The sequence below is a fragment of the Caenorhabditis remanei genome, chromosome II (assembly GCF_010183535.1).
Source record: "Caenorhabditis remanei strain PX506 chromosome II, whole genome shotgun sequence".
NCBI classification, from domain to species: Eukaryota; Metazoa; Nematoda; class Chromadorea; order Rhabditida; family Rhabditidae; genus Caenorhabditis; species Caenorhabditis remanei.
In genome coordinates, this window is record NC_071329.1 from 580,920 (window position 1) to 650,157 (window position 69,238).

General features: G+C 37.5%; 19 protein-coding genes across 19 annotated transcripts; 11 read left to right on the plus strand and 8 right to left on the minus strand.

The window, feature by feature from the left end:
* Positions 1 to 1,235: 1,235 nt before the first annotated feature.
* On the plus strand, positions 1,236 to 8,414 carry GCK72_003728 (uncharacterized protein; the record flags this gene model as incomplete). The annotated part of the gene is made up of 8 exons (XM_053724212.1): positions 1,236 to 1,278; positions 1,398 to 1,470; positions 3,429 to 3,544; positions 4,868 to 5,088; positions 5,724 to 6,283; positions 7,085 to 7,198; positions 7,502 to 7,579; positions 8,267 to 8,414. The coding sequence occupies 8 exons, from the start codon at positions 1,236 to 1,238 to the stop codon at positions 8,412 to 8,414; spliced, it is 1,353 nt and encodes a 450-aa protein (XP_053588406.1).
* On the minus strand, positions 4,855 to 5,175 carry GCK72_003729 (uncharacterized protein; the record flags this gene model as incomplete). Its single annotated transcript, XM_053724213.1, has 1 exon — positions 4,855 to 5,175. The coding sequence occupies one exon, from the start codon at positions 5,173 to 5,175 to the stop codon at positions 4,855 to 4,857; it is 321 nt and encodes a 106-aa protein (XP_053588407.1).
* Positions 8,415 to 15,405: 6,991 nt separating the features above from the next.
* On the minus strand, positions 15,406 to 16,050 carry GCK72_003730 (uncharacterized protein; the record flags this gene model as incomplete). The annotated part of the gene is made up of 2 exons (XM_053724214.1): positions 15,406 to 15,525; positions 15,967 to 16,050. The coding sequence occupies 2 exons, from the start codon at positions 16,048 to 16,050 to the stop codon at positions 15,406 to 15,408; spliced, it is 204 nt and encodes a 67-aa protein (XP_053588408.1).
* A 7,859-nt stretch (positions 16,051 to 23,909) lies between these two features.
* GCK72_003731 (uncharacterized protein) lies at positions 23,910 to 24,457 on the minus strand (the record flags this gene model as incomplete). Its single annotated transcript, XM_003097226.2, has 3 exons — positions 23,910 to 24,102; positions 24,153 to 24,286; positions 24,332 to 24,457. The coding sequence occupies 3 exons, from the start codon at positions 24,455 to 24,457 to the stop codon at positions 23,910 to 23,912; spliced, it is 453 nt and encodes a 150-aa protein (XP_003097274.2).
* A 2,229-nt stretch (positions 24,458 to 26,686) lies between these two features.
* Positions 26,687 to 30,119, minus strand: GCK72_003732 (uncharacterized protein; the record flags this gene model as incomplete). Its single annotated transcript, XM_003097235.2, has 8 exons — positions 26,687 to 26,819; positions 26,866 to 27,480; positions 28,272 to 28,424; positions 28,474 to 28,607; positions 28,654 to 28,782; positions 28,836 to 28,992; positions 29,042 to 29,225; positions 30,014 to 30,119. 8 exons carry the CDS (start codon positions 30,117 to 30,119, stop codon positions 26,687 to 26,689), a joined length of 1,611 nt encoding a protein of 536 aa, XP_003097283.2.
* Positions 30,120 to 34,050: 3,931 nt separating this feature from the next.
* GCK72_003733 (uncharacterized protein) lies at positions 34,051 to 34,436 on the plus strand (the record flags this gene model as incomplete). The annotated part of the gene is made up of 2 exons (XM_003097247.2): positions 34,051 to 34,244; positions 34,289 to 34,436. 2 exons carry the CDS (start codon positions 34,051 to 34,053, stop codon positions 34,434 to 34,436), a joined length of 342 nt encoding a protein of 113 aa, XP_003097295.2.
* Positions 34,437 to 38,962: 4,526 nt separating this feature from the next.
* Positions 38,963 to 42,007, plus strand: GCK72_003734 (uncharacterized protein; the record flags this gene model as incomplete). Its single annotated transcript, XM_053724215.1, has 5 exons — positions 38,963 to 39,251; positions 39,302 to 39,388; positions 41,098 to 41,168; positions 41,223 to 41,482; positions 41,809 to 42,007. 5 exons carry the CDS (start codon positions 38,963 to 38,965, stop codon positions 42,005 to 42,007), a joined length of 906 nt encoding a protein of 301 aa, XP_053588409.1.
* An 8,739-nt stretch (positions 42,008 to 50,746) lies between these two features.
* Positions 50,747 to 54,665, plus strand: GCK72_003735 (uncharacterized protein; the record flags this gene model as incomplete). The annotated part of the gene is made up of 8 exons (XM_003099162.2): positions 50,747 to 50,858; positions 51,483 to 51,666; positions 51,717 to 51,843; positions 52,365 to 52,690; positions 53,385 to 53,574; positions 53,625 to 53,732; positions 54,297 to 54,413; positions 54,459 to 54,665. The coding sequence occupies 8 exons, from the start codon at positions 50,747 to 50,749 to the stop codon at positions 54,663 to 54,665; spliced, it is 1,371 nt and encodes a 456-aa protein (XP_003099210.2).
* A 271-nt stretch (positions 54,666 to 54,936) lies between these two features.
* On the plus strand, positions 54,937 to 56,314 carry GCK72_003736 (uncharacterized protein; the record flags this gene model as incomplete). Its single annotated transcript, XM_003099092.2, has 3 exons — positions 54,937 to 55,092; positions 55,759 to 56,007; positions 56,054 to 56,314. 3 exons carry the CDS (start codon positions 54,937 to 54,939, stop codon positions 56,312 to 56,314), a joined length of 666 nt encoding a protein of 221 aa, XP_003099140.2.
* Positions 56,315 to 56,896: 582 nt separating this feature from the next.
* Positions 56,897 to 57,136, plus strand: GCK72_003737 (uncharacterized protein; the record flags this gene model as incomplete). Its single annotated transcript, XM_003099104.2, has 1 exon — positions 56,897 to 57,136. One exon carries the CDS (start codon positions 56,897 to 56,899, stop codon positions 57,134 to 57,136), a length of 240 nt encoding a protein of 79 aa, XP_003099152.1.
* A 147-nt stretch (positions 57,137 to 57,283) lies between these two features.
* Positions 57,284 to 57,553, minus strand: GCK72_003738 (uncharacterized protein; the record flags this gene model as incomplete). Its single annotated transcript, XM_003099149.2, has 1 exon — positions 57,284 to 57,553. One exon carries the CDS (start codon positions 57,551 to 57,553, stop codon positions 57,284 to 57,286), a length of 270 nt encoding a protein of 89 aa, XP_003099197.2.
* GCK72_003739 (uncharacterized protein) lies at positions 57,320 to 59,185 on the plus strand (the record flags this gene model as incomplete). Its single annotated transcript, XM_003099088.2, has 3 exons — positions 57,320 to 57,354; positions 58,349 to 58,488; positions 58,962 to 59,185. The coding sequence occupies 3 exons, from the start codon at positions 57,320 to 57,322 to the stop codon at positions 59,183 to 59,185; spliced, it is 399 nt and encodes a 132-aa protein (XP_003099136.2).
* On the minus strand, positions 58,940 to 59,179 carry GCK72_003740 (uncharacterized protein; the record flags this gene model as incomplete). Its single annotated transcript, XM_053724216.1, has 1 exon — positions 58,940 to 59,179. The coding sequence occupies one exon, from the start codon at positions 59,177 to 59,179 to the stop codon at positions 58,940 to 58,942; it is 240 nt and encodes a 79-aa protein (XP_053588410.1).
* Positions 59,186 to 59,768: 583 nt separating the features above from the next.
* On the plus strand, positions 59,769 to 60,008 carry GCK72_003741 (uncharacterized protein; the record flags this gene model as incomplete). The annotated part of the gene is made up of 1 exon (XM_003099101.2): positions 59,769 to 60,008. One exon carries the CDS (start codon positions 59,769 to 59,771, stop codon positions 60,006 to 60,008), a length of 240 nt encoding a protein of 79 aa, XP_003099149.2.
* A 149-nt stretch (positions 60,009 to 60,157) lies between these two features.
* Positions 60,158 to 60,412, minus strand: GCK72_003742 (uncharacterized protein; the record flags this gene model as incomplete). Its single annotated transcript, XM_003099100.1, has 1 exon — positions 60,158 to 60,412. One exon carries the CDS (start codon positions 60,410 to 60,412, stop codon positions 60,158 to 60,160), a length of 255 nt encoding a protein of 84 aa, XP_003099148.1.
* A 549-nt stretch (positions 60,413 to 60,961) lies between these two features.
* On the plus strand, positions 60,962 to 61,219 carry GCK72_003743 (uncharacterized protein; the record flags this gene model as incomplete). Its single annotated transcript, XM_003099154.2, has 1 exon — positions 60,962 to 61,219. The coding sequence occupies one exon, from the start codon at positions 60,962 to 60,964 to the stop codon at positions 61,217 to 61,219; it is 258 nt and encodes an 85-aa protein (XP_003099202.2).
* Positions 61,220 to 61,866: 647 nt separating this feature from the next.
* GCK72_003744 (uncharacterized protein) lies at positions 61,867 to 62,106 on the plus strand (the record flags this gene model as incomplete). The annotated part of the gene is made up of 1 exon (XM_003099150.2): positions 61,867 to 62,106. The coding sequence occupies one exon, from the start codon at positions 61,867 to 61,869 to the stop codon at positions 62,104 to 62,106; it is 240 nt and encodes a 79-aa protein (XP_003099198.2).
* Positions 62,107 to 62,982: 876 nt separating this feature from the next.
* GCK72_003745 (uncharacterized protein) lies at positions 62,983 to 65,910 on the minus strand (the record flags this gene model as incomplete). The annotated part of the gene is made up of 5 exons (XM_003099136.2): positions 62,983 to 63,268; positions 63,735 to 64,012; positions 64,701 to 64,983; positions 65,517 to 65,750; positions 65,801 to 65,910. The coding sequence occupies 5 exons, from the start codon at positions 65,908 to 65,910 to the stop codon at positions 62,983 to 62,985; spliced, it is 1,191 nt and encodes a 396-aa protein (XP_003099184.2).
* Positions 65,911 to 67,112: 1,202 nt separating this feature from the next.
* Positions 67,113 to 68,721, plus strand: GCK72_003746 (uncharacterized protein; the record flags this gene model as incomplete). Its single annotated transcript, XM_003099091.2, has 3 exons — positions 67,113 to 67,192; positions 67,248 to 68,024; positions 68,475 to 68,721. 3 exons carry the CDS (start codon positions 67,113 to 67,115, stop codon positions 68,719 to 68,721), a joined length of 1,104 nt encoding a protein of 367 aa, XP_003099139.2.
* Between the last annotated feature and the right edge of the window lie 517 nt (positions 68,722 to 69,238).

A 69,238-nucleotide genomic window follows, 5' to 3' on the forward strand; every position in this document is an offset into this window, starting at 1 on the left:
CTCATTTTGCATGAAAATCCGCAAATCAGAAGTCCGGATGTCCATCTGTTTATCCGAATGTCCAGAATGTCTATCCATTCATCCGGATGTCTCCTCTGTTCCATTGGTCTCATTTCTCTCTTTCTCTCCACTCTCTCTCCCTGTTTACTCTCTCCTCGAAATGTCTGCGTCTCCATCCCTCCACACACTATTTCTCTCTGTCATTTCTCGTTCTCTCCTCCCTCTTCTCTCTCGTCTTTCGGTCTTTTTCCGCGGTGCCAGAGAGAGAAAAAGAGAATTGTTTTGTCTCTGTGTTACTACACACTCGGACGTGAATTGACAACGATTTTTGGCCTATTTTTTCCATTGTTTTGTGTGGAAATTTTGAAATTGGAGTAGTAAAAATGATAAAATGAATTAGAAGAACGCTAGAGCGTTGTAAATTGGTTAGTTTTGTAAGTGCAAAGAATTTCAGGAGAGATTCTGATTCCTCACGTCTTCAGCTTCCCAGACTGATAGGTTTCATGTGGAAGAAGACTAGAAGACCGTTTCTTAGTTCCCAAGCAGTAATTTTGTTCAATTTTTTTCAGTTTTCCTATTAGCAAAAGTTTTTATCTCATATCATGTCAAGTTTCATGAGAAAAAAGACAAGATATGAGATAAAAACTTTTGATAATAGAGAAAATGAGGAAAAATTGAATTAAATTACTGCTTGGGAACTAAGAAACGGTATTATTGTCTTTTTCCACATGAAACATATCAGTCTGGAAAGCTGAAGACGTGAGGAATCTGAATCTGTTGTCAAATTGATTCATTTTTTTCACTGTGTTGAAATCTGAAGTCATTTCCTAAATCCCTCGTTTTAGGCTCCTGGATATTCTGGAATTTTTCAATGTTTCCAGTTTTATTCACATTTTTCATCTCTCACGCTCTGGCAATCCATACAAATATACATAAAAGTGTTCATACGATTGTTGATGTTATGTTTTTATGTAGATTCATGCTGGAAATATTTCTCTTTTTCTTCTTCTCTAAAAACCCATACTATTTTTTCCAAGTTTTCTGTTTTCTGGTTGCCACTGGTTGCTCTAGAATAGCTATAGTTAGGAATTGTGTTTACACCTGAACCACCTGAGAAACCGCTTGACAATAACAAGGAGATTTGTGCTTTATGCATTCTGAAGCTCCGACAAGTAAAAAAAATGAGTGAGATATCCATGTGACAGAATCTGGGCCATGAGATAAATCGCGTCAAAATGACAATTAAGAGTCGACCAACCTGTCATATTGTAGATCTCGGTGAGCTCTACACAAGTCTATTTTCATTTTTGTTATAAGTTTAGTGAGAAAAACCGCTTTAAAATCTATTTAGTCACCGGGCATTGAATCAAGGCTCTGCCATTGAATAGATTTTACAGCGGTTCTCACTAAACTCATAGTGAAATTGAAAATAGACTTGTGTAGAGCTCACCGTGATCTACAATTTGACAGGTTGGTCGACTCTTTATTGTCATTTTGAAGCGAGTTATCTCATGGCCCGGATTCGGCCCAGTTGCAACTAGGGACCTTCCCCTAATACCATTTTCTCAATTATTCCAGCCTTACTGTCAGTTTACCCTCTAATAGTTTCTATTAGTAATAAGCTTCCTCTGACTGACCACCGATTCTTCTGACCACAACTTATCCCGTTACTTATACCAGTTAGTCCTCCGACTGGGGATACATCTAACTTTAGTTTTCTTTTTTTCCGTCTCTCTCATAGTTTTTCTCTGTTCAAAACCAACACACACACACACACACTCCCCTTCACTTCACTTCATCTCACGCACACAAATCAACCGACCGGTGTAAAGAGAAAAAGAGAAAGAAGAGAAAAATAGACAAGACTCGTCTCTAATTCTCTCCCCATTTTCTATTGGAAATAGAATTTTGTGAACTGGTTTCCTCTGTGTCGGCTAGCGTGTTATGTCTTCCTATCTTACTGATATATAAATTTCTATTTTTTCTCTTCCTATTTTCTATGTATATAGAAATTGAATTACCTGTTGATTAGTGGTGGTGATAGGGGGTACTAACTGAACTTTGTTGTTTTCTCTTCACTTTTCTTTCGTAATCTAACCGAGATGACTCATCACAACACAACGAATGAACTAAGTGGTTAGATGGGCGGTTCGGTTCGGTTACAACGGAAAGATTTTTTTGGATGAAAGGTTAGAGGGCGTAGGTTGTAAGTGTTCATGATATTTAATGGGTTTTTAAAATGCATTTTTCCGTTTTGATAGATTTCGTGAGTTTCGTTAGTCATGGTAATCCTATTTCCCCAGTGATTTATAAATAACCTAGTAATGCTCTGTAGAAACTTCTATTTTTGGCCATATTCGCGGTTTTTTGCCCTTTTTTCCGGGGCCGCGGCTCATGACTGACCCGCCATCCGGCTTCGTAGCATGTCACAGTCATAGAGCTCGCCTAGATCTACATTTTTATTTATTTTTCAGCCGATAACATTGCGTTTTAAGCGATTCACCACTTTTCGACGAATTTTCTTGCTTCAAGTTTTAACGTCGATTTTTCTAGAAACTTCTGGAAATCGAGCTTTTGTCTGGAAACATGCTGATCTCGAAAACTATAATAATGTTTAACGGAAGATAACATAGCAAGGTAGACAGTTTCGGTAGTGATTATAAGCTGATTTGCTATTTTCAGTTAAATTTGTTCACTTTTGAAAATCTGTCTCGTTTTCAGAAGTTTTTATTCAGATTTTAACAATTTCTGTTGAGAATTTGAGAATAAGTGAGATTTCCATAGACATTTCAATAAATATGCATTCTTGGGTCGCTATCAGTCTCTCAAAGGTTTCGAAGTGTCTCACAAGGGAGGCTTCCGGAGACAAACGATCTATAAATTTGGTTTTAGGTACTTTTGACTACGGGGATTCCATTTCTGCCGTCAAAACTGGCTAAATGTTTTTGCGAGCCGAGTTATGAGCTCTCAAACTTTTCATTGGAATTCTATGTGAAAAAGCTTAACCATATGAAAAGTTTGAGAGCTCATAATTCGCAGAGACATTTAGCAGGCTTTGACTGCAGAAATGGACTCCCAGTGGTCGAAAATACCTATAATCAAATTTATAGGTTGTTTGAAAGCCGCGTCTCCAAAGTCTTCCTTTGTCAGTTTCGTAACGTCCTTTCCATTTCTATTGTAACAATTCCTATCATCCTGACAATCCATAAACACAAACATACATCATAAAGTTTATTGATGTTTCTTTTTTTCCATTTTCACACAGATTCATGCTGGAAACATGACGTGTTCTTCTCTATCTTCTTCTTCTTTTTTTTCCCACCGGTTGCTCTCCCTGAAAATCATGTTATTGTTTATCAATAATAATCTTTAATCCATTCTTTTCGCTATAAATCGCTATCATTTTTTCAAAAATTCGAATTTTCCAGACGCTTGGGTGCTCGACTCAAGTCGATTCGAGTCGTCGTCGTCGTAGGGATGAGTGACAACAACACGATTCGTATGAGCCGTGTGCTCTGCGATTTCTTGGTTCTCACACTTATTGGTGGGTTTTTAGATTTAAGAAAAAAAAAGTTTAATTTGAACTATTCTAAGGCACTTTCAGACACTTTACAGCATCGCTTGCTATTTTAGACAGTTTAGGTATATTGTATGCGCTATTTTGATGGGAATAGAATAAAAACGTTAAGAACTCATCATTAGATCGATTCTCCTGCCCGTATTATATCAGAGGCATAGAACTCTCTGAGATCTACATTTTGGTATACTTTTCAGCTCATAATATTGCGTTTTGAGCGAGTTACGCGCCGGCTCGTTTCAGCTCGGTTTGAAAGTTCAAAATTGAGCGAGTTACAAGATTTTTAGTATTGAAAAGTTCTAAAGAAAACTGTAACTCGATTCATTCTAAAGTTCGGCAAAAGTTAAAAAGCGATTCAGAATACTCACGATTCCAGCTTTCCAGTGGTATCGGGTACAATGAGAAAATTGCTATGGAAGGGCGTGGCTAGACGTATTTTCAGCCTCAGCTCTAACGGTAAAGCTAAAGCTCTAACGGTTAAATGTGAGCCTGACTCAATTTCTCCTTTTTTTCCATTTTTCACTGTTCAAAATCACCCAATTTGACCTATACGCGGTACCAAATTTAAAATAATCCATTACTTACTCTGTATGCTCTCTATTTGTATATATGTTTGTATAATGTGTGTATAGGTCAAATAAAATGTTCTCGCCGGGGAGCGAAACGGTGTGTGTTGTGTTGAACATATAACAACCGGAAGTAGTGGTGACTAGACAAGAGTTGGGACATGCTTATTTTCAGACTTTTGAGAAACTGCGGCGTGGTTAGAAAGAGAACTGTGCCTAGGAGTAGTTTAGGCTCCAAAATTGGTTTTTGGAGAGACATTTTCAAAGACATTTTCAACGATTTTGACCAATCTAGCAAACCGGGCCTACACGGTGCCGGCTCGTAACTCGCTTCAAACGCAATATTATAATCTGAAAAATTCACCAAAATGTAGATCTCAGCGAGTTCTATGTCCGTGATCTACTACGGGCCGAATGGCTATTCGTTAATGTGCCGCGGGTCGGGAAAAGGTACCAAAAAACGAGAAAATGGCAAAAAAAGCCTTTCTAGCCCGGCCTGCGACACATTAACGAATAGCCTTCCGGCCCGTAGTAAGACACAGATATAGAACTCGCTGAGATCTACATTTTGGTATATTTTTGAGCTCATAATATTGAGTTTGAAGCGAGTTACGAGCCGGTCCGCTTAGTCCCGATTTGTAAGTATGATAAAACCAGATTCAGAATCCTAATAACATCAACTCTCTGTTCATATCAATTTCATCTACGAACTTATTTATTCCAGCCATCCCTCTCTACATCTTCCACGAGTTCGTGCCCCCATACCGACGTGGATATTATTGTGACGATGAGTCGATTCGTTATCCGTGGCGCAAGTCCACCGTCTCCCGTCAGATGCTCATTGTCATCGGACTCCTGATTCCGATTCTTCTGATTCTGGCGACCGAATTGTTCCGCACGTTGGCGTGGGAGAAGAAGTGCGAGCAAGAGTTCAAAACTTATCATGTAGGTTTTTGATGACTTGGAAATCGGCTGAAAATCTGGAAATTGGGTGAAAATTTCATCCGAACATCCGAATGCACAGACAGGCATCAGGAGTCATGAAATTGGCAGTTTTGCTTGTTTTATACAGTTTTAAAAGTTTTAAAGAGGGGTTTTTTAATGAATCCGGACAAACAGATACACAGACAGAGCGTGTCATGTCGTATTGTCCGTTTTTTGAGCCATTTTTGGCTAATTTTTGGAGACTTTTACGGTTCCGATAGCCTAAAGACTGGAATCAATGCATAAAACCAGCAACTGTTCACTATTTTGAAAACGGACTGTCCCAAGATGCGTCTAGCTTATTTTGAGTCATTTCAATCGATTTTTCAATCCAAAGGTCGACATTTCGACAAATTTTGGTGAATTACAAGCGATTTCGACACATTTTTGACACAAAGTTTGAACATCCTGAAATCTGGATATTGAAAAGTCCGCAATTTCAGGGAGAAAAGGTTTTTGACATAAACGGCTAATTATTTTTCGATCTAAAAACATAATTTTTCGATCCAAAAACCGAATTTTTTACCTAAAAAAGACTGTAATTCCAGACATAATGCTCTCCCCCTATCACCAAAAACCCATTTCCTAAGCTTCAGGTACGCAACCACTCTGTACACCGTCTCATCGTCCGTCTCTACTGTTTCATCGGCTACTTTTTCGTCGGCGTCTGCTTCAACCAACTAATGGTCGACATCGCCAAGTACACCATCGGTCGTCAACGTCCCCATTTCATGGATGTCTGTCGTCCAGATATCGGCTATTCGGAATGCAAGAATCCAGATGAATATGTTACCAACTGGACGTGCACGACGACAGATGTGAAGCTGATTCACGAGGCTCAACTCTCATTTTATTCCGGTCATTCGGCATTCAGTTTCTACGCCGCTTGGTTCACTTCTCTCTATCTTCAAGCTCGCTTATTCCGTCCTCTATTCTCACGTCTTCTTCTTCCCGTTATCCAATTTCTTTTATTCGGTGGAGCCGCCTATGTTTCATTGACACGTGTCTCCGACTATAAACACCACTGGTCTGATGTATTGGTCGGCGCGATGATGGGCACTGCGATCGGAATTTTCGTGGCGTTATTCGTGGCGGAGGTGTTCAAGAGACGAGAGATTCCGTCGTGTGGACCCACTAATGAGTTTGGATTGATTAGGTAATAGTGGATGGATTCTGAAGTAATGCGAGGATTGGCTGAAAGTTTTCTTAAAATTGGCGGAAAATCCGGAAATTTTGGATGAAAATCCGGAAATTTTGGCTTAATTACTAATGAGTTTGGATTGATTAGGTGATCGCTGATTTTGACGTAACACGAGGATTCTGAATCCGCTAGAACTGAAATTTGTCAAAGCGAAAGCTGAAGACGTGAACTTCTTTAAATAAGAAATCCTGATTTTAAAATTTGAGTTTTTGGCTTATTTTCAACTCAAAATTTTAAAAAAAAAACAGATTCACGGCCAATTTTTGACCCGGAATACCTAGATTTTCAGTGATTTCCGTTGTCTGGCGCGCCTCGGACGCGCGCTTAGCTGAATTTCGAAAATTCTCCCAAAAAATTGTTTTTTTTTACTTAAAAATCGTCATTTCTAGGAATAGTATCCATCTGTCTGGCGCGCCTTTGACGCATTTTTATATATTAAACATTTTGTGAACGGATTCAGAATCCTCGCGACGTCCACTTCCGAATCATATTTGTAAACAATTTTAGGCTTAATTTCTTGAAAAAATTGACTGAAAATCCGGAAGTTTTGGCTAAAAATTGGAGGAAAATTTTGACTGAAAATCGATTCAGAATCCTTACATCTTCATCTTTCTTGTCATTTATTAGGATTGTTACTGACGGTACCAAATTAGTGGGCGTGGCCTAAAATCTAAAAATTTTGAGATTCTTAGTCTGAAAAACTGTGATATTTGCTAATTTTCCAAAATTTTCAATACCAATTTCACCGTATTCTAGAATGGACCGCCCGGACGGTGTAATCACGTCCCAATCAAACGGTAACGGCTCAAATACCGTAGTTTCCACCCAACACGTCATCGTTTCCGAAGTGGATCCGGCTAATCAGCGACTGTAAGTTTTCCACTGAATTTCAGATTTTTCGAAATAAATTCCGCCGGCCAAAACTACCATACTACCATTCTTTCTCACGCTTCGTCCGAATGTCATTACTTATCTGAAAATCTGGAATTTTTTGGGTTTTTCCTGGGTCTCCTTTCTCTATCTATACCTCCAATATGATTCATGTCTCTAACTCCTCTCTCTCCTGGGAGCATGTATGCACTACTACAGTAATCCTACAGTAATCCTCCTTACTCAGTTTCAGCCTGTCACTATATCTAAGTTCTTTTCTTTTCTTTACTCACTCTTTTCCAGAACGGAATGGCGCAAGAAGCTTGAAATGAGAAAATTCAATGGAACAACTCATTGTGATATTACAGATAATGAGAATATGTGAGCATTGTGCTTAGCAATTAGTGATAGTTCTAGAAATAGAGATGGCCTGGGAATTGAGGTATTTGGTGGCCTGGAAATTGGCTGAAAATCCGGGTATTGTGGCGGAAAATCCGGAGATTTCGGCGGAAAATTGGCTAAAAATTGGCTGAAAATTGGCTGAAAATTGGCTGAAAATCCTGAAATTTTGGCGGAAAATCCTGAAATTTTGACGGAAAATTGGCTGAAAATTGGCTTAAAATTGGCTGGAAATTCAGAAGTTTTGACGGAAAATCTGGATGTTTTGGCTAAAAATCCGGAAATTTTGGCTGAAAATTGGAAAATTGAGGTTTTCAGACAGTTTTCATCTACTTTTTCAGCCAATTTTTAGCCAACTTTCAGTTAATTTTCGGCCAATTTTCAGCCAATTTTTAGCCAACTTTCACCCAATTTTTAACCAATTTTTGAAAATTCTAGGCCACCGACCCCCAAATCCTAGGCCATCCACAGTAAAATCTCTTCCTTCCGCTCATATTTTCAGTTTTTTCCTCTCTTTTCCTCCATTTTCACTCAATCATAAATGTCTCTAACTAACTCAACTTGTCCGTGTCTCTCCGCCCACTAATCCTACAGTAATCCTACAGTAGTCTTCCATGACTACAGTAACCCCCTCATAAATCTACAGTAGTACTCCTCTCATATGTTTAGAGTGTCTTCTAGCTCCGTCTCCTCTCTTCCGCCGCCCGTCTTTAAGCTGGGTCCACCGAGAGCGCCGAGAGGTGCGCCAGACTCTTCGCCACCCGAATTCAAGACGGAGCTTCGTGTCGATCCGTGCATCGTTGTGAATATGAAATGAATGAGTGTGTCTTTGTATAGTCTTTGTCGTCGCTTTTATGTGTTTTTTGAGCTGAAAATGAGAGTTTTTTGGGGTTTGGAGGTGAAAATTTTGGAAAAAATCGGTCAAAAATGGCCTAGAATCCCAAAATTTGGGTTTCTAGGCCACCAATTCTCCGCCAGACTCTCAAAAACTCTACTTTTCCAGCAATTTCTATTTATGTACATTTCATCTCATTGCTCCCCACTTTTCCAAAAAAAAATTAGCGGTGAAGCTGGAGGCCTAGGATACGATATGGCCTAACTTTTTCAATGGCCTAATTTTGTGGCCAATGACTTGATGGCCTAGAATCCGACTTTCCTGGTGATCTAGAATCAGGCATTACCCTGTGACGCGTTTTAAGGTAGAAAATGTGATTTTGGAATGAAAAAACGATTAAAAACTTGAAAAATGTTCAAAAATGGCTAAAAATGTGAATTTTTTGTTCAAAAAACATGAAAATGTCATTTATTGTACTTAAAAATGCGTTTCAAGCTAAAAATAGAAAAAAATTTCGGATCCTAGGCCACCAGCTTACCATGGCCTAACTTTCCCATAGTTGTTGGGATCCTAGGCCACCATGCCTTAATTTTTCAATATTGTCGGATCCTAGGCCATCATTACCACCGTATCCTAAGTCATCTGTTTACTATGGCCTAACTTTCCCCCATTGTCGGATCCTAGGCCATCACTCCCTCCCCCCTCCATCTCTTCCATTATTGTGCTTTCATTGTTGTTGTTTTCTTTGTGATTTCAGCCTGTGGACATCGTCGGGCCCCGCCTCCTCTCAAAACTATCGAGACGATCGATACATGGACCACTACTAGAGCACCCATGCACCTACAGTATCTACAGTATGCCTTTGCATGTTTTGATTTTTATATTGATTGATTCTTTTTAATTTACTTAATTTCTTATCCATTTTTGGGACCCTCTTCTCCTCCTTCTACCAAACGTTTTTATCCAAAATTTTTCACAAATTTTTCGAAATTTTTTTAAGCCCACCAAAGGATGCCCAACCTGTGCACCCCGATCAGGTCCGACCGCATTTCATTGAAATAAATCATCTCTAAATCACACAAATTTCTTATTCTCATCCCCAACCCGATTCGTCTCTCAGCTTCTTTGTATACCGCCCATCCCGTTTGTGTTGCCCAAAAAAAAGTGAAAAAACAACGAAAATTTATAAATTTTTGTATTTATTTTAATATATATTCATATACATGCTTACACCCAATTTGTCCATTGTGCAGCTTCTTTTTAACATTGAAAAATTGGATTTTTGGGGGAATAATGGGGGGTACGGTAGAAAATGAGGGGGGACATCCGGATGGACAGACAAACAGATAGATGGATGAAAACTGGAAAAAAAAGACATCCGGACAAGCAGACATACATTCTGGACATGCGGACAAACAGATAGACATTCTGGACATCCGGACATACAGACAGACATGTAACTGAACTTCTAAATTTCGTGATTTCCTGCAAAATGAGATATTTTGGACATCTGGACGCACCGACTGACTCATAGACTATCATATTGTATGAATTTGATGTTTCTCGGACATCCGGACTCACAGACCGACATGTGGACATATACCTAGAGAAAAACGAAATTTTAACTTTTTCGTCAAAAAATATCAAAAAAACATGTATATCACAGAAAACCCAGTCAAAAACAGCCACACCAAGACATCCGGACAAACAGACACATAGATAGGACATCCGGATATCCGGACGTACAAATAGGACATCAGGACTCACAGACAGACATTCTGGACATCCAGATAACATACAACACGAAACCTTGCCCGTAATCGAAAGTACAGACATCTGGACTCACAGACACACAGACAACCTACCGTACCCCGATCCCCCCTCCCTCTCCATACCATCCTGACGCATTTCTCTATCTCTTCTACAGTACCCTTCTTCCGAATTCCTCATCCTCCTCAACTATAATCAACCAATTACCATCATCCCGTTGGCGACCGGAATCCTTTATGGACACTGCCTCATACTACACGGCACGAAGTGAATGGGATGCGACGAGTGGGCGGAGCAGTATTTTCGGAGGAATCGGCGATAGACGGTTCATGGATTTCCAATCGATTCAATCGGGTCAGCCGTCGTGGTTGTTGGAGTCGCTGGAGGAGGAGGGGCATTAAGAGTCTGGAAATGTGTATTTGAATGAAGGCAAAAAATTGAAAGTTGTGGTGTTGGTGGTTAGTAGAGAGCGGTAGGATCAGGGCGGTGCGAACAAGTGATTTTTTGATTTCTCCTGAATTTTTCACAATTTTGTACTTGAAACATGTTTCCGGAGTCTTTCCTTGGACTAATTACAGTTTTCATACAAATTCAAGCCTCCGAAAAACTCGTATTTTCAGACAAATGTTTTGATTTTTTTTCGAATTTTTCGATTTTTCGATTTTCGAAATAAAACGTTTAAAAAAAATTTAAGTTTTCGCTCAGCCCTTGTGAGGATGTCAGGTGTGCTTACCCTTTTGTTAAACATAGATGACAATTTTCAATAGAACATCTTTGTATACCTCACTGCGTCCGGTCTATCGAAAAAGGACATTACTTGCGCTCCATTAGAAATTTGCAAGTTCACAAAAGTTGAATTTCGATTTAAAGATGGAATTCTTAGAGTTAACTCAAGAAAACTTATCAATTTTAGGTTATCGGTAACTAACAAAACATAAAAACTGAAAATACAATTTTTGAAAAGGTTTGAAATTTCTATATAACGCGTTCTCTGTAAGACTCGAGCAACAGAGGTACTAGGGAAAATTAGTTATATAAACATGTACTCTGAGTCTTCGGTAACACATATACACAATATTGGGTCGCAGCTCCGGGTTACTGTAGTACGGTAGGTGCTCATAGGTCAAAAAATGAACTTTTTGAGAATTGATCGGGAAAAGCTGAAATTTTTAGCATTTATTGGATAGGAATAGAGTATTTATTTCACAAAGTTTCAAAGTTTAAAAAATTTTTTTAACCGAGTTATGGCCAAAACACACACTTTTTTGACCGATTTTTTGAAAAAATCTAAAATTAGGATCCTTAATCGGAATTTCCGTATTCCAAAACTATTTTTTTAACGTTTGTTATTATTTTTTCTATTGATCAAAAAAAAATTCATTGAAAAAAACCTCGGCTGAAAGGTTCAAATTTAATCTAGAAAAAACCAAAAAAATTTTATTTTGAAATTTTGGAAATTTTATTTTAGAAATGCGTAGTCCTTATAATTTGCAACATTTTTTGTATTGACACTTATGTTTTAACTCTTCATCATCACATAGAAATCTTGAATTAAGTGGAAATTATCAATTGAGCGGCGTGTGATTTCCAGCTGTCGCGTAAGAGCGGAATACACAAAATAAATGTTTTTGTTTGAGTAATTTTAAGATTGTGCTTTGTTTGACAATACTCTGCTTACTGTAGAAAACAATTCGGTACGTTTTTCATTCACAAAGTTGTGCATCAATTCAATTAATATCTCACATGAGAATCTCTTGCGTTGGGAACCGTAGATCTTGATATTTTTTTGCCAAAAGACATTTCTTGGTCTTACTAAAAAACTCCGAAAGTAGTAGCGGCGTTCTCAAAGTTTTGCTAAAAAAATCGATTTTTTGTTTTTTTGGAGAATTTTTTAGTCGACTCACTTTGGCTCTTCATAACTTCTCGCATTTTTAATATTTTTAGAAGATTTTTTTTGCAGATGATTGGTAAAGACATGTTCTTTATTTTTGCTCATTAAACTATAAAGCTACTACCTTGTCGGAATGAGATAATTTAGGAACTATTTTTATTTTGGAAATACGTTCCCAAGAGACCGAGTCCATTTGATCATTTGACGGATGATGCAAGTTCACACACTCAAATGTAGATCAAACCAAAAAATGAGATTTACTTTAAGTTTTAGACTTCTTTACAGGTTATTTAAGTACTACTACCCTACATATACTCTACTCAACAGAAGAATCGTTCGACCCTCTGTTTTTTTCCAAAATTTAGATTTGGGTCATTTTTCAGAAAAAGATGTGAACATAAAAAGTGTTTTAAATTAAAATGGAAATCAGGCCACAGTGTTCTTTTTCCCATCACGTGACCTAAAAATGAAAAATTCCGAAAAAATTGGTTGTAGGGTAGTAATACTTAAATAACCTGTAAAGAAGTCTAAAATTTAAAGTAAATCTCATTTTCTGGTTTGATCTACATTTGAGTGTGTGAACTTGCATTATCCGTCAAATGATCAAATGGACTCGGTCTCTTGGGAACGTATTTCCAAAATAAAAATAGTTCCTAAATTATCTCATTCCGACAAGGTAGTAGCTTTATAGTTTAATGAGCAAAAATAAAGAACATGTCTTTACCAATCATCTGCAAAAAAAATCTTCTAAAAATATTAAAAATGCGAGAAGTTATGAAGAGCCAAAGTGAGTCGACTAAAAAATTCTCCAAAAAAACAAAAAATCGATTTTTTTAGCAAAACTTTGAGAACGCCGCTACTACTTTCGGAGTTTTTTAGTAAGACCAAGAAATGTCTTTTGGCAAAAAAATATCAAGATCTACGGTTCCCAACGCAAGAGATTCTCATGTGAGATATTAATTGAATTGATGCACAACTTTGTGAATGAAAAACGTACCGAATTGTTTTCTACAGTAAGCAGAGTATTGTCAAACAAAGCACAATCTTAAAATTACTCAAACAAAAACATTTATTTTGTGTATTCCGCTCTTACGCGACAGCTGGAAATCACACGCCGCTTGATAATTTCCACTTAATTCAAGATTTCTATGTGATGATGAAGAGTTAAAACATAAGTGTCAATACAAAAAATGTTGCAAATTATAAGGACTACGCATTTCTAAAATAAAATTTCCAAAATTTCAAAATAAAATTTTTTTGGTTTTTTCTAGATTAAATTTGAACCTTTCAGCCGAGGTTTTTTTCAATGAATTTTTTTTTGATCAATAGAAAAAATAATAACAAACGTTAAAAAAATAGTTTTGGAATACGGAAATTCCGATTAAGGATCCTAATTTTAGATTTTTTCAAAAAATCGGTCAAAAAAGTGTGTGTTTTGGCCATAACTCGGTTAAAAAATTTTTTAAAACTTTGAAACTTTGTGAAATAAATACTCTATTCCTATCCAATAAATGCTGAAAATTTCAGCTTTTCCCGATCAATTCTCAAAAAGTTCATTTTTTGACCTATGAGCACCTACCGTACTACAGTAACCCGGAGCTGCGACCCAATATTGTGTATATGTGTTGCACATTTACTCATATACGTTCTTTGAAAGTTTCAAAGCTGTAGCTAACTTAGCCGCCCTACGCCCCTACCTACAGTGACCATGATCGAGTCTTACAGAGAATGCGTTATATTTTCAAGCTAAAAATAGGGAAAAGTAATTACTTGAAAACTACTTTGATGGTCACCTGAGATACCTGAGATAATAAAATGAAGAAATCCAACGACATCACCAAAAAACCCATTAATTTTTGACCAATTTTGAGAGCGCGCAACGTTTTAGGGATAAGGAGAAGACATATCGATTCCTTGTTTGCAGTTTACAATATTTTGTTTGGTAGGACTAGGAATATAGATTTTTCGCATGCTTGCAAATCGGGCCAAAACTGACCGGCGCGTAACTCGCTTAAAACGCAATGTTATGAGCTGAAAAATATACCAAAATGTAGATCTTGACGAGTTCTATATCCGATATGTAGACTATTTTGAAAAGTCACGCATAATTTGATTATATCAAATTGTTGACAGTTAGGTAGATTAAATCGTGACTTTCAAATTTGCAGCTGATAGGAGTTTGATTCGAAGCTTTTTTGGAATTTGAAGGTCCGTTGAAAGATTCCTTTCTGCTAGATGCTAGATAACCATAATCATTTGGTGGTTATTAACTTCTTAGGGTGTGACTGTACTAAAAAATCGTCAACTATAAAAGTATAGGTCTAGGTGTGAACTACACGATGAACACAAATTCAGAACTATCGGACAATTTCTGGCTTCGTGGCAAGCTTTTGAAGTTTCATAAACTTCATTTGTAGTAACTAATGAAAGTAAGACATCCGGACAAACAGAGTGAATGACGATGAGATGAGTAAATTAGTCAGACAGTTTGTTTCCATGGTACTGTCTTTTCCAAATTGGGTTTTAGGACATTCAGACACACCGACAGATAACCTAAACCAATACCACAACTTTTCGAAATCTTCTTTTTGTTTCTCACCTTACATGTATAATGTTCTACCAAAAAGTCATCCAAATTCTCTCTATTTTTTCAGGGTCTGTCTATATATATACCTTTTCCTCTGTGATTCTTATAAACCGAATTTTCAATTCTTAGTTTGTTAATTGTGTTAATAAACCTATTTCCTCTATTCTTATGACATGAGACAGGACAAAGCGTGAGAAGGAAAACAAATCGTATGGTATTATCTCGGCACAGTTCTTACAACTGCGCTCCACCGAAATCCCCTTGAAAAATGCACTCAATTTTCTTCGGTTTCGGTAGAGCGCGGTTGTAAGAAGCGGGCCGTGCTAATAACAAAATTTTAATTCAACAATTGCACTTTTCAGCGTCCAAACCACCGATGAGGCTCGTCGTGACTTCTTCCAGGCTGTCTAGGCTACAGTTACCTCTGTAAGGAGTACTCTAGGCATACAGTGTGTTCCCAATGATTACTGGAGGACTACTGTAGGCCTACAGTACTCTCTCACCGCAATACTCATTAACCATGCTCTCGCTTCCCCCCTTGGCATTCAAAATTTTCCTCTTTTTTTTGGCTATGATGATGTAACCATATTATGTTTGTTGTTTTTTTTCTTCTTTTCTGAGAACTTCCTTCCCTCTATTTCCTTACTTCAGTGTAGTGTCTGTCACTTGTTTGGAAGGAAGTTCAGTTTTTTCTGTATTCTGAGAATTATTCGATGACCTGACCTCTAGGTGACGTCATCTGTCATCTGGAAGACAATTCTAGAAGACGTGGCTCCAGAATCCGAAGAATCCTTAGAAGTCTGGAAGTCCTCTAGCCATGACACTCCACTATCCCTGAAAATCTGCTTAAACATGATCATTTCCAGATTTGTTTCTAAATTTCCAAATCTGATGACTGAACTCCCCAATGACGTCTCCTTTCGTCTTCTGATTTTTTGATTCTTTTTATAGTTTTGTATTCCTTATCCGTGGTACATACATTTTTTGTGTTTGTGTCGTGTCGGATTGTCTGAGGGATTCTCCCCCCACGCAATCCATCATTGGTTAGTTGACCTCAAGGAAGTGGAAACAACCAAACTTATGAGAAGTTGATGACCTAGAAAAAGTTAGGCCACTGGTTTTAAGATAACGTTTTGGCGAAATTCTTTGAAAGTTGAGATTTTGTGGAAAAGCAATTTAAGAAAAAACTCCGCATCCCAAAAATTTTGCAACAACTTGCTCCATTGACAACTTATACAACTTTTCACATATTTTATCAACCGAGCGCGTTTTCTGAGTCTACTCACATTATCCGTATGGATATTCGCTCTACTGATCACTTCTGTAACTTCCAGCTCTTCACTAACATTATCAATAGAGTGCGTTTTCATCTTTCAGTACCAGGCCTCTGCGAAATAACTTTTCCAAGAAATCGGAAAGAAAATTTCTTTTAAAAAACTGTCTGAAAAAATGAGCTTTTCGGTGGCAAAAATCTTGAATTTGTATGAAAATAGTAAGTATTTTAAGGACAGATCCCCAGAAACCTGTTTTTGAGTACAAATCTAGAAAAAATCAACTTTTTGACAATTTCAGGAAAAAATTTCAAAATTTTCGAGTGGTTTTTTTCGAAAACTATCCAAAACATTTTTCGCACAGCCCTATTCAATATATTGCTTTTTTATGTTCATTTTGACCAATTTTAACCATCCGATCTCTACTCCAATACCACTGTCCAAATATACCCTTTGTTACATCTCTCAACTCATTTCAATAAAGCTTGCCTGCTCTCGCTTCAATTGAGAATTCAAGTTTTAACACTTCACACACAAACTGAAAGTTTTAATCAGGTTATCTCACACACATGGCTGAATACTAGCAAGAAAAACAGGCAAGAGAGTCTTCTGACCACACCGAATTAGGCAAATCAAGCATAAAAGCGATGACACAGATTTCTTTCACGCTTCTTTTGATTTCGAAGAGAGAGAGAGAGAGAGAGCACTGATCCGGCTCACTTCTTATCTGGCTTGACATTTGTTGAGAAATTTGAATCATCAACAACAAAATAAAACAATCACAACTAAATACTTCTCGGTGTTCCTGGAACTATGCGCCTTTAAAGATTACGGAGAGACGCAGAGCAGCAGAGTGTCTTTAAAGGCGCATATCTCGTAGCCGTGATTTTCCAAAGATTTTAAATTTCGGGGTATGATAGATCGAAACAAGGGTTACATTTTTGTAGTTGAACGTTTTTTGATAGCTATTCACGGTTAAGAGATAAATGCCTTGGAGATAGCTTCCTTTATGCATAAAAAGGTTGATAGCTATCAAAAAACGTTCAACTACAAAAATGCAGCTCTTGTTTTGTTTTATCAGATGTTAAAATTCAAAACCCCTTAGTAATTCACGACGCGTTTAAAGACGGAAGAGAGACACTGAGAAGTCAGACACTCTGCTTCTCTGCGTTTCTCCGTAATGCTCAAAACTGTAAATACCACAATGCCACCACAGGATCCCAAAATTTGAAACCCACCTGCAAAATCTTAGTTCGCTCTTTAAGACCCCATTAAGAATTGAGGAGAAAATTTAGGAAAAACGAAAATCACATTAAAATCGTCAGAGTCTGGATGACCCCCTCGGACTGAATTGGATTAAAATGTTTAGATAAAATATGTGTTCCTTGAATTAAGGAATCCAGAAGAAAACAAATCTTGATTTAGATTTGAATTGAATTTTGAGCGCTTAAAGATGACAGCCGTGAAAAAACAAGGTCGTTCTGAGGAAGAGAGCTATGATATGATATGATCTGGAAATTGAAACGGGAGACATAAACAAATAGTGGACAAAAATAAACGAATGGTTCCTGGTATGGTATAGATAGACAGATCGACATTTTTGTAGTATGGATTTATTTGTACATAACTCAACGACTAATTTTAAAACAGAGGATGTAAACATCTGAGGTCTGCAACCTTGATTTTAAGGTCCTAATAAAAAATGATACCTCTTCATGGAAGGATTCCCAAATAAGGCAACATGCATGCACCAGTTTCATTTGGAGAGCATAATTTGGAGTCATGCTACGGTCTTCCCAAATTTTGATTCCTATGTTTCATCAACTAATCCTACCCAAATTGGGCTAATTGGATATCGTGTGTCTTACAAGGGAAGTACACAACAAACCGACTTAAACTTTTCTATTAATTCGGACATCTGCTGACCCTGATAATTCCAAATCTGCAAGAAAAATCTGCAAAATGATCACTCGGACCGTTGTGGTAGACACTTTGTCTCGCGGTAAAAAGTTTAACTCTAGGAAAAGTTTGATGGCTCATAACTCGGCTCGAGTGAGCAGATTTGGAATCCTCACGGTCAAAAGTACCTATGGCCAAATTTATAGAAAACTTTCAATTGTTAAAGTTGACTAGTATTCGAAAACTAAAAAAGTTTAGTTGCTTACCTAAAAAACTATCAACAGTGCAAGAATGAATGAATTATGAAAACGTGGTCAATTAAGTTCCAGGGCGTCTAAATTCTAGGTCACCAGAATTCTTGACCAATCTGTCTGTCTGTCTGCGCCTCTGCTCACCTAAATGTCCGCAATCCAACCTAATATCGTTCTGGCATTCTCTGAAAATCCACTTGTTAGACGACCTACGTAAACCAGTAAAATCCTACAAACCGCATATTTTTCCGAATGTCCGAAAAACCGGATAACATCACTTATATTTGTGCTGGATACTGAATACTTTGCACTGCAGTAAAAGTATTCGTTAGATCTCTCAATCGGAGTTATTCCATTTCTAATCTTATTAAGAGTAGTCTATCTGTGTTTCCTAGTTTCCCGATTTCTGAGTTTTGAAAAAAACTCAAAAACCACCCATCTAACACATTAATCCAGTCTTACATCATTCGAATTCCAAAATCCACACGTTTCAGCTTAAACCGATTATCATTATCCCCATCTCCATTATCTCATCAAGCCAATTTTCGAAAAAAAAGTGCTCTCTGCCCGTAATCCCTCTTGTTTATCTTGTTGTGATAAGCCGAGCGCGGATGTCTCATCGCGCAGAAGAAAAAGGGGCAGTGCTCAAACCACCGTGAAATCTGAAAAAGTGGGGCGGAGCCTAGAGCGAGCTATAAAACGGGCGAGCAAAGATAGGCGTTCCTCACTCTCTCCAAGTTTCTGCTTTTCTGGAAATACAGAAAATGTTCCATATTCATCAAGAAACCATGAATTGCCCTGTCGACCTTCACCGTCAACGTCGAATCCTATTCAGCAAAAGACGTCGGACTATCTAAAGCCTACAGTACTCCCTTGTATATATATTTTTACATCGTGCCAATATCTTATCAATCTAAATATGCTGGTCATTCTGCTCACCTCGAAACGGATCTCAATTTCTTTTCTTTTTTGTCTCATTTCAAATTTATCAAATCTAAAGATTGTTTGTAAATACATACAAAAAAGATGTAAATAATAAACCAATTATTTTTGAAACCTCGTGTTTTCTCTTTTAGAATCTCAGAATTTCAGACGTCAGAACTAATAACAGGCTACAAAAAATAAAATGTTGCCATTTGTTTTGTTTACCCCTACGCAAATATACAAAGAGAAAACGTATGTGTCTACGGTATTTAGGTTGTAGTGTTTGGGACAAAGAATATAGGTTGAGGCTGGTCTGTCAGTCTCCAGGATGTCCGGATGTTTGAACTTCCAGGGTAACATTGCTTTGAGGGATTTCATGCTTGTCAAAGTCGTAATGAAAATTGGACTTAACGAACTCTGAAGGCCTAAATGGGTGGTGGATAGTTAGGTCTGTGTGTCGGTCTAAAATTTTCGGAATCTAGTTCCACAGTGTCCGGACGTCTTGGATCATCGCTTTTTGAATTCCGGGTCAGTTTCGCATATCAGGACATTGGAAGTGTGAGTTTTGCAGAAGTCTAACCTACCGTAAAACCTTAAATAGAGGTATCTTTGGAAGGTTTCACCTAGCTGTAATGTGTGATTCAATTCCAGGTATGAAAATACTGAATCTGTCATTAAAACTCTTGAAAAATGTTGGGGAATTTAGTTATGACCGTTTAATCCTTGAAACTCAGAAATACATGCATTGTGCCACAAGTTATATCTCCTTAGTGTGAGCTTGTACAAAAAAGTTGTCAACTACAAAAATGTAGACAAAGGCTTAATTATCACAGAAAAAGATAATTTAGAAAAACCAGACATATTTACAAAAACCTTCTCCGAATTTGTCCTTATTCTTTTCAAAATCCTACAAATTCTTTTCAAAATCCTACAAATGCAAGTTGAATACCGTTGTACTACTGTATTTACGTTTTCATAGATCTCACAACCATATTTTAAAACTACAGACATTTTGAACTGAATTCAAAGAAATATTAACACATATTCCATTTCTAGATTGCACCTTTGAGGATTTGCTCTAAAGTTTACTGTCTAGGTTTGACTCGGTCTTTCCGGATGTCCGGATGTATGTTTCCTCATTACAGCTAAGAGGGTGGCGGATTTGTTGGAGATTTGACTATTTATGTCAAAATTTACATGTTACCTTAGATACCCAAAAATCCTATAAGATGATTACGGTCGGAAAAATTAATTTGAAAATGATAAACATGCGTCAGTCCTGGGAGGTCTCTCTGAAAATCCTGACAGACAAAATCCGTTCTTTGACGAAAAAATATTTGACTTTTTGGTTCCCTCTTCCCCAATTACGGTGTGCCACGTCAAAATCAGAATCTGCTGTAATGCTTGTTTTCGTTTTTTTTCAAATTCGAAATTACTGCCTGATCTATCTTCCCCATTCATTATATGCTCTATATCATTCAGTTGAAAAGCTCATCAGTGCAATTAGGTGTGAAGTCGTGACCGTCGTCGGAGCTCAAGCGTGTAATCATGAGTGAGGTGCTGAATCAGAAGAGAGAATTCTTTTGGTCTTTTTTATGCTTTCAGAGGTGAGACTGAGACCAAGCACCGGATTGAGAAGGGAATGCTGTGACGATTTAAGGATGCTCTTTGATGCTAGAATGAACTTTTATATCGAAAACGAAGTATAAATAAACAAAATGTTTGGTCTTAGGTGTTAACTTTTTTAAAGGAAACGGAAGTGGCATTTCAGGGAAATGCTAATGTGCAACATTGCATTGCTCACTGAGAATGTCAGATTTTGTAGAACTTTAACGGATCTCAATTTCCGTTTCGTTATCCGTGACTAAGTTCTTGAGTGCCAATCTACGAAACCTTATGGGAATGCAAACTTCATAAAGGAGAATGTTGCTTTTTGTGAAAATGTGAACGGGGACTATGAGATTTGGTTGGAAAGGCCTGTTGGGCTGTATAAAAATGTCCGGACGTCCGAATGTCCAGAAATTTGAGAATACGGGGGGAACAGGACAGTGTAGTCTGTTACTGCGCGTCTTTGTTGGTTTGAATTTGCGTGAGCATGCCTTGAATTAAAGGCACAAAAGACTTGTCCGAGAGGACTACACGGCCGATCGGGAAAACTCTTCCACGAAGGCTAATTTTGAGTCTGAAAAACGGGAATTTCTGGGGTTTTGAGGCTTTTAGCAATTGTTCAATAACGAAAGTTTCCTAAAACTGTCTGAAGTCTGAAAAAAATTCTTCTGTCCTCCTTTAAAGAACAATTGTTAGATGTGTAAGTGAGCCCAAATCCCAGGACCAAATTATCCAGTTCTTACTTTTCACGGATGCGTCTGACTGAGGGGAGCTTGTACCAAATAACAGTCTAGCACTACAGTAACCTAAGATCTCCAGGTATGCCTTTGAAGTGTACTTTTTAAAGTTTACGGTTCCACTGATTAACGGTCTCCATTTCGGATTTCTTCAATAATCCTAAATCCCTATCTTTCTGAAAATACTGCATCATTTTCCAGTTGTTCCAGTCTGCACTACCGTATTTCCTTTTTATTCCCTCCGTTCGATCTCAACATAAAATCTTTAAACCACAGACATTCCTTTCCATTTGATTTCCGAATTTCCGAATTCTTGTAGATCCAGCTAACACACAGTTCACACATTCCACCTCTAGACAGCTAGGAGAGAGGCGGATTCAACGAGGATTTTAAGCAAAGCTTATAAAGTTAAAATTTAAAAATTTTAGCACTGTCATCATCTGCAGGACATCCTTGACAACAAATGTGTGTTTGAACTGAAACGGATATTCGAAACATAGGGATTAAGTGACGGCTCGGCGCGTTGTTTATCACATGTTGTGTGCCCTTTTAATCTGGAAACACAAATAAGACATTTTGCTGTTAGATACATAGATAAAGGGGATTAGTTTCAGCAACACCAGCAGACAACAAAATATTGATGTAACATTTTTGAGCGGATATGAGAAAAAGAAAAGGATGTTGGAAGCGAGCGGGAATTGGGTCCAACAGTTTTAGGCAGGCTCCGCCCACAGATATTTTACAAGAGGAAAGTATATTTTTCTAATCAATTTTCAAGTCAAAAACTGGAAAACTTACAGAAATTGAGCCCGGGGCGCTTTTGACGCGATCATTGAGTAATTAAAGAGGATCAACCTGCATAAGGCTTTTTGTTCCATTGTTTTGTTTTTATGGAATAAAAGTGATTTTCCGCGGTTATTGAGAAGAAAAAACTGGAAAAAATGAAGAAACGAGGCTGGGGTGCCGTTGGCGCGTTACTTGAACCGTTATGAGGGTGCTAAATACCTGCCTAGAGGACCGTGTTTTTTGAAATTTTTGTTTATTTTTCTATTTCCATGAGAAATATGAGTTTCTGATCAGTTTTTAGGTTAAAAAACTGGAAAATATGCATTAAAAAGAGCTGGGGCACCTTCAGCGCATTTTTGAGTTTTTTTGGTCCAAACCCTCTGAAAAAGCCCATAATTATTGAATTGTAACACTCCAGGAAGCGTACTTCATAAAATTTGAAATTGTGAAACGTCAAATCATGATTCTATCTCAAATGTTGCAGATTTCAACTTTTGGCCAGACCGAAGCAGATCTCTGTCCAAAAACTCTGCAAACACCAACAAGGACAGATCAGAGACACGTGGAGGAGATTATCTGACGATTACATATCTGACATCGAAATCCCATCACACGACCTCTTCCAGAAATACACTATGCAACATGCAAGCATACATTTCTGCTTTCAAACACATATTCCCTTAATCCGACAAACATTACTCAGATATGTCGTAGAAGGGGTCAAATCCGGTGAGAGATAAGCTCGAAATAAAAAACATGTACGTAAAGGGAGCGACGAAAATGGATAACTGATACTTATAGATGATCCGGCTGGTTTTGGAGTGAATGGCAAAGGGGAAACCAAAAAAACTGACAAGGAAGTGAAAGAAATGGCAAGGGACATTTGACATAAATGTCAGAATGTCAGAACGGCCTCAGGTATGTCTGTGATTCTGGTTGTCTGGATGTCCTTGGAATTTTTATTGTTTACCATTTTTCAAAGGCTGTGTACATTGGATGAGTTTGAATACACAACAAGCATTTTAGTTCGTTTTGTGTGGTTTAGCAATGTTTTTGAGAGCAGAAAAGCAAAAAAAGAAAAAAAAAAACCTAAGGATGATATTGAACGTTGTAAATACAAAACTGCAATTATTTGATGTCTATTTTCAGCATTACGTCCAGTTTAAACATTATTTGACAAATATTTTTGTCAATGTGTACGTCAGAGCTGTGCGGAAGTAAAATTTTTGAAAAGGGAAGAAGGAAGAAGGAAGAAGGAATAACATTTTCAAAAAGGAAGAAGGAAGAAGGAAGAAGGAAATAAATTTTTCAAAACGGAAGAAGGAAGAAGGAAGAAAAAGTGAAAAAAGCCCGGAAGAAGGAAGAAGGAAGGAAGAAGGAAGGAAGAAAGAGTTGGGTTCCGAACCGGGAAGTCGGAAGTTAATTTTGAAAATGACAAGTTTGAGGAAACTTTTTTCTAGTCATCTCTGAAAACGAATTTTGATGTTGTTTCATACAAAATTTTGTCAAAAACCACCAAAATTCCGCCAAAATTCCGTCGACAATTACAAAATTTTAGTAAACTTATCAGCGGAAGAGGGAACAAGAAAGAAGGAAATGAAATTTTTGAAAAGGAAGAAGGAAGAAGGAAGAAGGAAGTGAAATTTTTAAAAAGGAAGAGGGAAGAAGGAAGACGGAAGTGAAAAAAGGCCCGGAAGAAGGAAGAAGGAAGTCGAAGGAAGGAATTCCGCACAGCTCTGGTGTACGTCCTCGTTCATCCCCATGCCATCTTGAACTGACTGAAGTACTCTTCCGTCTCCAACTTCGGCGTCTGACTTTGAGCCACTTCGCTATTATTTTTCAACACAAACTTTTCAACACCCGGAACAAACTTTAAATGCACAAAAAATCGTCTCCGCCAGACAGGCACCGACACCATCATTATCGGAATAAGAAGGATAGGGTGACTGGAAATAATTCCTATGTAGTTGTAAGGGGTCTGTGATCAGAAACTTACGTAAAATCGCATAATTCCATTGTATAATTTATAATAATTTCATATTTTCTGAGGTAGCCAGTTGACATGAACATAATTAAACAGTATTGGAGTACCATAACAGTTGTGATAAGTAGGAATGAGTACTTGGTGAACTGGAAATTTGTAAGTAAAAACCAGAATTTGAAAACAAATCTTACATGAAAGCTCCTCATATTCTCTTTAGCTTGAAATCTAGTTTGTAGGGTGTATTTGGAAGGGATAATCAAAGTTTTGTCGAGAATTCTGTGAACACGAACATTACAGTACCAGATGTAGACGAGCATCTAAAAAACCGATTTTGTGAAGAGATTCGCCGCGGTATATCTCGGTTCTAAAAGGAAATACCAAAAAGCTGCTAACAGACAAAATATAGCTTAATATTTGAAAAATATTTCTTTAGTTGAAAACATTTTCATATCTTTAAAGACAACCAAGATAGGAAGCTCCAAACTCTTGCTATTCTTTGCTTCAGGTTTCACAAATGAATAAACTCACCGTAAAATTTGATATCATTACAACTATCCCCAAAGCTAGCCAATAATATATACTAACTATCATAGTGCATACTCCAAAGGCAACTAGAGCCGCAAAAATTTGGCATGATAGAAAAATGGACCCAGAGATGAACGGTCGCTTTTCGCTTTCGTAGTCACTAAAATAAACCGATTATTTTTATCAGTAGAATGAGCTTACTGAACCACTTACTTTATAAAATATGTTGCAAAGACCCGTTCAATTGTCAATGCAGTAAGACATAATATGTTTATAACTAAATAATGGGTCACCAGAACCATCCCAATAAAAAATAGAGGACAACTCCAAAATGAAGGTATTGTGATAATTTCAGAGATATTTGTGGTATCATAGAAAGAAGAGTAAGGCTTGGAAGGGTCTGAAAATATAATAATAGTCATCCGGACACACTTTACTTACCGTGCAAAAAGATATATAATTTGGCCATTTTCAATTGAAAATGACCAAGTTTGAGTAGGTGTTACGGTATCACTGATTGTCCCACAAAGTAAATTATGTATAAACCACACAGAACAAAGACAGACCTTTATTTTTGTAGTTGAAAACTTTTTTGTACGGACACTCCCTAGAGAGTTACATTTCTCCCTCAAATCGTCTCATTTTCAGTAAAAAATATATAGATTTTTGATATTTTTGAGCTGCCCCCTTAAAATGACCATGACTCTCTAGATAGTGTCCGTACAAAAAAGTTGTCAACTACAAAAGTAAAGGCCTACTTTTGTTCTGTATGGTTTTTTACATAATTTACTTTGTGGGACAATCAGTATTACCATGACACACTCTCAAAGTTAGGCAATTTCAACTAAAAGTGCTGTACCTATCCCTGGCAACGGTGTCCATCCTTTCTGATAATTGAACATAATCATCCTCCCAATCAAAGACTGAAACCACTGCATCAAAAATCCACATAGACAAATATTCATATTTTTATGGAAAACTCTAGAGGTTGATATAATATAACATCCTCGCAAAGTCACAACTCCTGCACTTATATAACAATTAGTCTCCATTATTAGCATAATTAACGCAGAAATTTCCAGTTCATGTTGATAATTGATTAGAAATATTGGGAAGAATAACATAGTTGAATTGGCGATCAGGAATATCATAGTATGGTGGAGTTTTGACTTGAATTTGAACGAAGAAAAACGAAAACAACAATTTTAGCCAGACGGCTTTCTCGGCTCTTTGATTTTCAGCTGCCCTTAAATTAGGTTAGAAAAACACATAACAAGGTGACAAGAGGAGGAAATTGCCAAGACCACTTCCTGGACTCAGAACTTGGATTTGAGTCAGCGACAGCCTTGGTCGGATAATTTTATGAATTTCGCCAGGAATGCTTTGGGAATCTCAATATTGTTATTTTCGGATGTACGTCACTCGGTTATTGATTTTTAACTGCATTTTGTCTGAATCAAAAAAGTGTCTCTTGAGTTATGGCGATTTTATCCGAAATTATTTATCCGAATTTTATCCGAAAAAAAAGCCGGATAAAAGTTTCATGATTTTTCATAAACGCGGCTACAAACGAAAAATCAAGTGTAAAAATGTTCAACTCGCTAATATCTATAATTATAGATAGCCAACTGGTTTTGAGAAATTGAGTGCGCAAAGTTAAACAATTTTTATCCGACATTCTCCGACTTTTTCTCCGACCAAGCCTGGTCAGCGATGATTTCAAAACTGTAACAAAGTATGTAAAACATGATCTAGAAAGTGAATAGTGTATATTTATTATAAATTTACGGTCTGCTGTCGGAGGGTTTTGAAGACGCATCTAATTTATTGGAGATTTTGCGGAATGGTCTCGTAGTTGAAAAAAAATCAAATGTCGTATTTTCGAGCTTTGCAGGTCTAAAAAACTGCAAATCGTGTGACACCATTTCGGACAAATTAGATGCTCCTTTAAAACCCCGCGGCAGAGTTTTGTGAGTATATAATACATATATCAAACTGTGACAAGAAAAAAGTATTCGGGTTTACTGATTCTGGCAGTCCCGCACGAAAAAGATCACTGCGTTATGCTTGCAATTGACTGTCGCCATTTTTCCAGTGTCCTTTTGCCTGATATCATAACTCTTCTCCCAATCGAACAAGCCTAAAATATCGTGGCTGAAAAAAATTGAGTTCTTAAGGTATCAAATAGCGGAAACCCTACTTTGTGCCGAGTTCTTCCTCCGTTGGCCATCGATACTTATCCCATTTCACACCATTCAAGTTTTTTGTGATGTTTTTAAAAGGGTGAGCGCCATGTTTCAAATGGACAATAAGTGTTTTCAGATTTGGATATTTGGCATCAATCATCCAATCTTTAATCAGTTGAGACACTGCCTGCTCACAAGTTGAGGCCATGTCAAGAATCAAACGGTTCCCTTTGAAATGTTCCAATAGATCTTCAGTCAGTGAACTGTTGTTGACCACATTGCAGCTTACTGATGGAACTCTCATTAACTTGGAGTCTGCACCTAGTGTGCCGTTAAATTGGCCTGCGATGCTCACCCGTTCTAGGTTTGAATGAGAAGTGAGAATACTTTCTAGCATGGATTTGTTCATATTCGAGAATGCGAAACGGATGTCTCTGACCTTGGAATCAATGAGGGACGGGCAGAATCCACGGTAAAAATCAATTTCGAATTTAATCAGTGGTAAATTGGGCCACAGAGAGTTTACATGAGCTTGAAGTGCCGGTAAAACTTTTCCTTGGCGTGGATTGATGTATTTAAGACTGTAGGACATCTTGCGAAGCCGCCAGCTTAATATGTCACCCCATTCTCTGAAATAACTAGTTATACAATGACAAAATTCCTCAATGGGAGACTCACCTGCATTGTATCGATTTTCCTCCTATATTTATTTTTATTTCTTCTCCATAGAAAACATTAGGTTCGACACGATGCATGCTTATCATCGAATGAACGCTCTCCCAATCATGTTTATCGTAGATTTCTACTTCCAATACATTCTCCCGACAGACATATATCACTTTTTTTGGCGTTCGAGTTCGGTTCTCAATCGATTTTAGTGTTCTCGCAGAGCACATACTCAGACGGAATATATCGCAGTAGTTTAAGTTGCTGAGTATTTTACGGCGGACAACACAAGGAAATTTGAGAAATGGGAGCGGCATTTTGAGAGGAAAGGAGCTATCTCAAAGAATGTTTAGAAGGTAGAATAGGGGGGGGGGGGGGGGGTTGGGGTGGAGAAGAGGGTCCGTACATTATTCAAATTCACCCGTCTCAATAGAGCGCGCTTGCATCAATGGGTTTTGGCAAGGAATTGTTAGAAGGACATTGTTTGAGAGGTTAAGCAAATTATTTGATTTGGGAAGGTTCTGGGAATCCAGGGAAGACTGCCAAATTTAAATTTTTCAAAGAAAACGAATCTTCTGGGAATCAGGACACCCAGACAGGCGTTGATCTCACAACAATATAATTGAACGTGTTATTCTTTATTTCAGGATTCAGGAGACAGCGATCAATGGACCATAACTCATAGTCAGAAAAAAGTAATTAGTCTCAAGTCCATGACCGATTCAACTGCTTAAAATACTCTTCTGTCTCCAACCTTGAATCCGACCTTGGCTTCACAAAACCAACTTCTGGAGTTCTCTTGGCTAACAACCATTTTATCAATCGAATTGTGGCACACCCATTGAAAAGTTTCTTACGCCAGGAAGGAACGTTAAGCAGGATTAATGGAACGCATGAGATGGGGTTTCTGAAAATTTTGTGTGTTTGTTGCTCACTTGTATCTCCGGATGTCTTACACTGTAGTTGTTAACTCCATCAAATAGAAAAATGGAACAGCGAGACTCCCAAGAAGCTCAGGGGTTTGGACAGCCAATATGATGGCTTGAAAGGATATGCATATTGTGGCGAAGGAGAAGACAGTCCTGGCGAACTGAAAATAGAAAGGAAGTGACAGACACACAGACAGATTAACTGACGCTCAAGCTTCGAGCATTCTCCTTTGCCTGGAATCTAGCTTGAAGGGAGTATTTAGTGCAGGAAAATATGTGACGGGAGTCCATGATTTTATGAACGCGGACATTCCAGTACCAGATGTAGGTGTAGCCCTGAAACAGAATGAGATATCTTAATTTGCTTCGAAATCATATAAGTTCTTTACCGCAAATGTCAAAGCCATCACCAGCACAATCAAAATAAGCCACGCCTCCACTGGAATCATCACAGTACACGAAAGCAATGAAATCAGTGCCCCAATTATTTGTTGAGCCACCAGGAGTATTCTATGAATTTGCGGACGAGTTTTCGTCTCATAATCACTGCAACTTCTAATTGTTTTTTAGAATGTATAATACTTTTGGAACTTACTTCAACAAATAAGTTGCAAAACTCCGTTCTACAGTCAAAACCACTAGACTTAATATAGCGCACACGATATAATGGAAGATAAGAAACATGCCGATGATCAATAATGGGCAGTCCCAAAATGAGGTAATAACGGCCATTCGGAAAGTGTCTTTGGTGTAGAGATCAGCAAATGTTCTGGAAGGGTCTGGAAATATGTGGGATGTTTTGGGGAACTGTTTGGCCACTACCAGTCCGGGATAAAGTGCAAAAACGCAAAAATTTTCAAATATCAAACTTGTCATGGACTGGACCGAAATAAGAATTTTTCTCGATCCGGAACGAGGTTCAAAATTAAAAAAAAAATTATGAACTAAAGTTTGAGCGAACTTTTCGAATTTTTTCCCGAAAAAGTTGAATTTTTGGCTAAACTTCAGAATTCATTGAAAAGCTAGTTACTCATCAAGAAATTGGGTTTTTTAATGTAAAATGTTTTAAAAATTCAAAGAAATTTGGTAAAAAAAGGTACATTTTCTTGAAGCCGAGAGCACAATTTTAGCCCGGTAAGGCCAGGCCGAAATTTGACAAATTTGTCAAAAATTACACTTTAGTCCGGCCCATAATGTTAGTTCTGAAATTGTTACCTGCCGGCTCAGATGAAAAATCTGATTAATATATTTTAAAATACCTTATTTCCCTAACTGACATGCTATAACCTAAAATATATGTATATCAAATTGTAGATCTCGATTTCTAATATACCAAAATGTAGATCTACGTTTTTGACTTTCTACGAGCCGAAATAATTTTAGTTTATCAAGATTTTGTTGGTCCGTATATTCTTTTTACAACCGCGCTCTACCGAAACCGAAGAAAATTGTGTGCAAAATTGATAGACGCAGAGAAAATACAATTTTTCAAGGGTACTTCGGTGGAGCACAATTGTAAGAGTTATGCGGAGCTAGTAGACCATTTCAACGGTTTTCATGATCTTACCATTTCCCGGTACGATCATCCATCCTTTTTGATATGGCATCACCAACAGTTTGCCGACCAACAATTCAAACCACTGCATCAAAAAACTACACAAACAAATGTTCATGTTCTGATGGAAGACTCTTGTCCTATGAATCACCAAACAACCCTTTACAGTCATAATTCCAGCGATCACATATAAAATCAACTCAAAAATCAGTAAGAAACAAGAAAAGAAGTTGAAATCACTTTGATAGTTCAATAGGAATATTGGGAAGAAATAGATAGAAGAGTTGGCTATCCGAAAGTTCATTTTTTCCTTTGAAGAATGAAGAAAACAGTGATTTTTGTGTTCAATGAGAAGAATATCCGTTTCAGCTGTTTCTAGGGAACGGGTAGACCCGAGAAAAACAAAAATAATGAATAATTAGTAGAATTTCAGATTATTCAGAATGCTATTAGTATTTTTCAGCAGGTGGTTGTTGTGTGAGATGAAGGAAGTCGCGAGTTGTGTGGGCAATGTCTGTCTGGGTGTCAGGGATGTCCGGACGTCCTGATTACCTGAAGTTCAGTTTGTGCACTATCTGATTCTACAATCAGATGGTGCCAAGGGTGAAATATCATTATCCGAAAATATAACTCTTCTCATATAGAAATACAACATATGTTTTTTCGGAATTCACTTTATAAATGCCAAAAAATTGTCAAGTTCAGGTCAAACCACTCCACAACCCCTTCATTCGGTCGCAGTCGCTACTCAATTAAATTCCATTCTAGTGAAAATGCACACTATGACAGGGAGAGATAACAAGGAACAAAGATGATAAGAAAAATTATGCATGGCTTCATTAGATGACATTAAAGGAGGTGAGAACGCAAAAAAATTGTGATCGAAATTGTGATTGAGAAGCACCCACATTTATCACAGCCCCGAGTGGGCAGCTGCGTTCTCGGCCGTGTAGCTCAGCCGGTTGCGGTTTTGTACCCATGCGCGTTCGGTCATGTGTTCGGGTCCCACAGAGCAATCACTTACCGAATTTTGAGCCAACATTTTTTTTGGGTTCTCACCTCCTTTAACATCAAAAAACATTGTTGGGAAAAAAATCAAAGAAACACGTTGAGGCCCATGCTACCTATGCAAACGCGCTCTAAAAAAGACATGGTCCGCAATACGTGGCGGTGAACATTAGAATCTATTTTCCTACAGAAAATTTTAGGATACGTGAAAATATTTTCATTTCCACGGTGATTTTTTCGCTACATTAAATTTGGGTTTTTCTTCCATATTTTTGCTTCTCGCTAGGCCACGACCCCGTGAGGCGAATGCGCTCCGCCGGACAACGCAGTGTAATTTTCTCTGCCATAATCTTTTATCAGCTATATAAAAAATTAAAATCAAAATTTTCAGAAAACCCTTCCATAGGAAATTTTTATTTAGATCTAGTTTTTGTAGAAAAAAATTCTAGTCGTTTTGATGCCTCCTTCATATAGAAAACTGGATTATGCTGAAGACACAATCGTCAGTGTTAATTTCTCTTCCACAAACTTTGATGAGGTTTTAAAAAAAAAGAATCCATAAATTGAAAAAAACCTTCCATAGGAAATTTTTATTTAGATCTAGTTTCTGTAGAAAAAAATTCTAGTCATTTTGATAACTCCTTCATATAGAAAACGAGATTCTTCTGAAATTAAAACCCGATGGCCTAGTTTTTGAAATGACCTAGATTTGAGGCAGCGCACGAAGAAGCTCAGCTTTTACGTGTAATTTAACTAGGGAAAGAAATGGAGTTATGGGTCAAGACATATATCACAAGAACGGAAATTTTCCACTGATTTCAAATCTGTAGTCCAGTTTTTCAGAACGATTCTGTCAAAAAAGTTATTCAGGTTTTTGTGAGATCTCAGTAATAAAAATGGAAAATTCAGGAAAATCGTCCATAAAGCTAATTCAGAGGGGTTGAAATGAACTATAGTATGTTTCAAACGACTGGGTGCATTTTCAGCCGTTTTATGAAGAATTATGGAGATTTTTTATGTTGTTTTCACAAAAACTGTTCTTGTGTGAGACTGTACAAATAGGGAAAGAACGATCTATCAGGAAGAAACGGATCTGGAATAAGCGAATCGAGAAGAAGCGACTTGGGAAGTGACGAATCGAGAAGAACGCTTGTTTGAAGATTTCAGTGTCGGAAATGAGAAAACTGTCATTTGAAAGTGTATTATGTAATTATTGTCACTTTTAATGGAGAACTTCACTCGATGTACCGTCGTGCCGTTCGCGAAGCGAATTTTCATAAAATGAGCTCAATAATATGAAAACACAGCGTTTATAAGCTAAACAACTAAACTGAACTGAAAATTATTTACTTTTCTTTTCTTTCAAACACTGGAACATGCGAAAAAGCGTTCTTCGCGATTCGTCACTTCCCAATTTGCTTCTTCCCGATCCGTTACTTCCCGGTTCACCACTTTGCACGAATTGTACTGTCTCTCTTGTGTAATTGTAAATGTTTTAGAGTTTACAACATTTAATTTATCAGATTATCTTCTAGATGTCTTGTAAACGTTAGAAACGAGGTGAATTGATCATAGAATTGCACTTTTTACGCTTCTTATCACCGAAGAACAGATGAATACAGTTGCAATCTCAAATTTTAGATGTTTTCCAGTTGAAACGTTCTGTTTTGATAACATAAATTCGTTTTTAGAACGATTTTTGACTTATCTACCATTTTTTTGTTTCCAAACGTACACTTTTCATACAACTTTGTCTGCACTTCCACTGCAATTATTTAACCTCATTTTTCTGTGCCGCGGGGTTGCATCCTTAGCCCCGCCTATTTTTCCGCGCGTCATGAGGCGAAAATTTGTCAACGGGAAATGTAGCGAAAAAATCACCGTGATTTCCACGTAGTTTCTCGTTAGAGCGTGTTTGCATAGGTAGCCTGGGCCTCAACGTGAGAAATAAAAGATAAAATGATTGAAAATGAAAAAGTAAAAAATTTGAATGAATCAAATATGATGTTGAAAAATGCAAAGTATTTATCATGGAATTTCATAGATTTTCAAGTGTTTTAAAAATGGTTTTACTGTTTTTTTGTTTTTTTTTCGTGGCCTGCCGAGCCGTGCAAACAATTTCTTGCCAAAACCCTCTGATGCAAGCGCGCCCTATTGAGACGGGTGGATTTGAATAGTGTACGGACCTTCTTCTCCACCCCACTCACCCCCCCCCCCCGTCTTAATAGTTTCAAACGTTCCTAGAGCTAGCTCTTCCTCTCAAAATGTCCTTACCATTTCTCAAATTTCCTTGTCTTGTTCGCCGTGAAATACTCAGCAACTTAAACTACTGCGATATATTCCGTCTAAGCGTGTGCTCTGTGAGAACACGAAAATCGATTGAAAACATAACTCGAACGCCAAAAAAAGTGAGATATATCTGTCGAGACAATGAATTGGAAATAGGAATCTACGATAAACTTGATTGTGAGAATTTTAATTCGGTAATAAGTATGCGTCGTGTCAAACCTTTTATTTTATATGAAGAAAAAATGAAAATAAATATTGGAGGAAAATCGATACAATGCGGGTGAGTTCCCCATTTAGGAAATTTTTCATTGTATAACTATTGTTATTTCAGAGAATGGGATGATTCATACATCTGTCATCATTATAAGTTGTCCTACAGTCTTAAATACATCAATTCACGTCAAGGAAAAGTTTTACCAGCGCTTCAAGCTCATATCAACTCTCTGTGGCCCAATTTACCACTGATTCAATTTGAAATTCGTTTTTTCCGCGGATTCTGCCCCTCCCTCATTCATTCCAAGATCAAGGACATCATTTTTGATTTTGACGATATGAACACATCCATGCTAGAAAGTATTCTTACTTCTCATTCAAACATAGAAAGTGTGTGCATATCAAATGAACTTCACGGGAAACTACGTGCACACTCGAAGTTAATGAGAGTCCTATCAGTACGCTGTGACGTAGGCAACCAGAGTTCATTGACTGAAAATCTGTTGGAAAATTTCAAAGGGAACCGTTTGATTCTTGACATGGCCTCAACTTGTGAGCAGGCAGTGTCTCAACTGATTAAAGATTGGATGATTGACGCTAAATATCCTAATCTAAAAACACTTATTGTTCGTTTGGCAAATAACGCTCACTCTTTTGGAGACATCACAAAAGACTTGGATAGAGTGAAATGGGATGAATATAGACGGCCAACAAAGAAAGAATTCGACACAAGGTAGGGTTTCCCCTATTTGATAACTTAACGCAAGTTTGTTTCAGCAACGTAATTTTTAAAACAAGACATTGGGACTGGTGCAATTGGGATTTGAGTTACGACATCAGGCAAAAGGACACTGGAAAAATGGCGACAGTCAATTGCCAGTATAAGGCAGTAATCTTTTTTGTGTGGGACTGCCAGAACCAGTAAACCCAAACATTTTTTTGTTTTCACAATTTCAAAATATAATTTTATTTAAAACCAATTAAATTTATTCTTTATCAGGCCTTTAATTGTATCCCTTTCTTTCAAATAAAGCACCGCTATCATTACAATCATTTGACATTATTAATATTGCTGAGAAATGAAATAAAACAAGAATATGATCATGTTATCTTTCACAACACTTTTTTTTTAATCAACAGAGCCTAAAGATGATACACTTTTATTCAGCAGACTTTTCATTTAAAAACTGCTTCTAAATATTCTGAAGAGAATGCAGTGCAAGTGTGCTTCTTGGATTTGATGTCCTACTTTGTTACAGCGTTTTAATTGTTTTAGTTCTAAGTTATCACAGTTTTCTCCAGTTTTATTTTGTCACAGTTCCAATTTTTCGCGTTCTAAAATCGAGTAGCCTCTTGAACACATAGTGCAAAACAGGTGATATGATTTAATGAGAGCATACTTTCCCTAAAAATATAAACACGACCTTGTTGTTTTTGCATTGGTCGATTTTCAGCATGTTGTCCAATTTTCAGTTACTTAGTCAAGACGGTTACAGAGATTTCATATTCTTAGAATTTTAGTCTACCTCTTGTGTTACTTGTCAATTTTTTCTCAGAACTTATAACAATTATTCGCAAAAAGAGTAAGAAAACTCAATTGGCTGGAACGAAGTGTTATATAGAAACGAATTCGGAGAAATGTCATATGAATGTAATTGCAAAATAACAAGATAACTATCAAATAAAAGAAAACTGTAGAGGCAGCATTCGTGCAGATTATTTTTTTATTAGTGTGACTGAATGACTAAGTATAAACAATAGGAGTATAAGAAATTAGGTAGAAGCCAGAAAGAACATGCGTACAGTATCTAGGTGTTAAATTGCAGCTTTCAGGCCTGATACCTCGTTTTAGCCTAATTTTCGGACATGGCTTCAAGATACATATTTATTTCTTTTCCCTAAAATTTTGAGTCGAATCATATAAAAAATTTGAATTTTTTGAATACCAGTGTTCTCCTTTATCAGTGTCCGGACGTGAGTAGCCCCATAAGACATTTCTGTGAATTTGTACGGTATGCTGATTCCGAGGTAAAGCCCATTTCAAACTTGATGTCTGAAACTTTAGAGGCATTTGAGATAGTGCTCTCTATTCATTCAACTATACAACAAAGACAATGGCAGATCATCCTTTTTCTGCAAACCTTTACCTTGTTAGCTACTTTTTTTTATCGAGGCTTCAGACTTCCAAGTTATTGTAATTCGAAACAGCTATGCCATCCTCAAGACTAACAAGAAAACCTCAGGAGGTCGCAAGTTTAGAATCGTTCCAAACTGCTACCAGGTATTAAGGACAACCTGATTAGGAAGATTCCAAATTTTTTGTTTTGTGCTCGTCACGTGCCGCTGAGAAAAACTGTCTTCGAGGGTTTTGGAAGCCATTCTCAGGGTTTTACAGGGCTTAACCACAGGGGTGAAACTTTGAGACGATTTTTCTCAGCAGCTTGGGATCTGTTTAATGAAGCTATCCTTAATGCCCGATAGCAATTTGGAACAATTCTAAATTTGCGACCCCTTGTTCCCTTGTAAAAGATATCCGTTTCTTAATTTATTTATTTCATCGAAAGTTTCCCAACTGATCTCTGTCAAATCTTCAAACTCAAAATCAAAACTCAAGTCTAGTCAACCCGAAAAAATGCCAAACTTCCCCTATCCAAATGACAGGGTAATTCCCATGTTATTATGCTTTCTTTTCACAAAATAACATCCTCGTCTGACAAATTCTTTGGTTTCCTAGGCTTTGGTTGTCTGCCCCATCATTATGCATGGCTGGCTATGATGTTTCAGCCCCTTTACCTCTTCTTTTTCAGAAACTGTAGTTTGCCGCTTATCAGATTACCAATAAATTCACCTGATCCCCCAATTCAATAAGAACACCTGTTCTCTTCTTTTTCCCACCACTAGGATCAAAGTTTGCTAATAGTAAGAAAACTTAGAAGTTCACAAATCAAACCAATTCTTCTTAATGAAATCTTGTTAAACTGGTCATTGAGGTCCAGGAACATATGTTTATGTTGATGGTGGTCACTCTAGGCTATTACGTAGTCTAAACATAGAATAATTAATCTTTGAGGTTTCAGAGAGCTATTTTTTCAGATTATTTGAAAATTTCAATTTCTGTGATTAGTCTGTCAGAGAGTTTTTACAATTTTGGATTTTTTGCCGTTATTTCAGTTATGATAAGCTTCATGAGATCTTATTGCTAGATAGTGGAACTTAGCAATGATTAAATTTATTCAAAACACTAAGTTAGCATAAAAACTGTATTTTAACGGCACCTGTATTATAACGGCACCTTCCACATGCTTAAATTTCACCACTAGTATTCTCCTGGACATGTCCGTGGTTCTGATTGAATTCAGCGTAGCATTCACAATAGCAAACAAAAGAGTCTCAAAAACCACCAAAACTTCTCTGGAAGGCATTTGAAAAACGGCATGCCATTATAATACAGTTTTTACGGTTTGTAACAATTTCTTGACGGTCTGACGAACTTTTAAAGTTAGAAAAATTAACTTATATGCACTGACCCAAAATTCCCCAGACTCCACTACTTTATAACCAGGAAACCAAAGCTTTATTCACTACCACCCACTTACTTATATAATTAAACTATGTATGTCTATTTTGGTCTCAATTACCTTAACTAGTAAAACCACTTCCGCATTGCCACTCCGAGTTCAAAAATATCAATTCCATTTCTCTTGATCTTTTCCTCTTCCATGACGCGTTTTTTCCAATACTACTTTTACCTACACTCTCCTTCTCTCCAAAATAAAAACATAAATAAACTAGATTTGAATTTTAGGGAGAGGGGGGCTAACACAATTACCTACGTCCCCATTCAAATCAATCCATCAAAAAGTCATATGATTTTGAAGGAAATCTTTCGTAAAGTTTCCTTCTGACTTTCATTTTGTAAGTTTAAGATAATAAATTGTGTTTAACAGATAAATGCTACTTCATTTCAACCTACACACCCTTTTATTATAAAGACTGCATGTTCTTTGCTCTAAGGCTGCTTGCTGTCAACAATCTTATGTAAATAGTGGTAAAACTTTTGAGAATTCCAGATATTTAGTTTTCTAAAAGCTCAGCCCAGCTCAGTTTTCCAGAAGCCTAGTAACTTCACTAATACAACGTAACACCAAATTTAGCAGAAATAGTAGAGCAGGTGAAATTAACACAATTCAAAATTCAAAGTCAACAATTCGGTCGTTCATTTATTATTCTTCACAAGTTACGAGGGAACAGGACTTTGCTCATTGAACATTTCTCTACTGGTTTTTTGAATGTTAAAAAACCAGTCAGTTGATTTTTTATGCTAAGTTTCACCAAGGATGAGTTATCTGTCTGATTTTGAAAGCAAGATATTTGATACTTTTGATCTTCTTATGTACGATTATGTATTTGGAATGAATTCATGTAGTAAATTTGAAATTTTAGCAGTCTGCAAACAGTAACCAATTTTTTTTAACTAACAAAGGTCATGGAGCCAGTTTGGAGTTATGGGACGTGGCCTATATCATTGGAAAGCTAAGAAAACGCTGATTCCAAATATATATTCACTTTTTGCGCTCGAGGCTTGGTATCCAAGAAAAACAAGGTCAAAGTTTGGAAAAGTACAAAATTATAATATTTATTCAGAATAGCGTTTTCTCAGCTTTCCAAAGATATAGGTGACGTCCCATAACTCCAAACTGATTCCATAATCTTCCCTAGTAAAAAAGCAACAGTAATTATGATTAGTTACTGTCCACTTCAAACACTATGTTTCCTTGAAAACCACATAATTTGTATGTTTTATTGTGTAAAAACGTCCAAGGCTAACATCTCATGGATCAAACCTGAATTTCACTTTTTCAGGTTTATTTTTCTCAGTGACGTGATTTGTATTTATTTTTACCAAAATTCTTTACCTTAACTATTTTCTGGAGACAGAATCATGTCTTGACTTTCGATTGTGAATTCGTAAAGGCCTGTCAGAGTTAGTCATAGATTAATGTTCCTATTTTTTTGAATTTGGAGCGGACGGTTGTCACAAACTTCTTGAGGTATTGACAGTTCATAACTTTTATGAAAACCTTTGTCCCAATCCATATGAAACTCGCTTGTCACTAAGCTATTCACAGTAATCTTTTTTTTCAAAACCCAGTGTAATTGACCGGGTTCTCAAACTTTATGTCTTCATTTTCCCCAAACTCGACGTGACAAACTCTGGACGATTGTCACAAATGGCAGTACATAACTTTTCTGAAAACTTTTGTATCAATCCTCATACTTATTGAAATCTTGTTTTTCCCGTTTGATCTCTGCATTACTAATTTCTAGAACATGTACTTTGTGCACCCATAATTGTGTTACATTAGCTATATGTACTCTCTGCATTTTTTGTTCTTTTCTTCTATACATATGTTCGAAATCCCAAATTTTCAGAACCCATCCACTAATGTTATGAACATATTCGTCGGAAACACCTCCAAATACTTCTTCCCCATCTTCACAATCAACTCTTCCTATTACTCGGATTACTTTGCTCTATTATTCATAGTTATCCATATAATGCTAACACTTCTCTGCTGTCTTCTAACTATTCAAGTTTGTATAATAGTGAAGTCAATTCGTGTATTCCACACCAACATGAGCACCATTATAATAGTTATTTTGGGACAGTGGTTTGAAATCGTTGTGGCAAAAATTATTTTGTTCCCATATCAGTTGGGTTTTATTACAATAGGGAATCGTAAGTTTTTGATTTTAATTTTGATTGTTAACATAAATCTGTGTTTCCAGCCAAAATGTTCCAATTCTGGATCTCCAACGATCCCAAAGAAATGCCGCAAGCCGAGAAGACCGCTGATTTGACACCACTCTTTATAAGTGGGGTTCTATTTCTACATTATGCATTTACACTGACATTTAGTGTGTTTATACTAACATGTGAACGGGCATGTGCCACCTTTTTTATAAAGTGAGTTTTTGAATTATCTGAAAGCTAAAAACTCACTGAATTCAAATCGAAAACTTGTTTTTTGCAGTTAGATCCTGAAAACGTTGAAAAACCAAAAATTGGTTATTTTTTATAACACTAACTATTTCCGGTTCACAAACTCGTGCCGGTGCGTGTTAAAAGCGCATCTAATTTATTGGGAATTTCGCGGAACGGTCTCGTACTTGAAAAATATCAAATACAGGACTTTTGAGCTTTGCAGGTTAAAAAAGAACAGCAAATCATGTTTTCCGCATCGAGACCATTAGAACAAATTTGATGCGCATTTAAAACCCTTTGGCTCTATTCCAGTTTAGATGTCCTTTGAAAACTTGAACGTCTCAAAAAACACTTAGACGTCCCATAAAACACTCAGACGTCTCTTAAAACACTTAGACGTCCTTTGAAACATTTAAACGTCCTTTCGGATCCCAAATATGTTCAAATATGTTTAAACGTCCCAAAAAACATTTAGATGTCCCAAAAAATGTTCAGACGTCCCATTAAATATTGAGACGTCCCTTGAAGTCTGAAAATTTGGTTTCAAATAATTTGACGTCCCAAAAAACATTTAAACGTCCCTTCAACACTAAAAGCCACTGAAAGTGTTCAAGGGACGTCTAAATATTTTTGGGGACGTTTAAATGTTTCTTGGGACGTCAAAATGTTTTTTGGGACGTTTAAATCTCAGAACTATATTTTGGGATTTCAAGGGACGTCTAAACATTTTATGGGACGTTTAAACGTTTTATGGGACGTTTAAACGTTTTTTGGGACGTCTAAACTTTTGAAAGAACGTTTAAAAAAAATTAGAGTTTGAAAGGACGTTTAAGTGTTTCACGGGACGTCTAAGTGTTTTAAGGGACGTTTAAGTGTTTTAAGGGACGTTTGAGTTTTTAAAGGACATCTAAACTGGAATAGAGCCAACCCTTTTTTGTGAACAGGTAATAGCACTAAAATGTTTATCACGGTAATTCTACCATTTTTCAAATTTTTGCAATCGACGCTTGCAAAACAGAGATCCAGCTACGGTTGCAATATTATGATAGTTCTAACTAGGAAAAGTCCCCTAGTGACCGTGGAGTCATGGGATGACCCCTATATAATTGAAATATTAAAATCACGCTGACAGGAAAACGTGATCTAAATTGTGGTCGGTACGGTAATGACTTGTGAGTGGCTCAAACTTTGACTTTGGTTTTCTCAAATATCAGATCTCGATGACAAATACTGAACATATATTTGGAATCATCATTTTCTGAGCTTTCCAATGGCATAGGTCACGTCCCATAACTCGGTGACCTTACCTAATAAGACATCACAGTTTGAAAACATGTAAAAAGTTCAGTTATGCATTTAGTAAGGCTTCAGCTTTGTGATTATTAATAACTCTTACTTTTTTGTAATTTTTATTATTTCATTTGAGATGAAGGGCAAGAAGCTACTAACACAATCACAATAAAGGAAAAACTTGACATTTTTCACGTTTACCAACTTCACAATACCTTTTGCAGAGACTACGAGAAAAAGCCGCGGGCGTATATCTGCATAACCCTATTACTCCTGACCCACTTGACCACATTCTCATTATCCTGTCTAGCAACGTGCGAGATTCTGAATTTCACAACAGGTGTCGCTATTTCTGGCATTTTTATAATCGGAGCAGTTTTGGTGGGTAGCATGGTTTCTAGTTTGAAAAGGTATATCTAATCAATCTTATTTCAGATCTACTTCATCATTCTCCATATCAATATTGGAATCCAAAAGCGACTAGACGATCACGACAAACAACAAAATTACTACTCGTTGGCGATTAGATTTCAGGCAAAGGAAAATGCGAGATCTCTGGAATTGGCGAAGAAAGTTGTGTTGTTTGCGGCGTTTGCGATTCTGTGTGGGATGGCTTTGTTGATAGCGACGGCTATGCATTGGGCGGATGAGTATATATCGACTATTGTGACTTTGGCAGAGGCGGCGTTTAATTTGTGAGTTTTTGGTAGTAAGGAGAGTGAGTAGACGCAGAGAAGTCAGACACTCTAGGTTCTCTGAATCTCTTGGTCTAGGCACTTTGCCTTGAAGACGGATATCTCGATAACAGAGGCTATAGAGACTTTTAAGAAAATAGTTTTTACCGGAGAAATCGTTCTGGAATGCAATTTTTAACCGAAAATGTTGAGTCTGGCTCGCCTGTTACGCGTTTTTCCAGCCAAATACCGTCAAAATCAATCCAGAATCACTCAAACTCTAAATCTACAAAAATATAGAGCATAATCAGCTGACCACTAGTTTAAAAACTATCAATTGCTTCCAGGAACCCCCTATTCATCGTTCCTGTCGGAATGTACTCGGTACCTACCTGGCGTGACAAATTTTTCAAGACCACCCCGATTCTCCAGCGCATCCAAAAAATTCGAAGCAGGAAGAATATAAAAGTGTCGGATACGATAGAAAACGAGGCGGCGAAGGAATCAGAGATTTATTTTAATCAATTGAGTGCGGCGTGGAAGTGAAAATTGTCACATTTTTGAGTGTTGTACAGTTAAAACTTATTCTACGAGTATGAATAATCAATGTAAAATGTTTGAATGTATTTTATATACAATGTCTTATTCTAAAGTAATGCCAGTTTGAATTGAAAACTGTGATCTACGATGTTTTGGGTTCTAGAACAATCTATTAACAAGGCGAAAGGTGATTCTAAACTTACATCAAAATGACTGTTTGGGAAAGAGAAAAAATCGGCTTAGAAAAATTGAAATCTTGTTTGTTACAACATGCAGATACAGTGCCTGCCGAAAGTTTATCAATTCCAGCTGTTTTCAGTGCAAAATGACCAGCTTTGAGAGGATGTTTCGGTATTCGTGATTGAGTCACAAAGAAAATTTTGTGAGGACTATACATATCAAACGTAGATCTTCATTTTTGTTTTGGTCATTTCTTTGTACGGGTACTCCCCAGAGATTTATGGTCATTCTAAGGGAACACCTCAAAAACCACTCAATTTTGCACTGAAATGGGACGATTTAAGGGAGAAATTACATTCAATACTAAACATGAAGAGTAAGGGAACCAGTTTAAGAGCTGGCAAGCCCAAATGGACCCCAGCCAACCCTGTCCATTGATTCAACTATGAATTTAGACCGACACACAAGACCTACTTTTAAGAACTCAATACTAGCGTGTGCTACGCTGAAATCAGCAAAAATGTTAGCGCGAAATTCAAACGAAATTTATTATTTAAAAATTGCATTCATTTTTTTAATAGAATTATTCTCGAAAAGATTAGCGACGGTCGAAAAACTTATCGAAAATGCGGGAAAACTGACATAAATCAAAACGCAATGCTCAAGGTCAAAATGAAAAACATTAAAATTTTGAATTTGCCGCCAATGTCTAGTGGAGCCCGTACGATTTCAGTACTCACCCTCAGAATTGAATGATATAGCGAGATTTTCGAAAAAAGTTTGAATTTACTACGGTAGTTTGAAAAGTACAGAAAGTCACGTACCAGACACCCGATTCGACGCGCAATGTTTATTCGCTTCTTTTCTGAAGAATTAGGTTATACGAAAGAATCTCGAGTTTTCACTGAATTTTTCTCAAAATTAGAAGATTTTTTCATACGACACTCCAATCAACACGGAAAATCCAGGCAACAAAATCGGCGGAGAACCGCAATAAGATGCTTCAAATTGTTTTCCGTGTCTATCGCTCATAATTTGTGTATTTCGGATCACGTACCAACTTCAAAGAAATCGAGTCAGTATCACCGTATAAAGATAATCATCGCGATATGACAAAGTCACACCTACTTACCTATAGTAACCCAACTCTAAAAGTGTATCGCTTCCGGTAGAACCAAATTGAATATTGGCGCGCTTCGAAGAACGCGTAGCCAACGCTTCTCGATGATTCTCCGATAACGACACAAAGCCCAAAACTACTACTTATTGTGACCCGACTCTAAAAGTGTATCGTTTTCGGAAGAACCAAATTAAATATTGGCGTGCTTCGAAGAACGCGCAGCCAACGCTTCTCAATGATTCTCCGAAACCGACAGACAGTCAACTACTACTTATAGTAACCCAACTCTAAAAATGTATCGTTTTCGAGTGAACCAAATTGAGTATTGGCGAGCCAACGCTACTTGATGGTTCACCGATCACTAATACAAAGTCAACAACTACTAATTTATAGTGACACAACTCTAAAAATGTATCGTTTTCGGAAGAACCAAATTGAATATTGGCGCGCTTCGAAGAACGCGTAGCCAACGCTTCTCAATGATTCTCCGAAACCGACAGACAGTCAACAACTACTACTTATAGTAACCCAACTCTAAAAATGTATCGTTTTCGAGTGAACCAAATTGAGTATTGGCGAGCCAACGCTACTTGATGATTCACCGATCACTAATACAAAGTCAACAACTACTAATTTATAGTGATCCAACTCTAAAAATGTATCGTTTTCGGAAGAACCAAATTGAATATTGGCGCGCTTCGAAGAACGCGTAGCCAACGCTTCTCAATGATTCTCCGATAACGACACAAAGCCAACAACTACTACTTATAGTAACCCAACTCTAAAAATGTATCGTTTTCGAGTGAACCAAATTGAGTATTGGCGAGCCAACGCTACTTGATGATTCACCGATCACTAATACAAAGTCAACAACTACTAATTTATAGTGATCCAACTCTAAAAATGTATCGTTTTCGGAAGAACCAAATTGAATATTGGCGCGCTTCGAAGAACGCGTAGCCAACGCTTCTCAATGATTCTCCGAAACCGACAGACAGTCAACAACTACTTATAGTAACCCAACTCTAAAAATGTATCGTTTTCGGAAGAACCAAATTGAATATTGGCGCGCTTCGAAGAACGCGTAGCCAACGCTTCTCAATGATTCTCCGAAACCGACAGACAGTCAACAACTACTTATAGTAACCCAACTCTAAAAATGTATCGTTTTCGGAAGAACCAAATTGAATATTGGCGCGCTTCGAAGAACGCGTAGCCAACGCTTCTCAATGATTCTCCGATAACGACACAAAGCCAACAACTACTACTTATAGTAACCCAACTCTAAAAATGTATCGTTTTCGAGTGAACCAAATTGAGTATTGGCGAGCCAACGCTACTTGATGATTCACCGATCACTAATACAAAGTCAACAACTACTTATAGTAACCCAACTCTAAAAATGTATCGTTTTCGGAAGAACCAAATTGAATATTGGCGCGCTTCGAAGAACGCGTAGCCAACGCTTCTCAATGATTCTCCGATAACGACACAAAGCCAACAACTACTACTTATAGTAACCCAACTCTAGAAATGTATCGTTTTCGAGTGAACCAAATTGAGTATTGGCGAGCCAACGCTACTTGATGATTCACCGATCACTAATACAAAGTCAACAACTACTAATTTATAGTGATCCAACTCTAAAAATGTATCGTTTTCGGAAGAACCAAATTGAATATTGGCGCGCTTCGAAGAACGCGTAGCCAACGCTTCTCAATGATTCTCCGATAACGACACAAAGCCAACAACTACTACTTATAGTAGCCCAACTCTAAAAATGTATCGTTTTCGAGTGAACCAAATTGAGTATTGGCGAGCCAACGCTACTTGATGATTCACCGATCACTAATACAAAGTCAACAACTACTAATTTATAGTGATCCAACTCTAAAAATGTATCGTTTTCGGAAGAACCAAATTGAATATTGGCGCGCTTCGAAGAACGCGTAGCCAACGCTTCTCAATGATTCTCCGAAACCGACAGACAGTCAACAACTACTTATAGTGACCCAACTCTAGAAATGTATCGTTTTCGAGTGAACCAAATTGAGTATTGGCGAGCCAACGCTACTTGATGATTCACCGATCACTAATACAAAGTCAACAACTACTAATTTATAGTGATCCAACTCTAAAAATGTATCGTTTTCGGAAGAACCAAATTGAATATTGGCGCGCTTCGAAGAACGCGTAGCCAACGCTTCTCAATGATTCTCCGAAACCGACAGACAGTCAACAACTACTTATAGTGACCCAACTCTAGAAATGTATCGTTTTCGAGTGAACCAAATTGAGTATTGGCGAGCCAACGCTACTTGATGATTCACCGATCACTAATACAAAGTCAACAACTACTAATTTATAGTGATCCAACTCTAAAAATGTATCGTTTTCGGAAGAACCAAATTGAATATTGGCGCGCTTCGAAGAACGCGTAGCCAACGCTTCTCAATGATTCTCCGAAACCGACAGACAGTCAACAACTACTACTTATAGTAACCCAACTCTAGAAATGTATCGTTTTCGAGTGAACCAAATTGAGTATTGGCGAGCCAACGCTACTTGATGATTCACCGATCACTAATACAAAGTCAACAACTACTAATTTATAGTGATCCAACTCTAAAAATGTATCGTTTTCGGAAGAACCAAATTGAATATTGGCGCGCTTCGAAGAACGCGTAGCCAACGCTTCTCAATGATTCTCCGAAACCGACAGACAGTCAACAACTACTTATAGTGACCCAACTCTAAAAATGTATCGTTTTCGAGTGAACCAAATTGAGTATTGGCGAGCCAACGCTACTTGATGATTCACCGATCACTAATACAAAGTCAACAACTACTAATTTATAGTGATCCAACTCTAAAAATGTATCGTTTTCGGAAGAACCAAATTGAATATTGGCGCGCTTCGAAGAACGCGTAGCCAACGCTTCTCAATGATTCTCCGATAACGACACAAAGCCAACAACTACTACTTATAGTAGCCCAACTCTAAAAATGTATCGTTTTCGAGTGAACCAAATTGAGTATTGGCGAGCCAACGCTACTTGATGATTCACCGATCACTAATACAAAGTCAACAACTACTAATTTATAGTGATCCAACTCTAAAAATGTATCGTTTTCGGAAGAACCAAATTGAATATTGGCGCGCTTCGAAGAACGCGTAGCCAACGCTTCTCAATGATTCTCCGATAACGACACAAAGCCAACAACTACTACTTATAGTAGCCCAACTCTAAAAATGTATCGTTTTCGAGTGAACCAAATTGAGTATTGGCGAGCCAACGCTTCTTGATGATTCACCGATCACTAATACAAAGTCAACAACTACTAATTTATAGTGATCCAACTCTAAAAATGTATCGTTTTCGGAAGAACCAAATTGAATATTGGCGCGCTTCGAAGAACGCGTAGCCAACGCTTCTCAATGATTCTCCGATAACGACACAAAGCCAACAACTACTAATTTAAAGTGACCCAACTCTAAAAATGTATCGTTTTCGAGTGAACCAAATTGAGTATTGGCGAGCCAACGCTACTTGATGATTCACCGATCACTAATACAAAGTCAACAACTACTAATTTATAGTGATCCAACTCTAAAAATGTATCGTTTTCGGAAGAACCAAATTGAATATTGGCGCGCTTCGAAGAACGCGTAGCCAACGCTTCTCAATGATTCTCCGAAACCGACAGACAGTCAACAACTACTTATAGTAACCCAACTCTAAAAATGTATCGTTTTCGGAAGAACCAAATTGAATATTGGCGCGCTTCGAAGAACGCGTAGCCAACGCTTCTCAATGATTCTCCGATAACGACACAAAGCCAACAACTACTACTTATAGTAACCCAACTCTAAAAATGTATCGTTTTCGAGTGAACCAAATTGAGTATTGGCGAGCCAACGCTACTTGATGATTCACCGATCACTAATACAAAGTCAACAACTACTAATTTATAGTGATCCAACTCTAACCTATCTTGACTGAACGTCCTTAACAACCTAATTTTTTGAAAATCAATCCTAAAGGTAAACAGTCTTTGGCAAGCATTCAGCCTTCAGCCATGGTAAATTCCCCGTAGATAAGAATGGTGGGAGAAGTGAAGAACAATAAAATATCTATATTCTAGGGCTTATAACTTACGTCTCTCCATACGATCGTTAACTGATTCTCCTCGATCCATTGTCCTCTTGTCACTCGTTGCTCGACCATTCCTCGTTCTTCGCGACGGTTGATTCCCTCTCGCTTCGCTTTAGCACTGAAAAAGAAAACACTAATTTGTTAACTTAGTGAGCAAATAGGGAATATAAGTATGACACAAATCATGGCTATGGGGATATCTCAAAGGTGGTCAATAAAAAAGAAACTAGATGAGTCACCATCCATTACGGAGAAAAAGTGGACGACTGAGCCAGGAAGATAATGTGAGGGAACCGACACAGATAAAAATGGTGGGGGGAGTCAAGAACATAAAAAATGTCCTAATAGGGCACTTACGGATTTTCGATTCTCACTTTGCTTCTCCTCGTCGGGACATTGATCGATCAGTCTCATTGAAGTTTTTCATCTGCCGATGTGCTTGGGAAGCGGTGCTGAAATAAATACTCGAATTAAACGGAAATGATATAACATGTTGCAGAAAAATATACGCAATAGAAAAAACAGTGAGAAGAACTTTTTTGTAGGCCGAAATAAGGGGAGAATGACTGAAGACTGGTCTACCGACCGTAGGGCACAAGAGGGCGGGACCTAATAAATTGGAGATTTCCCAAGGAGATACGACGACAGATGACATGTATGTGAAGAATGCAACTGGCCGAGACAATAGACGGAAGGAGAGACAATTAGATGACACGGTCACATTGGATTAAGACACCTGCTGTTTGTTTTATCTACCGCAGTGGGAATCAATAACAGGGGGGGGGGGGGGTTTATAAGATTTGAAGTAGGCAATAGGAGACAGAGGCAGGGAAAAGAAAAAAAACTGTGAATATGTACAACTACCGTACCGCTCAATAGGATATGAACTTGAGCCGTTTTCAGTTGAAATTGTCCAACTTTGAGACTGTGTCATAGTAATTCTGATTGTCACGCCTAGTAGATTTTCAATGGATCCTACAGATCAAAGGTAGAGCTTCATTTTTGTAGGTGACAACTTTTTTGTACAGACACTCCCTAAAGATTTATGGTCATTTTAAAGGAACAGCTCAAAAATCGCACTATTTTGCACTGAAATTTGTGAATTTGAGGGAGAAATCACTTCGACAATATGTAACTTGCTAGGGAGCGTCCGAACAAAAAAGTTTTCAACTACAAAAATGAAGCTCTGCCTTTGATCTGTATGATCCAAGAAATACCAACTAGGTGTGACAATCAGAATTACTTTGACACATTCTTAAAGGTAAACAATGTCAACTGAAAACGGCTCAAGTTCATATCCTATTGAGCGGTACTGTATAAGGAGCAAAGAAAAGAAAGAAAAAAATAGAACTGGGTGATTGAGGAATCGAGTAAAATAATACATTGTGAAGGGGAAAGAAAATAATTGACATTTTAGGTAATGACATTCCAATACGGAATAGTGAAGGAGAAAAAATCTAATGGAGTGCATAGAGAGGAGTTCGAAACGAAGCGCGTAGAAAGAACACGAGATGTTGCAACGCTAGAGAGTTTTTCTAGAGAATACTCTGAGGGTGAATTCCAGAAGTCTAGAAAGACGAGATGAGGTGGACAGCCAGAAAGTAACAGAACAATGGATAGGAAGCACAAAAGTTTTGAATAGGAAGGAGTAGAAAGCAAAGTTGCTAGACTTGAAAGATTTTAAGATCGGGGTGAAACGAAGACGGGCTAGAGCCACGGTTCGATTAATGTGAGCACGAAATTTGATCAGGTTCAACAAAAAGGCCAATGCGTGCAACTATGGACCTTCAGCTAATTTTCCACCATTCAAAAATAATAAACACGATTCTCCATTAGCCAGTTTTGTAGATTTCTTGCTACATAATCCACGGGCTAGCACACAATGGCGGAAGGTTTAATTCAGTAATGAAGAATTTTCAACTTCCAAGATATTTTCAGGTATGACCATGTTATGTTGTTAGCAGAGCTTGACAGACAAGGAGGCACAAAAGCAAAAGAACCAAAAATCGTATTGAATGGAATGAAAATTATTACGGCAGAGTTTGAATATGAGAAAAAGAAACTGCATTTTCGTGATTCTTTCCAATACTTGCAAATGGGACTAGCCAAGATGTCAAGGGTTTTTGGTCTGGAGGGGGAGGCAAAATGCGCAAAAGGCAATCTTTTCCTTTCTTCTAAAAAACCTCTTTGATTCTGGCGCGGCGCAACAGGGCCGATGGCACGGTTTTACTCTCGCTCAGGGCCTCAGGTCCTGGAACTCTCTAAGGCTCGGGAGCATAGCGGAGCCCGCCGGGAGGCGGGGGACGCTAGTCAATTACAAAAATAGAGTTCTACTGTTGGTCTCTGTGGTTCATACACAATTTTCTTTGTCGGTAAATAAGGAATACCGAGACACCCTCTCAAAGTTAGTCATTTTCAACTGAAAACGGCCAAAGCGTTTATCTTTCTGCGCGGTACTGTACATAAGCGGAACAACAAATTAGTATGTTTGATGGAAATTAGACTTCAAAGCCAATTTGTCTTTCCATTTCAGTTCAAATCGAAAAAAGCTGAGACAAAGAGAATCAGACAATTAGAAAAATGTGTGCACACAAAGAGAGTAACTGATAATTCACTGATTACAAATTACAAAAAAGATAAGGAAAAGAAGAAAGAAATGTAAAGAGTTAACTGTTTCAATTATTCTGATGTAACTTTTTTCGAAAGTTTATTTTCTCTTTGTAAAAAAATCTTTTTTAAGTCATTAGCACGGCACTCTTCTTACAACCGCGCTCCACCGAAACCAAAGAAATTGTGAGCGAAATTGAGAGACTCAGAGAAAACGAGACAATTTTCAAGGGTATTTCGGTGGAGCGCAGTTGTTAGAGCTGTGCTGAGCTAATAGTGATTTTAATATAATAATAACTTTCAGTCTGATTTATCAGTATTTATTTAGTCAACACGCAATTAATAACTGTTCGTTAGAGCGCACTTTCTACCAAAAAAAACGCGCGAAACCAATCATTTTCCCGAATCCAAACAACCAATCGCCTCGGACAATCCATTTTCATTGTTTCCCAATTCTCTGCGTCTCCACTAGACCCTACACTCTCTAACTCGTCTTCTCTCATTCTGCGTCTCCACGACTGTCTTATCTCTCGTCACTTTTCTCTCAAGTCACACTTATTACCACTATTTGTATATATTGGACGGACTCTATGAATTTATTTCCTGAAACTCGCTGATATTCTATATTTATAAAACTAAATGACTTGCTTCACATGCACCTCATTACTTGGCAGATTGCCAATGGAAACAAGCGATCCGATTCTGCGGAGAATGCCACGTGGCGCACGGCCGTGGGCGGTATTGGTGGGAGGAGTGATGTGTATGGTGACGTTCGGAATTGTTTATACTTGTGGTGAGTTGTTAGATTCTAAAAAAAAAACTAAGTTAAATTAAAAATTAAAACATTAGTTGAAATGTAGAAGTGGTGGTTTTAAGAAAATTGTGTTATTTTCGAAAATTTTTATTTCAATAAAATCTGGAAAAAATTAAGAAAAGATTATGATACAAGTTTTTTCATAACTTTTCAATATTTTTTTTTCAAAAATTAAAAATTAATTTTTCTTGATAGTTCTGAGATTAGATTTAGTTTGCAATAACTTTATCCCATCTCTATTGCAAATTTCGACTGAAATTCTGAGTTTCAAGAAAGTTTTATATGAAACATTTATATGCAATGAACTTAAGAAACTGATTACTAAAAATTACTCAAAACAATTGTATCGGCCGTGAAAAAAGGTAAAAAAAATACTAAAGTTCTCAAATTTTTTATTGTTTTGAGAATCTTCAGGGTTAGCAGCAGTATTTTGCTAACTATCCGTTGTTTCTTGGTTTCCAAAAGTATTGAGGTTTAGAAATTTAGCCAAAATTTATACTTTACAATATTTGCAATATATTAAAAAGGTTAACAACTGTTTGTGTGGCTTCAGTTAAGCCGCCGGTCGAAGATAACAAAAATTATTTTTCCATTTCTTTCCAGGTAACCTCCTGCCATATCTCGTCTCCTATTTCCGATGGAAAATGTATCCGGACATGCATACTGGACAGTTGATATGGCTGCAGACACTTCTAAGTGGTCTACCAATGGGAATGGTGATCGGTGGACTTTTTGAAAGAAGTTTCGGTGGGAGAGCCGGCGCATTCATGGGTGCTATTATTTATACGTAAGTGTTGAGTTGAGGGTTTCAAATACTGTAATACGGTGAGTTTTCAGATTTGGTGTGGGAGCCACATTCTACTCCATTCAACATTCCTATGCTGTCACATTGCTAACCATGGGAGGAATCGCTAGTGTAGGAAGTAGTATAGCATACAGTTCGATTTTACCAACGGCTCAAAGGGTGAGTTATATAAGTAGGCAATTAAATTTATATAAATTGATATGCATTGATTAGGATTCACGGGGTACAGTACCATGCATGCAGTAAGATGTATAATTTAGCATTTATTAATTGAAAATGACTAACTTTGAGAGGGTGTTACGGTATTGCTGAATGCTCCAAAATAAGTATATTATGTTTAAACCATACAGAAAACGATAGAGCTTCATTTTTGTAGTTTACAACTTTTTTGTACGGATGTTCCCTAGCAGAGTAATTTCTCCTTCCAATCGGCCCATTTCTGTGCAAAATACTGCGATTTTTGAGCGGTTCCCTTAAAATGACCGTAACTCTCTAGGGAGTGTCCGTACAAAAAAGTTGACAGCTACAAAAATGAAGCTCTGCTTGGTTTTTATATGATTATTTTGTGGAACAATCAGCAATACCGTAACACCCTCTCAAAGTTGGTCATTTTCAACAGAATAATGTCAAATTGAATATCTTACTGCACGGTACTGTGACTAAAACGTTACATATTCCAGTGGTTCCCTGACAACGTCGGTCTCGCCGGAGGTATCATTATCGGTGGCTATGGATGTGGTGCCTTCATCCTTGCCCCTTTACAAACCACTTTTATCAACCCATTGGATTATCGAGTCAACGATCAAGGATTCTTCACTCAAGAAGATCTGCTAGAACGGGTACCTTATGTGTTTATAGTCATGGCCATATTCTTCACGGTGTTCCAATCAATCGGGTTGATTTTCATCGGGCAACCAGATTCTGACATAATGGTGGAAACTGAGAACTTGATTGGGACGAATAGCGAGATTCGAGTGGAGCAGGCAAGAGTGTGGCCGCAGATACGGTATGTTATCTGACATTTTCAACGGGAAGTCTTTCAAACGATCTATAAGTTTGGTCGTAGGTACTTTCGACTACATGGAGTCCATTTCTGCAGTCAAAACCGGCTAAATGTCTCTGCGAGTCGAGTAATGAACTCTCATCATATGGTTAAACTTTTTTTCACATTGAATTCCAAATCGACGAATAGTATACGCAAAGATGTTCTCATTTTTCCAACGTACGAGCACAGATAAACCGAAAATTTACCGGTAAACTACCGGTAAAAAATCGATTTACCGAAAATTTACTGGTAAATTACGGGTAAAAAGCCGATTTTTGCGCTATTTTTGTTCGCTATTTTTAGTTTTTAGGCTGAAAATTTCCTTTTGTCCACGAAAAATCGCTATTTTTAGGCTGAAAATCCCATTATTTTTTACATTTTCTCCCAGTATTTCACCTCAATAAATTCGAATCCCAACTTTTCCGTTGTCCCAACGTCGATATGCCGGTTTCGATTTGGAATTCCATGCGAAAAAACGAAACTATTTGAAAAGTTTGAGAGCTTATAACTCGGTCCACAGAGACATTTATCCGGTTTTTATGGCAGAAATGGATTCCTCGTAGTCGAAAGAATCTATGAACAAATTTATAAATCGTTTGAAAGCCGCGTCTCCAAAAACTTCCGTTGTAAGCCATTCCATTAAATTTTCTTCCAGCACCACCACCTTCCTCGTCCTCTTCATCTCCCTTACCTGCAACGCCACATGGGTTCAACTCACCAGTGGACTCTACAAAGCATACGGACAACAATTCATTGATTCCGACTTCTTTTTGAGTCTAATCGGCTCAATTTCATCAGTTTTCAACGCAGGAAGTCGAGTTTTCTGGGGTGCAGTTGCGGATTCCGTAAGGCTAGAATAGTTTGACACTTAAATCGTGGAAAATGTTGATTTCAGACCTCTTATCAATTCTCTATGTCAATTGTGTGCAGTATGGGCGCAGTACTCGCGTTCTCGTTGCCACTGGTGAAGATGATTGATAATGATGTGTTGTTTTTGGCAACAGTAAGTTGGGATAGGGGGTTACTGTAGTTGTGGATTCGATAAACTAAATTTTGTATGGCTTGACAGAACAAAACTAGCACAAAATGTTTATAGTTGACCATTTTTTGAAGGCACACTACATTTCGAAAGTTACAAGTTTCCAAAGTGAAAAACTCCATAATTTCGCTGATATGCACAGAAATTAGTCAATTTCAAGGCTATTTTACTTTGACAACCTGTAACTTTCCCGGTAGTGCCTCTACAAAAAAGTGGTCAACTACAAAAATGTTTTGCTATTTTTTTGTTTGTTTAATGCGTAGAAAATCGAGTTTTTTTGGACAATCAAGTGACACCGAAATGCTCTGTCAAAGTTGGTCATTTTGTACCTAAAACAGCCATAACCTTTTTAGCGGTACTGAACATCAGTCAGCACACTGGTTACTGTAGGGTTTGAGAATTCAAGGCGTTTCAAGAATAGACATTTAAAATTTTGGAAACTTTTGAAATCGAAAAGTATAACAGTTTCAAAACGTCCTGAAGCCAAACTACCCTATTCTCCCTCACTACTGTACTTCCACATTCCAGGTCTGCCTAATCTTCTCCTGCATCGGTGGAACCTTCTCGATCTTCCCTTACATCACACATAAATGCTTCAGCAAGGCCAACTTCAGTGTCATGTACGGATTCCTGCAGTGCGCGGTGGTAAGTAGAAACATTCTAGTCCCCTTAATATTGAAGTTATTTCAGAGTGTTGCTGGTCTCATCGCTGGTCTGATATCTACTCACGCTCTCAACAAGATTGGATTCGAGAACTTGTTCATTGTCTGCGGGTTCTTTATGATTGTCTCGTTATGTTTAACATTTATCGTCCATAAGACCGACTTGGCTCGATTAATGGTGTCTGCTGAAAGAGAGCATGAAGAGGAGGACGGGGAGTATCAAGTGTTCCAGTGATTCGGGTTTATATGACCTAACTTTTTCTAGGCCATCCATTTCTAGTCATTCTCAAAACAAAACTGTGATGATAAATTCAAGAAACTCATTTGTTTTCCATTTTCTTTTTCCCGTGCCATTCCAGTTTCCTTTTTGTTCCATAAAATAAAATAATCAAATTTTAAAAATTCATTTCCAACCCCACCACCACCACAACTACCACAACTACCACAACAAAATTCAAATTTCTCATCATTTTCTCTAAAAAAGTTTTGTAATCTTCGATCAAATAATGGTAACGGTGCAAACATGGACCGCGTATTTCAATCCAATGATTCTCCTTGTCTGGGCGACGTCGGTCTTCGTATTTTGTGTCGGAAAGAAGAATGAGGCGAAGTTGGCGGATGGATCGATGAAACCGTCTTCTGAGTTCTCGGAGACTTCTAAGGTTAGTGTTAATAGGATCCGCCCATTTAGGTAGGCTGTAGTAGGTTTCAAGACGTTTAAATACTGTTAAAATTGACTTAAAATAGACTTGTGAGATAGTTTTGAATCATTTTAGGTCGTTTTAGACAATTTTGGATCGTTTTAGACCGTTTAATAACGTTTTAAACGGTTTTAGACAGTTTTAGACAATTTTAGACAATTTTAGAAAGTTTTAAGCAGTTTTTGACCGTTTTTGACAGTTTTTGACCGGTTTAGACCGTTTCAGACCGCCTCGAACAAGTGCAGAACGTTTCAGACCGTTTTAGACAATTTCAGAACCGTGTAGACCGTTTAAGACCGTCTTTGCAACCGTTCGGAATGGTCTTGAACAGACGGAAATTTAGCGACGAGAGTAAATAGTTCATCTTTGTTTTAAGAGGTCTGAAACGGTTCAACCGAGACTGTCGCGTAGTACAGTCGCAGACCGTTTTAGACCGCTTTAAACCGTTTTAGACGGTTTTAGACGGTTTCAGACCGCTTTAGACCGTTTTAGACCGTCTTAGACTATTCTAGACCACCCCTTGACTTTCCTAAATCCTTAATTGTGATGTTAACTTGAGATGATGCATTTTGAATTATTTTTTCTTTGAATTATTCTTACAGAAACACTTTTTATATCTTCTTTCAGGCCAGCACCCTTCAACCCCAATCTACACCTCAACCATCACCTCAACCTGCTCCTCAACCTCTTGCGACTCCCAAAAACAGTCCATCAGACACCAAACCAACACCTGTAAAAACACCCGAAGAAGAGAAGAAGCCCCAATTGACTCCACCGAAAAAAGTTATGCAGAAAACACCGGACGCGAAGTCAGTTGAAAAAGCGACACCGCCAAATAAAAGTAAGGAGAAGGTGAAGTCACCGAAGAGGGAACAGGTAGGGGATTTGGTAATATTTATATTCAAAATAAAATAGTTTTCAGCCACAAATCAAACCTGAGACCTTAGATTCCTCGAGAAAAAAGAAGAAAAAGAAGGACGACACCAAGGAGAAGACGAAGACCGAGGAAAGTGATAATATAATAATTATAAAGAAAACGGAAGATGCTGAAGAGAATCCGAAGACAGATTTAGAGTCACATCAGGACGATGAGCAATCAGAGAGACGGAGAAGAAAGAAAGAAAAGAAAAAGAAGAAGGGAGGGAGTCTCGAGAGACCGGAGAGCTCTAATTATGCTTATTGATACGGCAAGAATAAAGTTTTTAGTGGGTTTTATTCAGAATGACAACAATTTTTATAGTTTCTGGAATCTAAAATGTTCAAAAACGAACCTTTTGCCTTTCATATCAGTTTTTGATATAAAAATATGACAGAAATCAACACTTGCGTTATGAATTCTATTTTGAAACCGATAACATGTCTGTCTGGTTTTAGTTTCCGGAATCTAAAATGTTTATACACAAAACTTTTTCATTTTTCGCTTAACAGCTGTTCAAATAAACCACCTGCTTACCATCTCATTAAACGCTATCCATGACATCAACAAATGAATAAAAACACGGAAAAATGGATCATGAATCAGAAAATGAGTCAATTTTATGAATAACAGTTTTCCGGAAAAAAGAGATTTATGGTTTTGGGAATGGTCTCAAAGTTCTAAAGTCTATTATTAGTTCTAGACTTGTTGACCTCATCACAATTGTTATTCTAGGAAAGTTTTTATAAAAGAGAGTGACTGATGGGAAAAAGTATGTTCTCACAGCAGTTTTCAAGCGATTTGTGCTTCTATTTTCATTTACAATTACCCAACCAAAAATTTTCAGAAATGAAGCTTTTCCTGACTGTGCTCCTCGCCTTCTGCCTCCTCCACGTCATCACTGCTGACATCTTCTGTAATGACAAAGGAGAGTGTACTGGAGACGGAAATCCATCTGCTGATACTCGTTGTGGAAACTGTCATTCGTGTACTTATAAGAACTGTTGTCATGTCCGATTCACCAATCCATACACTAAATGCAACATTCCTGGATGGTCTTCTGATGAGTACAAGAATATTCATGGATAAATTGACTAATTGAACAAAAACTGGAATTTTCGATTGTATATTTGTAAAGTAATAAAATAATCATTGCATCCAATATTTTTATTCGATTAACAAAAATGCAAGACATTAGAGGAATTCAAATGACAATCTGACCAAAACTTAGTGAAATCAAGCAACGGGAAGTTTGCTCATTAAAATATTTTCATGAAAATATTTGTATTCATCGGAACGCCATCCAGGTATATAACAAGTAGATATTGGATTGGTGTATTTCACGTTACAGCAGTCTTTGTAAACACAGGAATGACAGTTTCCGCAACGAGTGTCCCCAAATGGTGCTCCATCTCCAATACAATTTCCAAAGTCGTTACAGAAGATGTCAGCAGTGATGGCTTGAAGAAGACAGAAAACGAGAACAACAGCGATGAGGAATTTCATTCTGAAAAAACTGGAGTTTTTGGGAACTGAGAAAAAGGATCTGAGCTAGTAACTAGAAACAGAAAATAGGAAGAGAGCATATCTTTTCCGTTCGTTCAATTTGCTTATATAGTAAAATCTGAGTCAATAATAATAGGAGTTATCAAATGTCCCAGAGCTGTTATCAAAAGAAATGCCGATAAGAATACAATTTGTTTTTGACAACTTCCGCCCATTTTACACACAAATAAGTTGTCAAAACATCCTCAATAGCTGGATTTCATCACTGTCGAATAAAACAACAATGTATTCATCAGAAGTCGATCCAGTATCAAATATGTCTGTGTTTTCCACGATTATTACAGAAGATATCAACAGTAATGGGCACAGAGTATTTTTTTGTGACAAATGTGTCAATTTCGTCTAGTTGCATTTTGAGTAACATTCTGTAATCTGTTGTTTGTCTGCGATGCTCTTGAGAGGATAAGCTATATTGGGCGTTACGTTGATTGGCTAATAAGTACTCCGGGTCAGACGGTGTATTTCAGCTATTTAGGATGTTTTGACAACTTATTTGTTTGTAAAACGGGTGGAATGCGTCAAAAACAAATAGTACTCTTATCGTTACTTCCGTTGATAAAAAATATCTGGTTCATTTGATAATTTTTATTATTGACTCAGATTCTATACTATATAAGCTAATTGAACGAACGAAATATTTGTATGCTCTATTTCTAATTTCAGTGTTTTTAGTTGCTAGCTCTTAACTTTTTGTTTTTCCTCAGTTCTCCAAAACACAAGTTTTGCTTTTTTCAGAATGAAAGCCCTTACTCCTGCTCTCCTCGCCTTCTGCCTCCTCCAAGTCATTACTGCTGACATCTTCTGTAATGAAAAAGGGAACTGTATTGGAGATGGAAAACCATCTGGGGACACTCGTTGTGGAAACTGTCATTCGTGTACTTATAAAGACTGTTGTCACCTAAAGTTCACAAATCCGTACTCTACTTGCAAGAAAAAGGGGTGGACTTCCGATGAATACAAATTTGCTCATGGAATATTTAAACTTCATATAGAAAATTCAACCACAAGCTTATCCGTCTAATTCATCCGCTTAATTTCACAAACTTTATTGTCACATTTTAAAATTTCTTTCATGTTTTCAATTTTTGCTATTGGAATAAAAATATCTGATGCAATGATTATTTTATTAGTATAATACAAATATACAATTGAGGATTCCAGTTTTTTTTTTTTTTTGGATATCCTCATAACTTTTTTACTGAGTTTTGTATCAGATTACTATTTCTTGTCAAAGAATGAATGATGCATGTATGAATTTATTTACAGATAAGCAAAGCAAGCAGAAGCATTAAATTAACATGTTAGTTTTTCAATTAAGTAATTGAATTATCCATGAATGTTGTTGTAGGCGTCAGAAGTCCATCCAGGAATATTGCATTTAGTGTATGGATTGGTGAATCGGACATGACAACAGTTCTTATAAGTACACGAATGACAGTTTCCACAACGAGTATCGGCAGATGGATTTCCGTCTCCAGTACACTCTCCTTTGTCATTACAGAAGATGTCAGCAGTGATCACGTGGAGGAGGCAAAAGGCGAGGAGCACAGTCAGGAACAGCTTCATTTCTGAAAAAAAAAGAAGAAATTTAAGTGAATCAAATCTTTAACTTGACTTTTTTCTGAGATTCACTAGATTTTATATCAATTTTTACGGGAAATATGATAGAAGTCAACAAGTTTACAATTATGCATTTCATTTTGAAACCGACAAAATGTCTGTCTGGTTTTAGTTTCCGGAATCTAAAATGTTTATGCACGAAACTTTTTCATCTTTCGCTCAACAACTGTTTAAATAAATCACATGCTTACCATCTCATTAAACCCTGGTCATGACATCAAAAAATGAATAAAAACACGGAAAAAATGGATCATGAATCAGAAAATGAGTCAGGTTTATGAATAACAATTTTCTGGAAAAAAGAGATTTATGGTTTTGGGAATGGTCTCAAAGTTCTAAAGTTCTATTATTAGCTCTAGACTTGTTGACCTCATCACATTTGTTATTGTAGGAAAGTTACTATAAAAGGGAGTGGCTGATGGGAAAAAGTATGCTCTCACAGCTTTCTAGTATTTACATTTTGAATTATTTATGGTTTTCAAGCGATTTGTGTATCTATTTTCATTCGCAATTCTCAAACCAAAAATTTTCAGAAATGAAGCTGTTCCTGACTGTGCTCCTCGCCTTCTGCCTCCTCCACGTCATCACTGCTGACATTTTCTGTAACGACAAAGGAGAGTGTACTGGAGACGGAAATCCATCTGCTGATACTCGTTGTGGAAACTGTCATTCGTGTACTTTCAAGAACTGTTGTCATGTCCGATTCACCAATCCATACACTAAATGCAACATTCCTGGATGGTCTTCCGATGAGTACAAGAATATTCATGGATAAACGGATTAATTGAACAAAAATTGGAATTTTCGATTGTATATTTGTATAATAATAAAATAATCATTGCATCAGATATTTTTATTCGGTTAACAAAAAAATAAGACATTAGGGGAATTCAAGTGACAATCTGACAAAAAAACTTTGTGAAATCAAGCAACTGGAAGTTTCACATGAAGTAAATTGTATTCATCGGAACGCCATCCGGGTATATAACAAGTAGTTTTTGGATCGGTGAATTTGAAGTGACAGCAGTTTTTGTACACACATGAATGGCAGGCTCCACAACGAGTGTCCCCATATGGTGCTCCATCTCCAGTACAACTTCCGTGGTCGTTACAGACGATGTCAGCAATGACGACTTGAAGAAGGCAGGAAGCGAGGAGAACAGCAATAAGGAATTTCATTCTGAAAAAAAAACTGGAGTTTTCGGGAGCTGAGAAAAAGAAGATCTGAGGTAGTAACTAAAAACACAGAAAGTAGAAAGAGAGCATATTTTTTTCGTTCTGTATGTTTGCTTATATAGTGGAATCTGAGTCAATAATACAAGTTATCAAATGTACCAGAGCTGTAATCAAGGGATGTATCGATAAGAACATAATTTGTTTTTACGCATTTCGCCCATTTTACAAACATAAAAAGTTGTCCAAACATCCTAAATAATCTCACCATATTTGTTCAGGATCATTCAGGATATTTAGATATGGAGGATGTTTGGACAACTTATTTATTTGTAAAATGGGCGGAATGCGTAAAAACAAATTATGTTCTTATCGATACATCCCTTGATAACAGCTCACTTACATTTGATAACTAGTATTATTGACTCAGATTCCACTATATAAGCAAACAGACGGAACGAAAAAAATAGGCTCTCTTCACACTTTCTGAGTTTTTAGTTACTACCTCAGATCTTCTTTTTCTCAGCTCCCGAAAACTCCAGTTTTTTTTTCAGAATGAAATTCCTCATCGCTGTTGTCCTCGCTTTCTGTCTTCTTCAAGTCATCACTGCTCAGATCTTCTGTTATAAAAGTGGAGAGTGTCATGGAGATGGAGCACCATATGGGGACACTCGTTGCGGAAATTGTCATTCTTGCGTTTACAAAGGCTGCTGTCACTTCAAATTCACCGATCCAGAAAATACTTGTTATATACCTGGATGGCGTTCCGATGCATACAAACATCTTCATCACGAGAAACGTCCAGTTGCTTGATTTCACAATGGGTTTTTTCCCGTCGTCACATGAATTCTCCTAATGTCTTGCATTTTGTTATTGGAATAAAAATATTTGAAAAAATGGAATGATTATTTCATTAGTTTACACAGAAGATGTCAGCAGTGATGACGTGGAGGAGGCAGAAGGCAATTAGCACAGTGAGGAACAGTTTCATTTCTAAAAATGGTACAGATTTCTAGAGAATTTAAAAAAAAAAAGGAAAGTACATTCTAAGTAGAATGTAGGCTCCTTTCATATGGAACCTTTCTATTTTCACTTTCAGAGACCAAAAATTATCACAGCTCATGATACACCTGATAGGTTTATCACTAATCTGTTATTTAACAAAAAATGTTTTCAAACTATATTTTCAGACAACACACATATGCAAATTCGAGTCAACACCTGGTTCAATATTTTTGTATTATGTTTGTATCATGCGTGTTTGTACAGATGTTAAACCGAAAAATGCATATTTTTGTAATTTTTCGTGCAAAAAAGTGACTGCTGACAGTAACGGCGGGAAAATATTATTGTAGATCTCTGAAAAAATATAGCGTATAAAAGGACACCAGTTTCATCAAAAAGGTGTGTACACTTCTTTAAGTTTTTCAAAAATCCAGTAATCAATCTTCATTTTCAGAATGAAATTCCTCGTCGCAATTCTCCTCGCCTTCTGTCTTCTCCACGTCATCACTGCCGACATCTTCTGTAACGACCGTGGAATCTGTACCGGGGATGGTGCCCCTGCTGCTGATACTCGTTGTGGAAACTGTCATTCATGTACTTATAAGAACTGTTGTCATGTCCGATTCACCAATCCATACACTAAATGTAACATTCCCGGATGGACTTCTGATGCCTACAACAACATTCATGGATAATTCAATGACTTAATTGAAAAACGAAACAATAATTTAATGCTTCTGCTTGCTTTGCTCATTTGTAAATAAATTCATACAGATAACATAAGTAGATGTAAGTAAGTTAGAAAGAAGAAAGAAGAAAGTTAGAAAAAGATCAGAATTCCTGAAAAATCATCGGAAAAATGAGGTGAAAAATTAAAATTTAGATGAATTCTGCTTTTGTATGAATAGTGGAGTCTCCGGGAGGGTATTTTGAAAAAGTGACATTTTTTACAAAGGCGTATAAAATATTATCAATTTTGACTGCTTATACATATAACATGGTTTTTTTTCTCGAAAACGCTACATCTGATAAAAATCAGGCGGCCTAAAACGCAGCATAGCAAGAAAAGCACACGATCTCGAAAGAAAAAAACTATGTAGAATAAACATCTTGCCCGAACGTGCTGTTTGAGGTGTCTGTTATGACAAGTAATCGAAGGCACACAGTTCGACCCTCGTCCATAAAAAAAAAGATATGTTGCAACAGATGCACCAGAGAGAGAGTGGAGAGATAGCGCAGGTATATAAGAGAGCCCAGAGTCAATTTGGTAGATTCCGTAGGGCATACGGGTGTGGCAATATGATCAAGCCAATCCGAGATTGTGTTACAGTGGGCGGAGCACCAAAGTTGTCGGCTGGGTGGTAGAATATGGTTTATTTAAAAATTAAACAATATAGAAGTTAAAAAAAGTATGAGAACTTTTTGTGAGTTGTGAAGTATTAAACAAAAAATGGTAGAACGTAATATCTAAAGCAGAAACTGGAAAATTATTGAGAATTTAAAGGAAATCGGGAATGATAAGGGGAAGGACAATGGAGAACGGTCTAGTATAACGAATAGAAATTAGAATTTCAAGGATTCTTCATAAGTGCATCATGGGCCTTATCCTCTTCGGCCAGAGCTTTCTCACAATTATCCCAAATCTCCTCAATTTGTTTCTCGAGTCTTTGACGCTGCTCAACATCCTCAAGTTTCAGAGCCGCCATCTCCTTCAAAACCTTGGCCTTTTGTTTCATGGCATTCAACGTAATCCGTGGTTGGAGAATTTCCTTTTCATTCGAGTTGAAATGACAGGAGACAGTTTGATCGTCGAGAGTGATGATCGCAATGTTCGGGTTGCCGACTGAGTTTGAACATCTGGAAAGTTGGTGTATATCTACAGTACCGTTCAGTTGAAAATGCCTAACTTTGAGAGTGCGTCGTGGTAAAACTGAATAACGTTTTATGGATCGAACAGATCAAAAGTAGAACTCCATTTTTGTAGTTAACAATTTTTTTGTACGAGCACTCCTAGCAAGTTACATATCGACAAAGTAATTTCTCTCTCAAATCGACCTATGTCGGCTTAAAGTGACCATTACTTGCTAAGGAGTGTCCGCACAAAAAAGTTGATAACTACAAAAACGGAGCTATACCTTTGTTCTGTATGAACGATTAATAATTTACTTTGTGGGAAAAATTGTTTTACTATGACACACTCTGGACATTTTCAACTAAAAAAGCGCAAAATATGGTATCATTTTGGGCGGTACTGTAAGTGACGCAATGTTGAATGGTCTTTAAAAATTTTTTGTAACTAGACCTAGTTTAGGAAAAGACTTACGCGAAAAACATCTTTTTTCCGACTTCTGCTGATGCTGGAATATAAATAAATCCCTTCAACACGACCTTCTCATCGGGAGCTCCTCCAGTCAATCCAATTGTTATACAATCGCAGGCAGGCTTCTCGCTATCAATACAGAGACGGATGAAGATGTTGACTTCAAGAGCCGAAAGGTTAGTGTGACCCAAATCAATGTGTTTTCCTCCTCGCATTGCGATGAGATGGTCCAAGCGAACCCACGGAGCATGGGCGTATCGGACTCCATTGAATTTGAAGGCCTGGAATAATAGAGGTTGAAAAAAACTGACAAGGGAAGGCCGCCGACCGTGGAGTTATGGGACGTGACTTATACCATTGGAATGCTGAGAAAACGCTGAATGCAAATATATGTTCAATTTCTGTTCTAGAGATCTGATATTTGAGAAAACCAAAGTCAAAGTTCTTTTGTGAGATTTGTGACACGCGAAGAATTTTTGGCAACTTTTTTTTTGCAACTTTAAACATTTGTAACTTTCTGAAAACTTAACCAAGTCTCAGGATTTTTAGACATTCAGACATTCGGACACACCGACAGAGAGATAGACACAAGGTTTGTATTTTTCGTGCAGTTCCTTGTTTTTTCAACGAAATTTTTTGTTCTAAAAAAGGGTTTGCGTTTTTTTTTTCAAGTCCTTCTAACTCTCTGAAAACTTAACCAAATCTTAAGGTGTTAACATAATTTTGAAGGTCTTCTTGGTTTTTCATACAAACTACGTTTTAAGGTACTTGACTTGAAGCGTTAGGTCTAAAGAGATAACAATTCTCTTTTTTCCCAAACTTTAACCTAGTTTTTCTAGAATTCCAAGCCTCGAAGGCAAAAACTGATTATATATTTGGAATCAGCGTTTTCTCATCTGTCCAATGATATAGGTCATGCCCCATAACTCCACGGTCGCTCGGTAGCCTTCCCTGATGAGTACGACTTACCTTTTCATGGCTGAAGTCTGTCGAAAACCGCACACTCTCCCTACAATCCAGTGATCTATTCTTATAGGCGTGATTCATAATGAACCCGATCGCTGCCATATCGTGATTACCCTGAACATCTGCACTCGTCCAGTTATCGAACTCCTCGGCTGACAGAATTCTCTTCATATCGGTTTTCTTCATCGGTCCAAGTCCAAGGGATAGTCCATCGCTTGGAATCAAATGGCGGATGACTTTGTAGATAGCGCGGGCATTGGCGATGGCTGAGCATCTTGCATCGATCCTAAAAGAAAAAATAGGAGGTTTTGCAGTACCGGTCAAAAGGTTGTAAACTTTGGCCGTTTTCGAAAAAAAATTTTTAAAAATTGTCCAACTTTGACAGTGTGTCATGGTAATACTGATTGTTCCATCAAGTAGGTTTTTAATGAATTACACAGATTAGAAGTAGAACTTCATTTTTGTAATTGACAACTTTTTTGTACGAGCAGTCTCTAGCAAGTTACGTTTCGAAAAAGTAATTTCGCCCTCACATCGACCAATTTCAGTGTAAAATAGAGCGATTTTTGAGCTGTTGTCTCAAAACGACCATAACTCCTTAGGGAGTGCTTGCACAAAAAAATTGTCAATTACAAAAATGTAACTCTTCTTTTGATCTAAATAATTCATCAAAAATCTAATTGATGGGACAATCAGTGTTACCAAAACACACTCTCAAAGTTAGGCAATTTCAACAGAACACGGCCAAAGTTCATAACCCATTGACCGGTTTATAACCTATTCACCGGTACTGTATTTGATTTAAACACAAAATCTTACCATTTCGGGAATGTTTTCACATTGACCAGTCTTTCAGAGTACATGCTGCTGGTACCGCATTTGACGACAAGAACAGAGTCATCGGCACGATTGGTGCTGGTGATGATGATGTCGGCCACTTTGGCACCAGAATTGGTCCCATCGTGGATATGAAGAGAATGAAGATTCACTTTCGGGAATCTGAGTTTCATCAGAGCATTTTCCATTTTGTTCGAGGTCGAAGCCAAATTGAGTCTGGAAATGAAAAATATTGCTTGGACATCTGGACAAATAGTCTAACCAACCTCTCCGCCGGAGTCATAAGAGAAACAGGCAATTGGAGTAATTCCAAGGGAAGGTTCTGGATGGGGAATCCATGGACAGCGACCACTTCTACTTTCAGACTTTTCTCCATGGTGAAAATTCAAGTTTTGGAAGATTTCCTGAAATAAATCTATGAAAAGTTTGATAGAGCACTGAAAGGATAGAACGGCGGGATATCGATTTGCAAGATAGAATGACATTCTTGCCAATAGTGTTATTAAGAATTTCGCGGAATGGTCTCGTAGTTGAAAAAGATCAAATGCCGTATTTTTGAGCGTTGCAGGCCTAAAAAAACTCAAATCAATGTTTTTTTTCTGCTTTGAGACCATTTTGAACATAATCGATGCGGGTTTACAGAAGTTTTTGCAAACCGATAATTAGTTAATTAGAAAAACATTTTCATTGCAAATGAAGACATTTGAAATATATCCAAACTCCTGAAAAACCATGAAAAAAGATGAAGGAAATAATTATCTTTCGGAAAAAAGTAATAGTGACTGACTGAGCCAAAGCTAGAGAAGAGTGAAAGATCAAATGACCCCCAACTTGCTTGGAAGAGTCTGTATTCTCTCTTGAAGCGTTATAGTGCAATGGAGCGTGGTTGCATTTCGCGGAGGAAGAAAAATAAAGGCTTTTCCTCAAGAAACACCACTAACGTAGCTGTAAGTAAATTAGAAAGAAACCAGATAAAAGCAACAAAAGCACACGCGGTCTCGAGAGAAGGAATAATGTGGACAACACATCCTGTATTTGGAGGTGTCTGTCATAACATGTAATCGAAGAAACACAGTTTGACACCGCCCACAAAAAAACCGTGTGTTGTAACAGATGGACGGACCATCGAGAGTGGAGAGATAGCACAGATATACAAGAGAGCCCAGAGTCAATTTGGTAGAATACGTCATTGTTCGTGGAGCAAGAAGAGTCAAAAAGGGATTAATGGAAAAGGAAATATTGTCGAGCCAGGCCAAGAATGCGTCATAGAGGGCGGAGCAACATATTTTTGGGATAGCGAACATTTTCTGGTCGGTACTTGAGGTTTACAGTTTTTAGACCTGCAAAACTCGAAAATGTGGTATTTGATCTTTACGAGACCACACCGCGAAATTCTGAACACAAATTTTTTAAAATCACGCCTGCTTTATTATTTATCTTTGAGAAAAACAAATCGTTCGCAAGTGCGCTCTATCGAGACGCGGGACGATATAGAGGCGAACAGGCGGCCCTCTCCATTTCGTTTATCCATTTTTTCCTTTTTCTTCAATTTTTCTCACCAAATAACGATTTCCAGACATGGCTACGTCCTTCCCAATCCAAAAACTTCCGTATTTGGTGCTAAACAAGGTTGTTGGGCTTATGGCTAACATTGAAAGGTATGTAAATATCTTTTTTCATCCTTATAATCAAACTTCTCTATTTTTTTTCCAGACTGGCCCTTCTCCTCACTTCCAAGAAAACCGAATCCCTCGTGCTCTCACTGAAATTCCCAAATGATAAAGTCCATACGATATACTTTGCTGAAGGTAGTTGTGGATTCATGGCAAGTATCCTAGTCAGTGATCATGGAGAGAATGCGACACCGATTAAATTTGACTGCTCTCTGAGAAATGGAGCCGGAAGGAACGAGGAGATGAATGCGATTCAGAAGTGGTGTGACGTCGAAGGTGACTTTATCAAAAGGGCTCAAACTATCTATACCAAGATTCAAAAGTTGTTCCCAGTCTCTGGTCTGAGTCTGAGACTCAATTACTTGAGCACTGAGAGTGTGGAGAGGATTCTCGCCGCTCCGGAATTCAATCATTGGTGGGAGGTGTACACTTCTGGAAATATTCAACCGGATGCCATCAAACTTATCATGGATCACGCATCCCCCCAAAGACGTATAATTTGCGACAGTGAAGTCAAGTTGCCCATCGATTTCTGTCATCCAAACGCGTTTGCTTTCAAAGTTGCCAAGTATTTCGTAGCCACCTGGGCAAGTCTCGATCAGCTTCTCGCTATCCGATATGTTGATGTGATAGGATTGGGACAAACCGGACTTCGATGCGATGATGTTAATGTCTTGCTCCATAAATTTCTGGAGACCGGCTATCAAATGTGCAATGAGCTCGAAATTTCGGTGACTGGAGGAATCGATGTTGATGCTTTGACGGAAGATTTGCTTACATTCAAAGTCGTCAATGGTGTATACACCACTTTTTTTTTGTGAGTCCCATGACTAATGGCTATGTACAGTACCGCTCAAAAAGTTGTTAACTTCGGCCGTTTCAATTAAAATTGCCCAACTTTGAGAGTGTACCATGGTTATTCCTATTGTCCCATCAAGTAGATTTTTAATCGATCAAACAGATCAAAAGTAGAACTTCATTTTTGTAGTTAACAACTTTTTTGTACGGGCACGTCTAAAGAGGTTACAGACAGATTTTAGAGCTATCGTCTTACAATGACCATAACTCTCTAGGGAGTGTCCGTAGAAAAAAGCTGTCCATTACAAAAACGGTGCTCTACTTTTAATCTGTATGATTCATTTAAACTCTACTTGATAGGACAATCAGCATTACTGAAACACCCTCTCAAAGTTGGACAGTTTCAACTGTAAACGGCCAAAGTTCGTATTTTTCGCAAAGTACTGTAGCTATACAATTTCTGTTCCAGGTGCACCCCAACCGCGACCAACTCGAAAATCGCCAAAGTTTTCATCTCCCCTAACCGCATCATTATTAACATCGGTGCAAATGAAGATGATTTCCTGGAGGCGCGTCGTTTGTTGACTCTGATCAGAACGAGAAACAGAATTCAGGAGGAGATGAATGCCGGAGAGATGAGGCAGATGGAGATTGAGCAAGTCGAGAGAGAAATAAATGAAGCTGAGCAGGTTCTGATGGCGGCGATGGCGGAGTGAAGAATTTCTTGTTTTAAATTTATTTCAATATTTCGAATTCGTGTAAATAAACAATTTCTTGTATATGTAGCCTGTTTGTAAGCTCTGAGTTTTCTTATGCAACCGCGCTCCACTGCAACGTAATTTGAACCTTTTTTTTATTTCAATGCCAATGTTATATTTATAGATATAATCAAAATTGTATTGAGTTTGTCCTCCTGGGTGGCATACACATGCCAAGGGGGACAATTTATTGTGGAGATGGTGAGATAAGAAGCGAGTAGCGCTTAAACAACACTTTTCGACAAGATTTTCCTCCGTTTAGGTGTAAAACCCGTCCTTCTTTTCATAATGTTATTTTAGCGTTTCAATTTGATTTTCAAAATTAATGAAACTTCAAAATTAATGAAGAGTTCTGCAAAAATTGGAGTAATGAGATTCTGATTAAGTCATATAATTGTAAGGTTGCCAGGACGCACAATGTTGCCAACATATTTATATTTATATTAATAGATTAGAATTAAATCAACGTTTCAAT